The 72089-nt window shown below is 40.8% G+C and overlaps 1 protein-coding gene across 1 annotated transcript; it reads right to left on the reverse strand.

Moving 5' to 3' along the window:
* Window positions 1-1199: 1199 nt before the first annotated feature.
* CSRP2 (cysteine and glycine rich protein 2) lies at window positions 1200-9162 on the reverse strand. Its single transcript, XM_047066226.1, has 5 exons — window positions 9051-9162; window positions 5963-6131; window positions 2623-2752; window positions 1842-1935; window positions 1200-1298 (listed from the first exon to the last, which is right to left on the reverse strand). The coding sequence occupies exons 1-5, from the start codon at window positions 9160-9162 to the stop codon at window positions 1222-1224; spliced, it is 582 nt and encodes a 193-aa protein (XP_046922182.1). The 3' UTR covers window positions 1200-1221.
* Between the last annotated feature and the right edge of the window lie 62927 nt (window positions 9163-72089).

Raw genomic sequence — 72089 nt, forward strand, 5'->3', positions numbered from 1 at the left:
ACAGTGGAACTTGTCTTCTAAGACCACGTGAGGTGCTCAAGGCTATGATATAAATAAGCATGAATTCTTTCACCTAGTACATCCTCAGTTGATTTCTTCCCACTAAGTTTCTGCTTATGTTTTTGATGCCATACACAGCACAACCGCTGTAGCTTTTCAAAATAAGCAATACAGTATGTTAAAATAGGCTTTGGACAAGATGAAGATATGTTCATTGGTCATGCTGGTTTATTTTACCAATCTCACACCTTACCCCTGAAATTAAAGGTTAGATTGAGTCTTTGATAAAATTTTCTGGGGAAATAGTGAAAATATTGTGTATAGTCTGGTGCCTCCTTTTCTACGTGAGCCAGCTGAATGTGTCAGGACACTGCAACATTCTTTGTAACTTATGCAGGATTGAAATGTTTGAGGAAATCACTTCAGTTTCCAGGATTTAGTAAGTTACCATGTATCAGGTCAGAGTGGAGTCTAAAAAATGTCACACCAAGCCTCAGGTTCTATAGTTGTCTGTAGGTAGCTGTTTGTAATGATCTTTAGACTTAGATGAATTAAATATTTCAGTGTTTTGTTTAACTGTGCCCACCACCCTAGGTCCTTGTGCCTTTCTGAGGAGCTTATTAGAATGGCTTCTATGGCCTACCTCTAGAGTCTGCTTCTGTAGGGCCTGGGAATCTGCTTTTTAATACTCCTTGGTGATTCTAATGCAGGTTGTCTAAGGAGAATAACCACCAGCTAGAGTGGGGCGGACAGGTGGGTGGGGGATGCTGCCCGACCATCTCTCAAGAGCTGGAATCGGTTGCCAAGCAACCCTGACCAGGTTAAAAGAGATCTTCTCCAACAGCTGTGATGCAAACATTAGCCTAGTCGGTCAGCTGCATAACGGGGTGGACTCTAACCACTAAAGTACAGGTAGGGACCCAAGTGATTTTCTGCCAACTGAAATCACAGCAGCTCCTCCAAAATGTGAACGACACTGAGCACCTGAATCCAGCTGAAGTTTTATTTAAAATGTAAAAGAAACACTTCTTGAAAATGCCGAGGAATAAAAAGCAAAGGGATACAGTGCTCTCTTCCCACTAGTCAGCCAGCCTATCCGTGTACGGGGCAACAGACAGTACGTAAGTGCCGGCAGGATTTCACAGTAGTTTAGTGTTAGATTATCTGTGCCTAGGCCATGTAGAGACTTTCCGTGTTTGATGTCAGCTCAGGGTCACGCCTTTACTGAGCATGAACAAGGGCTCCTGCTCCTTGACCATAGCCAAATCCCTTGGGCCCAAAGTTCTTTGCGTAGCATCCTAAAAAAGGAAAGAGAATTAGCAGAAGGTCCTTTAAGCTTTGCTAGCATTAAGACCCACAAAATGACAAACCCCTGTAAGTTTAAAAAAAAAAATGGTTTGCCATGCCCAAAAAGAGTTCAACTTATTTAAGATATAAAATGAGCCACATAGCAAGTATCTGAGAGTTGCAAAGGTGAGTCCAAACATTCCGACCCACTGGAGTTACAAGCATACAAATCGGGCTGGGCAAGTTACGTGTTTGTCTGTTGTTACCTTCATACATTCATATGCTTTGCTGGAAACATACAGTGTTTCAATGAGGTTTTTATCTTATTTGTCGGGGTAATTTTAAATGACAGTCAACTTTATTGTCTCAAGTTATCTGTTATCTGTGAGCATCTCTAGATCCTTTATTTTCAAATAGCGAATGGCAATCCCTTGCTTTCCTTCCCGGTTCCTCTCCCCACTGTCACAGTACTTTCTTTTTCTTGTATGCTGGTGAAATTTCCTTAACCAGGGTGGGATATTCAGATGCACAGCAATAACGGAAATTAATTTTACCTTTACAATAGATTTCGCCTTCTTTCTCAGTCAGAGTTGTTGATTCAAGACTCTTCCCACACTTGGCACACCGGAAACAGTTTTTGTGCCAGGGCTGGAAGAGACAACTGAGTAAGTCTGAGAGGGTGGTTTCTTGCAGTACAGTGTAGACACTTCGGCAAGTGGCTCGCAAACGTCAACCCAACGCGTACTCCTGACTGCTGTGCTTCAACTCCAACAAAAAGCCTGGAACTGGACCTCCCTGTGTCTACACAGGGTGTTGGCCACCTACACCAGGGCTGGGTTCAAACTTCATTTACAGAAGACACGGGCTGTACCAGCCAAGGGCCATCTCCCCAAGAGCCATCTCAGACCTCACCGCAAGCACAATGCGCTCCTTTAAAGACTGCCTCTTTTATGGCTGAGAGCATTGCAGCTGGAAGAGGTGAAGTGGTTAAGTAATTTGCTCAGAAGTACACCTCAGATTAGCATCAGGAGTCCCAACTCTGGTTTCCCACTACATGGAATAACCTGCAGAGTGCAGATTTAACAGTCGTCCTTTAACATCCTTGAGGAGCGCCCCTTATGAAAACAAGTTTCTTTCAAACATAGATGTGATTTGTCAAGTAAGGGCATCGCTTCAACAAGTCAATGATTCAGATGGAAATCTAAGAAAAATCTGAATCCAAGGCATTAATGTATTTATATAAGACAGCACGCCTGAAGGGGATGTGAGGGGGACGGGGGAGAAAGGGAGGAGAGAGGAGTCATTCACTGCTGCTAACTCAAGACAGCACTTTACCTTTCCAGCTCCAATTATCTTCTCAGCAGCATACACGGAATCCCCACATCGGGAACACTTCTCAGCACCTCCATACTTCTGAGCAAATTTAGAAGTGTTTGGATTTGTTGTAGGCCTATGAGGTTGAACACTTGAAGAAAGGGGGAAAAACTAGGATTTACCGAAGGGCCCATTCTAATTAATAAGCCCACAAGACAGGCACAACCGAACTCTGGGACTTAACTGCTGTCTTGTCTCATGGCCAGAGGCCCTCACTGAACTACATCCAGGGGAAAGAAGAACTGTGTCTCAGGTGCTGGCCGGCTGGTACTTTAACCTATTTATGGGCTCATTACTGCCATAAACAGACGAAGCCCCAAACTTAAAAACCTGTCTCTGTGAGTCTAAACAGAATTCCTTGAATCCCCAGTGCTGGCCTCTATGAAACAATTATGCTATGCTTTATAAAAATATACACTGGACATATTTTTACCCCATATTCATATCATTGTTCATATTACCACTGGAATCACAGGGAGTTTTTTACTTTACCAGAGTCTGAAAAATCACTGTTAGCCTAAGCAGTTAAAAGTTTCTGCAGATAGGTCAGTGGACTCAAGTAGAATTAAGAACGTTAAGCATTACTTACAGATTAATTTCCTAATATACGCTAAGTGGGGAAAAGTGTGAATAAACTACTTAGCTTCATGGAAAAATACTGTAGAAGGTTTGCCTATTACTGTATGATGTTTGCTTTTTCTGTGGATATTGTAATTTTTGTCACTTATTTTCAAGTCACTGGGTAACTTCTCGCTTTCTTTAATTCCCCTTCAATATGTAGATGTACATACAGTGCAGAGCACCATTCTGGGCTCTGAGAAGATTTAAAGGCCCCTCTCAAACCTTGTAAGTCAGTCAAGCAGATAAGAGGGCAACAGCAGTTAGCTCAGCAAATGGTACAAGTGTCCCATTTTTCCTGTTGGAAAAAGTTTTCTTTCCTGACTCTAGTTTAAGTTACATACTTACAGAAAATAAAATGTTACTTTAGAAATACTGCCTTTTTATAAAACAAAGGATTCAAACTCCTCCCCGGTATCTTCCATTTCTTCACCTCCAGTGTATCCATGTTTTAGTCATCTGTTTTCTGTACTTTCACATGAGGTGGCAAACATATAGCATTTCTGGAGTCATGTTTGCTATGGCCGCTGGAAATTTTATTCTAAACAACAAATACCAATTCACAGTACTGATGCAAGCATTGGTGTTTCCAGTTGCCCCTAATGTATGAATATTTTAAAAAAAGTGTACAACCTACTGTATGTACTTCCTTTGGGAGAGTGATTTTTGATAGCTATTCACAATGATATCCAACATTTGGAGTTAGGAGTTTCCCCCAAAAAATGTCCAATATATTATGTTAACAAGAACTTAATGTAGATTATCTCCCACCTCCCTGCTAATGACATCGTGGGGTGTGTATAGTTGTTAACCTCACGAGAAATGAAGAAATAGGGGCTCCGACAGTAAATAACGTGAAGAGCTACAGAATTAGAAAATTGGTGAGTCTGAACTGACAGTTCTGCCTCAGTGAAATGTTCTGCCCACACAGTGCTGCCTCTCCGGGAGACTCCTGTGAAGATAATGTGGTCCCCATATGTTCTATCGTTACCACATCCCACAAGGGTGCTCCAGACCACAGGTGCTCCCAGAGGTCAGTCATTAAGAGCAGAGAGGCTTCTGGAAAAGGAAGTCTCTACATCTGGCCCTAGTAGGTGGCCAGGCTAAAAAGGAGAAGAGGCAAGGGCACAGATCGACAGGCCAGCACAGAGGGCTGACCAGCTATGGGAGAAGATGGAGCAGCAGGAGGTAAAGAAGTGGGTCCACTGCCCTTTGTGACTTTAAAACTGTAGCCGCAATCACGGACTTAACTTTTGGGTTATGGATGAACTTGGTTTGAGGGGGGGTGGTGTGGAGGGAGGTATATAGATATGTGTGTTTTGAAAGATTTGAAAGAAAATCTTAGAAAACGAGAAAGGATTTTAACAAGCTGGAAAAGGAGAGCAGAACAAGCACAATGAACTTCAACAAAGACCAAGGTAAGCTGGGCTACTACGAGTGATGGCGCATTACAACGGACGAGCCAGCCCTTATACAGCTGGTTGGCAAGGCACCATGGCTCAGAAACTCTGTGGAAAAAACCCAAAGAACAGACAGGTGGGCCTCAGTGCAGTGGAAAGAGCACAGGTTTGGGAGCCAAATGGGCATGCGTCAAATCCGGGCTGTGTCACTTACTTGTGTGACCTGAGCCTTAATGTCCCGTCTATAAAATAGGGACAAGGTATCTAAACCCCCAGAGTTACTGTAAGGATTATGTAAAATGAACATAAATGTTCAGCAAACAGCAGGCACTCAAGTATTATTTCAGGCATACCATAATGCACCGTGCTAAGCTTTGGAGTTACACTAGGAGTTACATTAATTGCTGCAATTAGCTAGCAATGCGACTTTAGGAAATAGCTTAATATTTCATTGTCTACATTTGTTGAGTAAGATGGGAAACCCTACCCTGTAGGGCTGTCGTGAGGATTATGTGAGGTGACGTGTTAATATTGCAGGGTGTCCAGCTCATGGGGCATGATAAACGGTCTTGTCCAAGAAAGACCACTTTATTGGAGTATCACACCAATTTTGGCCTCTTTGATATAAAACGGATGTGAAAAATGTGAAGTTCAAATGAGAGAATTAATCGGTCAAAAACAGGAATTAAGAGGAAATTCCAAATGAAGAAATTATGTAGCCTGAACATAAAATACTAAATGAAGTTTAGCAGACTTAGTACCTTGCTATTTTGGCACTGGAACCTTTAAGTTTTAATACTAATGTCTCAGCGAATCAAAAACAATTTCAATTTGAAGTAAGACTTTGTAAGTTCGAGAAAAGTAATTTCTTGGTGAAATATTCTTACATGGAAGGAGTGACTGAGAATTTTTCCTTGCTTAACTGCACATGAGAAATGTGTCTCATGATTCAGACATCACTTGATTTCATGACATCTGGTCTCCAAAACACTGTGAAATGGAAGTAAATGTAAACCATGTGCTTTTGAGAACATGAGTCCTTGATACACTGGAGCATGGCCCAAAATCAAGACTAGAAATCACTGGAATAATCAATAAGAATTCTATGAGGTCCCAAACTGTCCATTTCAAGCTTAAAGAATAGTCACTAGTTGATACATGAAAACCAAGAGTCCTTCTGTTTGCTTATTTTAAGCTAAAATCTGTCCCAGACTGCTATTTCACCAAGCAACATTAATTGTTATAACTCCGTTCTGAAGGTAAGAAACGTGGTCCTAACTCACCTCTCTGGCTTGATGCCCAGCCTCTCACCCCGGTCCATGTTGAGCGTGCCAGCGCCCTGGCCATAACCATAGCCTTTGGGCCCATACTTCTTTCCATAGCAGGATTTGCAGTAGATCTCTTCATCGTGAATTGCCACTGTGGTGCTATCTAAATTCTTCCTGCAAACCACTGAGGAGGAACGAGTGAGACCTTTAGAAACATGCCAGAGATGCCATTTCCCTAAGAGCAGTGGTGGCCCTGACACATGGTCTACAAATGGGAAAGGCACAGGCTCTCTCACGTTCCTATTTCCCCTGTGGTTTCCCAAAAGCCATGAGACAGCATCTGGACTGGGTCGGCTACAGCTGAGGACGATTTGCCTTTCTCCATGGATAGGAAGGGTGTTGTTTCAGAAATGTATCAGAATTTTAACATCCTGAAGCCTCAGACTTTTCAATAGGCTTGGCCTCTCTGGCAGGACGGAGGGGTTTCAGAGAATTACACGGCTAGAATTACATGAACAAAAGGAACAAAACTAACGCTCCAACCCTCAGCACAGTCTTCCACCTCTTCACCCTAGTGGTGCCAAAGCACAACCTAACAAAGAGCAAAAGAGTGGCTGAGTGCCCTGTGGGGGCTGGCTCTGTAGCCCTCCCCTGAAGAGCACCCCCTGGCATAAAAACGGCTTTAACTCCAGAATTCCAGTTTTCCTCATGAGTCCGGAAGGGATAACCTATTATTCTTTCATCTCGCCACCGGCTTCTCCAGCAGTGATGAGTAGGTCTGAAAATCGCAAAGTGGTTTCAAGTCTGCATTTGTGTTTCCCTTCTGTCCCAAAGGAGAATGCATTCTTTCTTGATGGTTTTCTCGCCACAAGACATTTCCACGGATCCCACTTCATAAAACTGCCAAATGTCATCATGTTTTACCCAGACATTATTTCACTTTCTAAAACTTCAGTTAAGCTTGGAAAACACACACACACAAAACTGTGAGGGAACTTACTGGGCAGCTGGAAATCCGAAGTTAGTAGAAAGGGGGATTTTTCCTCCCTCCTACTTAAAAGGGTGGGGGAAGGGAAATAAAAGGAGGAAGAAAAGAAGGACATCAGGGAACGGCGACTGGCTGGTGTAAAACAGTTACAATTAGGAAGCTTCTATTAGACTAACACTTTCTCTGGTGGAACAGAATGACGTCATCTGCTCTGGAACCTTGCTGTTGAGGCTCAAGAACTGAAATGTGTTTGCTGAAAGGCACAGGTAACCTAAAACCACACATTATAGGAGAATAAACACCCTTAATAGAAAAAATCAAAATACAAAAACTGTTTCAAAGACCACAGAGTTATTAAAGCAATTTTATGAAAATTTTACTGTATGACCATCCTTCCCTTCGTCCTCATTCTCTGTTCTCTACAGTAAAATTCTAAGTTTGCAAACTGTTCTGAATTATATCCTTAAAAGACCTTAGTCAGCAGAGACAGATACTAGGAAGTAACAGTAAAATTGCCAGTAAAGAAGTTGACATTGGGGAAACAGTAAGTTTATTATGGTGGAGAGACTATCCTGGCTTAACCTAGATGAAACTAATGTTTCATGAAACTAAGAACAATGTCTAAAGTATCTGTATTTCCCCTTTTGTTCATGTACTCTTGGTTTCAAACCTGCTGGAAAACAGATTCCTTAAAAAAAAAAAAAAAAAAAAAAAAGTAACTTCTAAGAGAAGAAATGGTGAAACCAGTTCCCAGAAATGGTAGCTATTATGGGGGCATACACAGTAAACATATGTTAGATTTTTATTCTTTAACTGCGACTTTCTGCTGTTTCTCGTTGCCTGCAAAGCAGTTACACCATAAAAAGGTCCCAACATGTTGAATGCTGGTGCCTAGAGAGAAAAGGGCAACTAAAATTTGAGAGAGGTTTTTCTGGAGATTATTTCTTAACGTAACCCAACATATTTAATATACGCAGTTTCTAGCAATAATTGTCACTATATGGTACTATAGATACAGCAAGTATCTGCATGTACGGGGGGGGGGGTCCTCATGTAACAAATCCTTCATCAAAGAAAATTTGTCATTTGAATCAGAAGATGATGATTAACAAAGAGCTTTCCGAAGTGGCTTCTCTCCTGCTTGAAACTGAACACTTAGTTATCACTACAGTCTGCAGGGGGAGGGGCCCTGTGTCCGGTTCTGTTTCTCTTACTGTCCACTATGTATAGTCTTTCGAGCACAGACGTGTGTTTTATGTCCTTTTTCTTGTCTATATCAGACACTGATAATCTTCCATCTTTAAACAGTAATAATTCTCAACTTGCCTTGATGGCATTTTCACATCCTAAGCTCCTTTCCCTCCATTAGGATATCAATAACCCAGAAATAACTGAATTTTCATGACCAGAGAAGATGGAAATGTAGCTTCTAGACATTTGATTTCAACCAGTAGTATGCCAAGAAACAAGCAAATAGGTTTCAAAGAGAAAGGCCCCTGCCAAAGAGAAAGCTGGGGTGGATGAGGAGGAGCAAACCGTTCATTCAGAAATGAGAGCCCAGCCCTTACAACACACCAGAAACTGTGCCAAGTGCCAGACTATAAACAGCACTGAGCTCTCAGTGAAGCAGGGGAATGGACGTGAGGACAAGTACAGTACAGTAAAGGCCCAGTGGAGGCTAAAAGCCGCGGGGACATAGTACGGCCACATGCCACAGGTCAACCCTGCCGTCCTGGCTGCTAGGCTGAGCATTCACGATGTCCAGGACAGATAGGCAGAAACCACCTAAGCTTCTAAAATCATCTCTGTGGGGCGCCTGGGTGACTCAGTCGGTTGAGCATCCAACTCTTGATTTCAGCTCAGGTCATGATCTCACACTGCATTGGATCGAGCCCCGCCGCCGACAGCATGGAGACTGCTTGGGATTCTCTCCTTCTCTCTCTCAGCACCACCCCCTGGCCCCACTCATGCTCTCTCTCAAAATAAATAAGTAAACATTAAAAAAAAATATTTGTTAACAAAACCACAATGTTTTTCCTTAAATAGGTAAACTGAAGCTTTTACATTCATTACAACCCATTCATTGTCGAAGATCGAGCCCTGGAAGATACTTACTGCACAGAAAGCAGCAGCGGTGGAAGCTTCTCCCATCACACTGCACCTCTTCTGCGTGGTACACGGTCCTCCCACACGCCCCGCACTTGTTTCCACCTCCCCACACGGGCATTCTGCAGGAATAAAGGACTCATTAGAATGTCCCCACACGAGACGAGATGCCTGCCAAGCTCCCGGGAGGGCTGTTTAAACCCCAGGGCCAGCTGCAGATTTTGTCTAAGAACTGCTCTAACCACGTCTTTAAAGCCCTGCGTTCCTCCAAAATCGCCTCGTCTCATCTTCCAAATTGCAGCTCTTTCCTTAGCAAACTCTGACTTGTCACGCGCAAGTTTTTTTTCCCTACAGGACAGAGGACCTGCATTCAGTAAAACAGTACAGGTCGCCAGGCACAAAACAAAACTATGCCACCAGAAGCATGATGAGGGTTGAGAAAGAAGTGTGGGAGTGGAAAGGCAAACACTGTCCGCCCCTGACACCCCCACCTTAAGGATGGGTTCTGAAAACTCAGCTGAAGAACATGCACCCGGGTGGAGGTCTTTATCATGTGTTCACTTCGTTGTAACACCGCCAATTTTTTTTTTTTTTAATGTTTATTTTTGACAGAGAGACAGAGCATGAGCAGGGGAGGGGCAGAGAGAGAGGGAGACACAGAATCCGAAGCAGGCTCCAGGCTCTGAGCTGTCAGCACAGAGCCCGACGCGGGGCTCGAACTCACAGACTGCGAGATCATGACCTGAGGTGAAGTCAGACGTTCAACCGACTGAGCCACCCAGGCGCCCCTAACAACGCCGAATTCTTAACACAATCTACAAGAGCTCTGCCACTTTCGAGGGATGAACAGAGTGTTGTATTGCCTTGCGAGAACTAGTCTTATCTGTGTCTGCTGAAGTTATGAAAGATGACGGTGTAAATAGTTGTGTCTATGACTGGAAGAACTGTGTGCATGGAGCCCCGGCTGTAACCACAACAAACATCCATCGGGATGGCTACGATTTAGGTTTCTGTGCTTCACTAACCCCCAGCTCCTCTAGCCCAGCCGGTAGTAGTTTTTCCCCTCTTCGATAGGCCTGTCAGTCCATAGAGAATATACCACCAAGTTCCCTTCCCGGCGAAGTGAATTGTCTTTCGAGCATGTCTGCAGTTGGCCTGACTCTGGGGTAGTGCTCCAAGCTTAAATCCTGCTGTGATGTGGGGCCAACATGTTCTAACCTCTCTTCTCAATGAACTGGCCTACCTGGCCACGGTATCAAATGCCTACTTCTGAATGGCCAATGTACTCAGGTGCCTTAGCAGTACAGAAAGTTGTCCTTCAAGGATGGTGCCCTGCCCTGCCCCAAGTGGTGTCTAAAAACACAGTGAGAATTTCTTTCTCCTCCAGCCTCATTCTCACACTTCTCTTCTGTGAGTGGTATTTGTAGCCCTTGGTTGTTCAGTCTCCTTAGATGAGATGCACACCTCTCTAGGAAATAGCTGGATGAGAAAGTGGAGACCCCCTTGCTAACTCAGACTTGGCTAGCTACATAAGGGAAAAGGAGGGCTGCTAAGCAAATAGATGGAAGAATCTTCAATCCTTAAAATAAAAAGGAAGGCGGTCAATTCCCATCCTCCTGCCCAGCCTACAGCATTAAACCATCCAGAACCCAGTGACTTCCTTGACACTGAGATGAGGTCTTCCTAAAAGCAAGTTTTACAGAATCAATCACTGTGTTGGGCACATTTCTGGGATACAGCATTCTCTTGACCCTCTTGTAACACTTTCCCCCAGATGTTCTCCAGGCAAGTAACCATCTCTTTCTTAGTCCATGTGGGTTAGGAAGTACTTATTAAAATGTAGTCTCCTTGTGATGGTCCACCACATCTGGTACCAATTCAAGATGAAATGCAAGTGAGAGTTCAGAAACTTTCTACAATTTTATGCCACAACAATCAAGAGCATGATCAGTGGACTCACCTTACTGAATAGCATAGAAGCAGAGAATCTGTGCTTGGAAATTAAACAAAAATGGTCCTTTACCAGATAGTTTGAGAAGTACTAGTTTAGAGGGTGTTGACCGTACCCTCAACTCCGGGGCTGGGCGTGTGACTCGGTCATGACAATGAGGTCACTGCATCCCCCCCCCCACCCCCCGCCTGCCACCATCACAGTGTCTGGTGTGGGAATGAGCACATGACCCTAAGGCAGTTCAGTGAAAGTTAAACCCAGGGCTATGTGGATGTAGGGGTGGAGCTGCTAGCAGCTGCCTAGCCACTGGAAGAAAGGAACCTAAGAATGAAGCTGGCCCAGAAGAAGAGAGATGGAGAGACTAGGTTTAGACACTTTTCAGCTGTGTCTTGTCTTATCCTATAGACATTACATGAGCCAGTACATTGCCTTTTCAAAGTCATTCTGAGATGGAGCTCCTGTTCCTTGAAAAACACACAGACCTGACTAATATGACTAGTTATCACCAAACTGTTGGTCTCAACTTGCAAAAAGCCTACTTCCTTATTCAGACAGGACCAAGGTGATTCTGAGGGTCCATGAAGGTAACAGGCTACTGTGAAGGCATCCACAGAGGATCAACAGCTAGCAACAACGGGATAAATCTGCAAGCTTTCCTATAGTAGTTGCATAAATCTTTTATTCCCTTCCCTGGAGACAGGTGCTCCAATGTTTAAATCCACAGTGAAATTTGAGCCTGACTGTAAAACCTCAGACACAAAGCCTTGGCTCCAACAGCCTGCACTGGCTTGAGTCTAAAGTGCAATTAGTGATACTGACTTTGCCCCCCGGCTCCAAAGTTACCAGAGTTCTGGAATGTTCATGGATGCCACAGACATCTGCTGGAAGTACCCTTATGATTCTGGAGGAAACCTAAAACCCAACCCTGGCTTGTAGGTAATGACCTTACAATTAATTACTACCTAAAATTGGATCCCAGCATCAACAGCCCAGCTGGCTTCTAACATATTCTGTTATTGTCAAGGCATTTCTCATCCTATTAGAAACTATACTATTTAATATCAACCTAGTAGCTTATATTTTCCCACCTGTTTACTTTGGAGCTATCACCAATAAGGAACCAGATTTCTATGAAGACTAATGCCATCTTGGGTTATCTCTGAATACCATTTAAAAATACTTTTTTCAAAAACTAACTCATCACTTTGTTATTCCCTGTTAAAGAGCAGCTTGGACTTTTAAACAGGGAAGAAGGTCTTTCCTTTCTTTATGTAATTCACAGTTACTTAAATTCACTTATTGTAAGTCAAGTCTGATTTCTACTGCACAGGCCACACCAGCCAAATGTGTCATCTTTTCAGGAAATACCCATCAAAGTACTACAGCATTCAGCTTACTATGTTAAAAGCTTTTTCCCCTCTAGGGTAGGGACCACATTTCTGTATTCCCCATACCATGTACCAGAGTGCTTGGCACCTATCAAAATAATGTCTGTTGTTTTAAAGAATTCTTCCTTTTTTAAATTGTACAATTCCCAATTCGATTTTATGTTTATCAAGACAAAGGTAGCACTGGTCTACTTCCCTTTGTCACATTTTTTGATTCTACATAAAATTTCCAAGTCATTAACTTTTCAAAATTTCCATCCAGTTTCAAGGCTTTCCTAAGGATTTCTGAATAACCCTCTCTGTGGTCCAAGCACATGGTGTAATACAAAGAGCATCCTCACAAAGCTTCAGCTGGAGTAATCTTTATTTTTTTATGTTGGATACTGGGTAGTTGGGCATTCCTTATATTATTCTCTACTTTGTATGTCTGAAATATTTCATAATGGAAAGAAGGGAGGGAAGGAGGAAGGTTGGTTTGGATAGATTATTTAAGATGTTACTTAAGATGGTTGTGCAACCTTGGGCTTAGTTTTCTCATCTGTAAAATAGGGAAAGGCAGCCCTCTCTAACCAGTGGAGATACTGTGAAGATAAAAGGGGGTAAAAAAATGTATTGGCAGCTGTCCAGTTAACTGTTTGCTTGAAAATGGAGGGGCATCAACTAACTGTCCATCCTGCCAGGAGTACTCCAGTAGGAAAACCCACTGGCTGGCGCCTACAGAAGAACAGAGCTCAGAGCAAAAAACAGGGTAGAGAAAAAACTTAGCTGGTTAGTCACTCATAAACCTTCTTCTGGGATGTTAATACGCACTGCAGACAATGATAGTTCCATTTATGGTGACTAAGAAATGAAGTTCAAATTTACACTTTTGGGGTGAACCCCTGTGGACGTTCCCTGAATTTGGCAGGAGGAAGTGTGATGATCTTCCATTTCTGTCACTCTTGGCATTGCTTTGCACAGAAAAAAATTCTAAAGCTTCATGTTCCCTACAGGCCTTTGGCCGTACTACTCCACAACAGCTGACATTAATCACAGCAGACTGGATCTGCACTCGGCAGTCTGGGCTACGTGCCTCTCCCCAATCCTATGCATTAATTTACAGAATGGTGAGAGGAGAAAAGAAATCCCACTTTACACATATCTCGCCAAAGAGGCCAAACAGGCTTATTCTCGGTTTCTCAGTCCACTCTTTGTTTTTCAATGTCTGAAAGAGTTCTAATACTGGGGCACTGTGTTAGATTAAAAGGCTTGGTTTACATCTGAACACCTGTATGCGATTTCTCTTTGCTGCTTCTCCCCAGGCAAAGACACCACCCAGAATTTCATAAGACTTACCCCTAGGAGAAAATTACTGTCGTCTAAATCTGAGTCACTTGTGGTCAAGTTACCTCATTCTCCAGATAACCGGCAAGAACCACAAAGTGGCCACACAGATCATTCTCACACTACCTGTTCTGCATTTACCATCTTCTTTTAGATTCTGAATGTCTTGAATCCATGAATCTAGACTCTACATGTCGCCACTCACAGTTTCAGTCACTCGCTCTGATAGCAAAGGTTTGGAATGAATCCGTCTATAAACCCGAATTCTAAATACTTCCAGAAGCTTTGACATTTTATTATTACATACAGGGTTTTGTTAGGACACTGGAATCTGGCTAGAATCCAATTTCCAGAAAGGGAGAATTCATTATAAACCAGTTTCATCTTGAGACACATGGAGAGGGGTCGCTAGTTAAAGAATATGTAAATTAGTAGCACTGTCTCGAATTACAATGATTTTTTAACAGAGCCAGAGTTTGAGAGTAGTAGTTAATTGGAAATTGAGCTCCACTCCGTGCCCATTCTAAAAATTTTTCCTTCTGCTTACCAAAACAATCTGGTTAGTCTACTTCCCTTATCTAAGTGAATACCACTGAGCCAAGCACAGACTTTACATGTTAGTGATGAGCTACATGTTCCATTTGGCTCCTTCTACCAAAGCCACGACTTCAAGACAGCTCGGCCTAACAGTCCATTAAAAGCATGGCTTTCGGAGTCAACACAGTCTCATTCCCCTCATATGTAAAAGGAGGATAATGTGCCTTTGTTACAGAGTTAAGAGAATAGGTTGAAGAAATGCTTATCGGAGGCAGTCTGTGTAGAATGATATACTCAACATACTCAAGAGATGATGTTTTGTTATCAGTCCTCATCTACACATCTCAGATAGCCATTCCTTCATTATACCCCTAATCCCCCTGCCTCTCCCCATCAGGGCAACTGACTTCCTGCCCTCCCTCATCCAGCTAAATCCGAATTCCTTTCCTGTATCTCAAGTAATTCTTCTAGGGTAAGGGCAGCTAATAACCACTGTACAATGCTTTACTGCATGGAGATTTCATCTAAATGTATTAATTACGCACTCTGTAAGCCACATCCTGGGTTAGGAACTGAGGCTAAAATAGCTGGTCCTAAGGAAGGGTGCCTGTTCCTCAGGAGGTCCTGCTTTGGTGCTAGCATGACATGAACAAAAGGCAATACAGTAGAAGCCATGACACAGAAGCAGGTAGAAAGGGATTCAGGAAGTCCGCAAGGTCTCAGGGATGGCAAAAACAGTTTCATCTCATAGATTTACTCACAGTGGGCTCCTGGAACCAGGTTCAAGATTCTGCATTAAAGACGACTGTGATTAATAACGTCTGCCACGGAAAATGCATTGCATGTGCCACCTCTAACATGTTCCTAGTATAAGAGAAAGAGCGTGGAGATAGAAGGCTGAAAGTCTGTTACTGGCTCTGTGATCTTGGCCAAGTTCTTTAACTTCGACATCCTCAGCTGCACCTTGGAAACGGATGAGAACGCTCGTTTCCAGCGCTGCTGGGCCTGAATATGGCTACCAGAAGGTCGGCCGTTAGGTGACTTGCTGAGGTCAATGACCTCCAAACACCCAAAGCCCGGCTCAACCCACTCCTGTCCAACTCCAGAACCACAATCTCTTCCCCAAACTCCCATATCTGATTGAAGGGTTGAGACCATTCAGATCACCTGAGAACTATCAGTCCTTTGGTTACCAAATTACTTGTGCACAGGTACGCCTTCCTCTCTGACCAATCTTCAACCCTCCAGCTACCGGTTAGTGAGTGTCCTCTCTGTGCCTGGCTCACCCCCAAACTGCTACTTTCGACCAGAAAGCTCTCTGTCACTCCTCTCTGCTGCCCTAAGTCTATCCTCGCTACAGAGAAATCCGCCCTTCTCTCCAGTAAGTTGTCCTGTGTTCACCTCAGCGCCACCATTACTTACTAATTCTATATCCTGTTTCCATTCATGTCTTCAACGTGGAGTACAGCAAAATCCTTGACACAGATTTCAGTACTACCTGCCAAGTCACATACTGTAATTAGAATGCAACTAGGCTATAGATTTGGTCACCGACCCCCAGCATCTGCCATCTCAATCCACAATCTGTGCGATCCACAAGATATTTAATTATTCAAATAATTTAATGTTGGTGTGATTTTTACATGGAGTCAGACCGAGATTTATATGCCAAAACTACTACTTATATGCCAAGTGATCTTAGGTTGGTTATTTGATCTGCTGGTTTTCTGATTTTAAAAAATGGAGATAATGCTTATTTATACCATAAACTAGTTCTGAGATTAAAGAGTATATGGAAAGCATTTAGAATAGCGCTTGCCACGTGAAAGGTAACAATAATCACAAATACTCATGTAATACAAGCTCTTTGCCTGTATTACAGGCACAGTGTTTATTTCACAAACGTTACCATTAAACCCCCCGATGCTTACTAGATGTGCTACTTATATTAAGTAGTTTACTTATGTTAACTTACTTAATCCTCCTAACAGCTAAGGTAGACATTATCATTATACCCATTTTATGGCTGGAGAAGCTGAGGTATAGAGATCAAGTGACTCATAACTGTGAAACCAAAGCAAAATTACCATTTCAATTGAAAAATGAACACCAATAAAATTCAAATGAACTACAGAGTTTGTTTCACTGATGTTTTGCTAAAACTAAACCACTGTTAGCAACACAAATATAGTAGTGACTTCTAGGCTCTGGCACAGGTTCTTTTCAAATTGGGCATTTCCTGGGGCGCCTGGGTGGCGCAGTCGGTTAAGCGTCCGACTTCAGCCAGGTCACGATCTCGCGGTCCGTGAGTTCGAGCCCCGCGTCAGGCTCTGGGCTGATGGCTCAGAGCCTGGAGCCTGTTTCCGATTCTGTGTCTCCCTCTCTCTCTGCCCCTCCCCCGTTCATGCTCTGTCTCTCTCTGTCAAAAATAAATAAACATTGAAAAAAAAAAAAAAAACCAAATTGGGCATTTCCTGTACTATGTGAAGACTGAATTCTCTCTTCACTCTTCTCTTGTAGAAGTACTATGAAGCCACCATGAAACCTTCTTTCCTGTAGTGAACTGGGAAGGTATTTGGCCCTAATGTATTATATGGTATCTGTCCTCTTTTCATTAGTGAAGGACAAGTAGTAGTTACTGTTGGCACAATGAGATAATAAAAAAGAGCAAGGAGAACTGATACCCTTTGCAAATGATTCACAATGTACTTGTTCCCCTGACTTGGTTCTTCCCTTGACTTACACAAAAACTTAAATTTTTTTTAATTTTTAATTTTTACTTTATTTTGAGAGAGAGGGCAAGCACGCATGTGAGCACGGGGAGGTGCAGAGAGAGGGAGGGAGAGAGAGGATCCATAAGCAGGCTCCACACTCAGCATGGAGCCCAACTCAGGGTTTGATCTCACAACCCTGAGATCATGACTGGAGCTGAAAGAGTTGGACGCTTAACTGACTAAGCCACCCAGGCGCCCCCAAAACTTAAAATTTTTAACTATCAGAACTTGTGCCGGGTTCTTCCACAATCCGGTTGGAGAAAACTCCAAGTCAGGGTACTTAAACTGGGACCACAGATTCCTTGAAATAGCAGGGACTGATGAACTTGGTACCACGTACTTTATTTTATGCACTTAAAAACATTTTGAAAAGGAGTTCGGAAGCTTCACCAGACTGCCAGAAGGGTCCACCACACAAAAACAGTTAAGTATCACAATTGTGGGTAATCAAGGCCCCAAGGGAGTCTAGAGATCCCCACCCAACAGAACCCCAGCCCAGGAAATGGGCTGCATTTACCCATGCAAATACCAGCCCAGGAAATAATATAGTACCTTGAGGAAACCAATGAATATCAGCAAAGGGAAGAAACCTGTCCTCATGGCAAGGCCTAATAGATACTGGTAAGTCTGCATCAGTGCCCTCCTGGAAGAGGCTTTCACTGATGACCATTTCCCTATATATTCAATAAAATTTACAATAGTGTCCAATTACAAGGAACCTCTCCCTGGCTGAGCCGGGCTTTGTACAAGGATCACAATCAACGTGCCTTATGACAACCCTGTTGTAGGTGCTGTTACATCCATTTTATTAGGTGAAGTAACTAAGACCAGACAGTAAAGATGCCCAAGGTCATCAAACCAATGGGTGCTAGTACTGGCATGTGACTTGGGGCATGGCTGGCTTTAGTCCTGTCGTTTTCACTAGGCCAGGACTCCTTCTCCATAGGAGGTTTGCTCTCCTCAGCTCTCCTGATTTACCTTATTTCTGGCAGAGAAGAACAATTAGACGTCCACATCTCCATGGCCATTTAGTGGCAATGTTGAGGCTGGACTGAGGCTTCTAAAGCTCATTTATTGCCACCCCCTCTATTCTATGCCAACATTCTTGCTGTTTTGGTATAAAATGCAATTTTGCCAAAATCCAAGTTATTGCCAGTTTCATCAGATCTCCAATGAGTATTGCTTTCATCATAGTATTTAGCACATTGGTATTTGTATCAATCAGTATTTGAATACATTTGGAACAACCGTTAAAAATTTACAATCGAAACCTTAAGTCAAATTTGCTAATATTACCTACTGCCTGAGTTCAATTAAATATTTGTCCCCCACAATTGCAATCTTACTCCTTCCTTTCTTCATTCAATTAACCAATAGTGGCTCTGGTCCAACTGTGTTCAAGGCACGCAGGCAAGTACTGTGAGTCTCAAAGACTCGTGAGATGCAGATCTTGTCTCTTGTAATTTTCACTCTAAAAGAGCAAAGAAAACTAGACACCAGAGTAGAAAGAACATTGAGAAATATTGATCAAGTACCAGCTGCATCAACCTGAGACAGCAATGACCAAGGATAGTGAGGGCAGACCAGGGTGGACTTCATAAAATCACTTATGGTTTGGTACAGAGTTTTGAAGTTATGTGATTCATTTAATCCATCGCCCATCTCTTTCCTGAAAAACCTGAGTCAAATTAGAGACAAATTTGTGATTGTCCTATTTGAATTTTTGTCATTTCGTAAGTAGAGCTTTAAAACAGGTTAATTAGAAAAGAACCAATGACACCATTTTTACTGCCTGAGTTAAAAAAAAATTACTACCCCAAATTAAAATATTATCCATATTGAAAGCATATCAAAGGTGAAAATGTGCTTAATCTGCTGATGGCAAATAAAACAGGGACCACATTTTGGGTAACCATTAAACAAATATCCTTCAACAAACGTCCAGACTTGGGAGTGGGGGAGGAAGGTGAGTGTCTCCCGGCTTAGAAACCCCCTCCCCCAGGGACTGCCTACGTGGAGCTTTGGAACTCAGGATGTGATTTCAGGACCTGTTGCAGAATTTCACAACCAAGCATTCTTGCTTTCCCGTTTATACCTGAATCGTAGAAAGTTCCGGAAAAAGCTCGACCTGATGTTTCACTGCTGTTCTTTCAACATTTAAGGTTCAGTGCTTAGTGGGCAGAGACCACTAAACAATGGGGATGCCAGAAATCTGCACCGCAGCAGGGGAAGGATCCTGGGCTCGGCGGACTGTGGAAGCCCCCACCTCACTCCCAGGACTCCCAACCAGCCCCTGGTAAGGTCGCCCTCAGCGCAGCGAGGCAGAGGAGACCTCCTCCGGGCAGAGGAGACCCCGAGACTCGGAACCCACCCCACCCTCTTCTTGGAAAGAAAACCGGCTGCTGGAGGAGGGGGCCCAATGCTACCAAAAGGCGGAATAGCAGCAACGCGAAACTCTCGGCCCCGCCTCTCTCCCAAAGAAACCGGTGTGAAGCAACTGGTAGGGAGGTCACGCACGATTATTTATCTGCCCGAAGGGCCCGGGATCCAAGGACAGGGCCGCGGCTACGGGGAGCGGGGCAGGTGTGTGTGAAAGGGGGGTGGGGGAACCGGGGGGGGGGCAGGGGTGAGGAGAATGGCGGAGGGGAGGGCAAGTGGGGATCGAGATGGGGATATCGGAGATGGGGGGGCGCCGGCAGGACGTCCCGAGGAGCCCGGGAGGCTGTGGGAACCTTCCTCCCCCGGGGTGGGCGGAGGCGCCCCCACTGCAGTTACTCACTCGAGTCGGAGGCAGGACCACACACCACCCGCGGCAAGGCCAGATCCCTGGGAAAGCTCCGCGAGTCCGCGTACAGCGGCAAACCCAGAGCCCCCACCTTTTAAAGACTCCGTGATGGGCGTGGCCCTACGCGCCCCGCCCCGCCCCGCCCCGCCCCGCCGCACCCGGCCGATTCCCGGACCCGCTCTGGACGGCCGGGGGAGTCTAGCGCGGGGGCTGCTTGCCGAGCGGCTTCAGGCAGGGGGCCGCGAGACAAAGGGCAGAATCCCGCCTCTTCCTGCTGTTTCCCGCCCGCCTGGCATCTTCCCACGTCCCGGGACCCTTCCCCTTACCCCTTACCCCTCTCCCTCCTAACGGGATCCGGCAGTTTCCAGAAGTGATTAGCAGCTGGAAAAGGAGACTTTCTTACCCTTACAGAGGGACCGGGCCGCGAGACTGTCCCGTCGGGAAATAGCCCCCGCCACCCTGTGAGGTACCCTTCCCACGGGGGGCACCAGGTCTGCTTCAGGAGGCCACAGTCCAAGGCCGCAAGTAGAAAATCCGCCAGATCCAGATCGGGGGTTTCCACCACCCGCTCCCTTGCCTTATCCTTATAAGTAAACTCAACGTGATTAACTTCCCCAGTGGACAAATAGTCTCTGGTCCGATTTCCAACCTCTGGGAATCTTCAACCTTCCTGTTCTTAAAGAGCAAAATATCTCATCTAGACCAAATAAATGACGTTACGAAAACGCCTCATTCCCCAAGTGTTTTTTGCATTTCCCACCACAAGGGCACGGTTGCACACACAGGGGGGAAGAAACATAAACCCAGCCAGAAACCAGGGCACCTAAGGGCCCAAAGATGCCAGTGACAACGCAGGAGACCTCATACTTGAGCTGCAGGATGATTTATTGTTTTAGATGAAAAGAAAAATAATGTTGGCTCTGTGCGTTTCACATCCTAGGCCTTCTGATGACCTCTGTGCCAGAAGCCATGATCCCTGAGAACTGTTATCTGGGACAGGGACCTCAAAAAAGGCTGTTACTGAAACTATCCCTCAAACCACAAATGCAAGAGCTTGCTCTGGTCCAGAACTTCTCAACCTGAACACCTGACATTTGGGGCTGGCTGATTCTTTGCTCTGGGGGCCTGTGCTGTGCGTTGTAGGGCGCTTCCACCCGCTAGACGCCAATATCACCCTTCCCTCCACTTTGTAAGAGTCAAAAACACAATTTGACTTTGCCAAATGCCCTGTGGGGAAAGAGCAGAGGGCATTGGTTGAGAACCACCACCCTGGTATATATATGATATTACTATTGTTTTATTTCATATGCTGGGGCTAACCCAGGGTAAACTCATTATAATAGCAGCTTTATAGTCTCTGTCCACCAAGTACTGTGCAGAAACCTAGTGATGACTGACATCTCCTGATACTGTGGCCGGAGTCTGGAAGTATTCCTGCCTGCTGTGAGCTTTTCTAAATATGGTCAATCTGTGTTTTCATGGCATCAGCTAATGTAAAAGTGACATGACTCCTAGGGCAGACATGAAAATCCCGTCCTTGAGATTCTACACTCACTGTAGCTCTGTTGCTTACAATACTTACTTTGTCTTGCATAGATAGGTTTCTGTAAGTGTTTCTACTGAATGAAACGCTATGAACTTTTCTGCTGTGCTGGTTTTCAGCAAACCATTGCTTTTTCTCCCCTACTCTTGGGTTCTTGATGCCTCCGGGACCTGACCTGTTTGCTTTCTGACAGGCTCATGTGGTCCCTAAATTTCACAGCCTCATCCTATCATTTGAAGTTGGGCTTACTTCTAACCTAAAAGTATTTCCACTATCTGTTCCTTTGTGTATTTGTCTCAGTGTATTTTACAGCGAGTTTGGGGATAATGTGTAACACTTGATTTTAGATAAGTCTGTGTTTGTATTTAATTATCAACATTTTTTAAAAAGTATTTAATTTGTCTTTAAACATTTCTTTAAACTGTTGACGCTTTTTTGTTGTAAATGTTAAGGCAGTCTTTCAGATATTAGAGAGAATGGTGCAAAAAGAGAGTATGGGCTTTGGAATCAAACAGATGTGGTTTCAACATAGAGTTCTGCCACCTAGTAGCTCTGTGAGCTTGGCCTAATACTTGATTTCTTCACACCTTTTCTTTATCTGTAAGATGATGATACTGCGCAGTGTGTAGGATTGTTAGGAGGATTACATCAGATTATGTATGTAAAATGCCCGGCAGAGCACCTGGCTCATGGTAAATTCTCATAAATGATGGTTGTTATGTTGAGCAAGGCTATCTTGGTGTCCTTTTCTGCCTTGAGAAAGAAATAGAAACTGTGTTTTGGTGAGCATTTATCTTATGTTGCCTAATGAAAGGTTTGGTAGTGAGAAAGTATTATGTGTTTTCTAATACAATCAGGAGCCTTCTACTAGAAAGTAAATTGTGTGTCTGGGGAAGAGCTAGTGGGAGAAATTTGCCCTCGTGGAGAATAATAAGCCCTTCTTAATTCCATATGGTCCTAGTCAGTTTGGTCCCCTCAATCTTATAAAAGGCAAAATTGAAGGTTAAAAGTGTCCAGCAGGATGTTTCTTTTTCCGAAGAAATGCACGTTATACTTGTAACAGTTCCTTCACTCTCTGGAATCCATTAAACAATTTCCAATGAAAGTTCTTTGTCAAGGTCACTGGCCTGAGGCAAGTTGAACCAAGGTTGCCTTTCTTCATGACCTTGTGCTCAAGTTCAGATTTTTCAAATATTTTTATTATTTTTATTTCATGCTACTTTTTCTTAACAAAACTCTGAACCAGATGAGTGTGAATATAAACATAGGGCCTCTTTGTTTTATTTTAGGGCAAGGATTCCTTCCCAGAAGCCAGCTAGGCTATGGTGAAGAGGAATTTTTTAGTATATGTTAAATAAAGGAAAAAATAAATTCTCACTCTGCTAATCTACATGCTTAATAAAAAAATAAGAAGAAGAAGTAGCAGCTGTTCCATCGTATTTCTTAGCCAAGATTTAACAGCAGTGGTAGGAATTAAAAATTACTCATACTCAATCCTAATAGACTGTGATGCATTTTCTGGCAGAGAAAAGAGTCATACAAGTCATATATGCTTAAATTTTGAAAGGTAGATTAAAGTTCCTTATTCTTGATGTTTGCCATAGTTGCTTTTTTCTAAACTGACTTGTAACTCCCACTTCTCATAACTGGCATTATTTCTCACCTTTCTTTCTCCAATGAATACTATTTCTTTCTGTGCTATCACTTCTGTTACAATATTATTGATGTTTTTTGTTTTTCTATCAAAGTTTTCTGGCTTTTCTAGCTGTGCTTATGTTTTCTTATTACAGCAGATTTTTCTAGCCCAACAAGCATATAAAATATTGTTAACCTTAATCTCCAAGACAGTCTATTCCACCCATCTTAACCTAACTGCATAAATGCCCAATTACACTTTTCTCCCTCATGTTTAGTTAGTGACCTCTCCTCCTTCATTCACGTTCATAACCAGAGCCAACATCCGGTCAGCCCACTTCCTCTAACTGGCGATGTTTTCTCCCTTATTTACACTTGCTGTCCCCTATGTCAGAAGGAGAGGTGGTTCTCTGACCCCTTACCTAGAATATCCACTGTGCTGGTGCCTTTGATCCAATTTTTCAGCATTCTTAGTTGTTATATTCTCTTGCTCTTCAATTTCTCAGTCTCTACAGCTTTCTTTGCCTTCATATTACAAAAATGCCATGTACTCCGTGTTTTCAAAAAAGCTGGCAAAACTTCCGTGACTTTCCTAGGAGGCATTCATGATTGCCTCTCCAGCATCTATTCCTTGTTCCCAGAGGCCCAGGTTTCTGTTTGATGTCTGTGTGGTTTTGGGGATGTACCTCCGTAAGCCCTGGTTCGGAGATAGGGTACTGGAGTCACTTAAGGCCTTCCAACCCTGGTTTGGATGGGGTGGGGTCATGTGACCTACACCCATCCTATCAGAGTGAATCTCTGAACTCTGGGGGATGCTGAGACAGAGCCATGTTTACCTGTTCTGGAAAGTTCTGTGTGCATACATGAGGCCCAGAGGTGCTGCAGTCATTTTTGCTGGTAGGAAACCTGCCTGGGGATAATTCAACACAGAGAGGTTAGAGAAATGGAGCCGGAGCTCTGAACAAAGTGCTCCCGAAGTTCATCTACCTGCAGGATCTTTGAACTCCCATTGTTGTTTATTCGATTTTGAGATAGATTTTCTGTTACTTGCAACCAGGACTTCCGTTTGTGGTGTTTTAAAACTATGTCCACAAATTCTATGTCCATATTTCTCTGTTCATCAAGTGGAATTTAATTCCTCTCCCCTTGAGCATGTGCTAGATTTAGTGTCTTGCTTCCAGAAAATAGAATGAAGTGTACAATTCTAAGATTAAGTAAAAAAAGAGATTGTGACTGCCTTCTCATTCATCCCTCTAGTGCCCTTCTATGTCTGTCTCTGTCTCTCTCTGTCTCATTACTTGCTCTGGGGAAGCCAGCTGCCATGTCAGGAAGACACTCGAGTGGCCTTGAAGGGCCTACATGATGAAGAACAGAGGCCTCCGGCCAACAGCCCCAGAAAGTTGAAGCCATCTGCCAACAAAAATGTAAGTGAGATCGAAAGGTGAGTCTACAGTCTTACTAAGCCTTGAAATGAAAGTGCTGACACTTTGCACCCTTGTGAGAGACCCTGAGCAACTCACTGTGGTCATCAGAAAGTCCTTAGCTACCAAACCCATGACCATTTTTCAGTTCTTACCCTACTTAACCTCTTGGTTATGGGACAACACTGAATAAGTATATGATCGTGTATATATGCACAGAATGGAATTTTCTAAGAAAGGTCACACTTCGGGGCGCTTGAGTGGCTTTGTCGGTTGGGCATCCGACTTTGGCTCAGGTTATGATCTCACCGTTTGTGGGTTCAAGCCCCATGTTGGGCTCTGTGCTGACAGCTCAGAGCCTGGAGCCTGCTTCGGATTCTGTCTCCCTCTCTCTCTGCCCCTCCCCTGCTCGCACTCTGTCTCTCTCTCTCTTTCGCTCTCAAAAATAAATAAACATTAAAAAAATTTTTTTAATAAAAAAATTTAAAAAAAGAAAGGTCACACTTCTGAGGTTTCACACACATGTTAACTTCGGTCTTACGATAGTATTCTGATGAGAAATAGGAATAAGTTCTCAAAGTCACAATCACTAGGAAACTTATTTCTTCCCTCCAAAAATTGTACTGTGAGGAATAGAGCGTACTGGAGGACGTATTGAATAGTTTATTATCTCACTTGTCACAAGAAGCACCAGACACCTCCAGGAAAATAAAATATAAATTTCCTAACTCTTAACAGATTTTTTTGGGCTACAGATTACATAAAAATAAATGTATATTTTATCCGCTAAATTTCAAGGAAAATTTTTAGAATTTGCAGTAGGGCTTATCAAAGAATTTTTATTCCCCTCCCCCCGTTCAGAAAAAGTCTAAGTAAATTAGTCCAATTTAGGATTTAAAAATTAGGATTTGTATATAATTTATTTCAAATGTAGTTAAATAAGATTTCCATGTGTATTTTGATCACTGAACAGAGAAAGTCTCATAAAAATTTCCATTTAAAACATCATTCAAATATATACATATATGTATACATATACATACATTTATGTATATACGTGTGTGTATACATATACATGTATAAATATACATGTGTCTATATATACACATATGTAATGCTTTAGGGGAAGTGATGTAAGGAAGGTTAACAGGGTTTGGAAACAATGCACAGTTGCTATAATTGATAGGCACTTGATTATTTAAGCAAATGCCTGCCAGGATTTTTGTGCAATGCTCACATATGGGATTAAAAGTCATTTGTAAAATGAAACTTCTCTTGTAAAAGAAAAGAAAATCTGTCATGTTTCTGCATCTCTCACCTCATAAGAAAAGTGTTGAGCTATAGACAAAAGGTTAATACTTAAAAAAAAAAGCTCCTATAAATTCTGTATATGTTTATAAGGAACGCTGACTTAGATTTTATTTTAAACATTATTGACCTACCCTGTTCCAAAAAGGATAGTGGGAATACCTAATTCCCATTCCTAGTTCTTAAATAATGCCATGTGTTAAAAGACTCAGGTTTTGGATTTATTTGTCCCTGTGTTCACATCAACAGAAGACTTGAGGTGCTGAGCAGAACCAAACTCTATTGGCCTGGGAATGGCTGGGTATGAGCTCAAATATGCATGTTTACATGGACTTGCAAAACCATTGGAGTCCTCTGTGAAAGGGCATTGGGCTACCCTGGAGCGATCTTCGCCTCCTGTCCGAATTCAGCTGCAAAACCATAAATGGGGAACAGCCACAGTACGCACCATTGGCTGTTGTTCACGCTGACTGCATATGTTGCGCCCCAATAACAATAACCATTTACCAAATGTCCCTTGCATGTCAAACGTAATAGGAATATTTCTTCTGGGCCAAACACCAGCCTTTGAAGGTCATCATCTTTCTTTCCATTTTACAGATAAGTGAGGCTCATGGAAAGTGAGTAACTTGTCCCACAGCCACATAGTAAGTGGCAGAGCGGGGGCTCAAATCCATCCTGGATCCAAACCTCTTTCTCTTTCCATTACCAAACGGTGCTTTCAACAATGATTCTTCCCTGTCACACAAGAAGAGCAAAAATGTAATTTTGCCTGACAGCACCAAGGACTGCTAGCTCCTTGGGAGCAAGTCTTCAGCCAGGCAAAGCAAGAGCAAACCTTTGCAGTCTGTGGACACGCTCCACGCCATGGCTGACTGGTGTGAAGGCTACGACAAGAAGTGGCTCCAGGAAAAAGCCTAGTTGGTCTCAACCAGGGGAGGCAGGTCTGGGGATGGGGCCTGTGCTCGTCTGGGAAGGGTAGAAACGGTGGTGGATGTAAAGAGGAAGGAAATGCATTAAAAAGCCATACACTCTGGGACACCTGGGTTGCTCAGTCAGTTAAGCATCTGGCTCAGGTTATGATCTCATGGTTCGTAGGTTGGAGCCCGCATTGGACTGTGTGCTAATGATGCAGAGCCTGCTTGGAATTCTCTCTCTGTCTCCCTCTCTGCCCCTTTCCTGCGTGCTCTCTCAATCAAAAATAATAAATAAATAAAAGGGCATCATAGTCTGACATGAGTGGTTTGGGCTAAAGCCTGCCAAATGATGGATGAGCATACTAGGCAACTCAGAAACACCAAAGTTTAATTGGGGCACAGCCATGTTTGTCCCATCCCCTTTTTTGGGACACAAGGATGGAATGAATTCCTTACACGGAGTGGGAGCCAGGCATGTGGCCTTCCCTCCACCTCTATCCATCTGAGGAAGCAGTGAGTTCTTTAACTTTTTAGAGCTTCATTTTCCTCTAAGTCTAGCTGATCACTATGGACCCGTTAGCTCTAAAATTCTATGATTCTACTAGCAGCAACGAAATGATATTATGGTCCTATATTTTTTGACATGGAAAGGTGTTCACATTAGTTAGGCAACAGATATTTGCAGATAACAGAATTTCCAGGAGAAGCAGGAAAGCGAACGATATGATAGAACTGGCATCAGTGCCCGACCCCAGCCTGGTGCAGTTTTCAGGGGACCCCTCTGCTGCCCAGGCCTGCCTCTCAGTGTATATTACGCCAGAGCCTGAGAGTGTGCTTTCTACTTCAGGTACTGGAAGGTCTGCTGTCCCTGACCATGGCCGGCACCTCATGTTACTCACTTGCTTTCCAGGTACACACTCGGGGTATGTATCAACCGTTAGGACTCGGTGAGAATTTGGTTACGTGTGGAACCCAAGCTGCAAGGGAGTTTGGAAATGTTTAGCTTTCCAGCCTCTGGGTACAGGAAGCCATGTCAGAAGTATGAGTGGGTGTTATGGTGTCTGCCACTTTGTGTTACGTTGTTGGGTGCGAAAAGGGGGCCTCTTACAGATGTCTATTAAAATACTACACAAAATGTTGAAAGGGTATTCGCTAAAATGTTAGTAACCTTGGGGCACCCGCGTGGCTCATTCAATTAAGCATCTGACTCTTAGGCTCAGGTCGTGATCTTATGGTTTGTGAGTTCAAGCCCTGAACGGGGCTCTGCACTGGAGCATGGAACCTGCTCGGGATTCTCTCTCTCCCTCTCTCTCTGCCCTGCCCCCACTTGCACACACACTCTCTCTTTCTCTCTCTCTGAAAATAAATACATATTATTTTTAAAATGTTAGTAATGTTTTGCTTTGATCAAAAGTATAACTACTCACTTCTCCTGACTGGTATTTCTACCATGAATGAGTATTACTTGTATTATTTCTTGAAAGAATGATCTTGTTGTTTATGTTCCTGTGATTCTATATGAAATAGAGATGCTGTCACTGCCTCTTTGTGTTTTATAAATAATCTGTCTTCAAGATACAGGCTCACAGAATTAGACCTTGGAAATAGGTTGAAGGTCATGATATCATTATCCCAATTCAGATAGTGTTACCAAATCTCTGGATACTTGAATCACTTTCTTTTTTTTTTTTTTAAGTTTATTTATCTATTTTCAGAGAGAGAGAAAGCACAAGCCAGAGAGAGGCAAAGAGAGATGGAGAAGAGAGAATCCTAAGCAGGCTCCACACAATGAGGGACTTGAACCCACCAACCATGAGATATGACCTGAGCTGAAGTCAGATGCTCAACCTACTGAGCCACCCAGGCACCCCTTGAGTCAGTTTCTTAATGAAGACTCATAGACAATATAGTAATGACAGGGAAGCAAAGTGGGATCTGAGAAAGCATTATTATCTGGGGGAGTTGGTTTTTTTCTAATAGCATGTATCTTATTGCCCATTTTAAAATAATGATAAACTTTCTTATGAAGTGAGATCTGCCATATTATGAAGTTTTAACAAAGATAAACCTGAAATACAGATCACTGCACACACAGAAATACAGCTGGCTGGGAAGGGAAGTGAGAGCTAGATACACTATTTATTTGGATCTTTGAGTGCTAGGTTAAGAAATAAAACTTGATTCAAATCTTATCTCCTCTAACTCCTTCAATGAGTGCTGAATTTTGTTTCAACCAGAAAATATTAAAATATATTTAATCTATTGCTTAAACTTGAAGATCCATTTTGAACTTGGAACAACTTATGAGATTTCTAAATCAATGTGATTCATAAAAATTTGCTTAAATCATATGATTTATATAGTGCCAGAGAAAATATAGTGCCAGAACTATTTAGGTGTTAGATTGCTATAGTGCCTTTCTTATAAAAATCCTTGATGTGATTAATGTAGTTACTTAATCTAGTATTTTTAAAGCACCTGCTATATGCAAGGTACTTTGTTAGGCTTTAGGGGATACAGCACTTAAAGAAAATTTCTCTTCTCAAAGAGTTTAAGGTTTAGTTACGAGAGTCTAGACATCTGTAAAACCCTGCAATAAAGAGCATAACGTGAGACATATTACAACATGGGAACACCGGAGCCCAGATGGGGAGCAGACCCTGACACAAGGATGCAAGAACAGGGACTTTTTTTTGAAGGTATAAGAAGGAAGGTGAGTGGGGAAATGAGGTAGATAAGAGAAAGTCATGGACGTAAAATGCATTATCAAGCCAGTCACCACTCTGGGCAAAGGGAGCTTCAAACCCTGAGGAACCCAGGGAATGATATGGACAGAACCTCAAAGTTATAACACCCAAGGAGCAAAGGAGATGAGGTGCTTATTCACCAGGTTGAAGTCTTAATCCCCAATGTGATGGTAGTGGGAGATAGGGCCTTTGGGAGGTAATTTGGTTTAGATGAGGTCACAACAGGATTAGTGCCCTTACAGGAGGAGACACCAGAGAGCTTGCCCTCTCTCTCTCTTCCTCATGTAAGAACACAGCAAGAGTCTACTGTCTCAAACCAAGAAGAGAGCCTCACCAGGAACCAAAGCAGCTGTCATCTTGATTTTGGACTTCCCAGCCTCCAGAACTAGGAGAAATGAATTTCTGTGCTTAAACCACCTAGTCCATGATATTTCATTATGGCAGGCTGAGCACACTAAAACAGCCAACTTCCATCAGTCTTGGAGCAGGGGATTTCCAGCGGAAGTTGCTCCTTTTGCACTTCCAGACTGCCAAGCATGGGCAGAACAGCCTTCTCCAGGTTTGCGGGAGGTTCTAAACCAACGACGGGCTGCCCCTGCGGTGGGAAGCCCACCCGTGAGCGCTGAAGGTAAAGCTAGAGGCATATGGGTGAGAAATAGCAGCATCTTCTAGGAGGTTAATTCTGATAGGTTAATTCTGATGCAGAAGTCTTGATACTTCAGGGAGGATGTAGTGTTTCAACCGAGCCTCAGATGTCAACAGAGGCAGGGAAAAGCCATTCCAAACACAGGGAGTGTCTAGAGCCTAAACCTGGGAAAGGCAAAGTTTGGGATACTTTAGCTGGTTGATACAATTGCTTTAACTCCATTTTACTTGTTTTTCTCCTTGACATGATTTAATTCGTGGGTTTTATGTCTAAAAAAATTGCACGTACCTCAATTTAAAAATTGTTTATCGCTAACAAATGCTAACCATCGTCTGAGCTTGCAGCGAGTTAGAATCACGGATCCCAGATCACCATGACAAATATGATAATAATGAAAAAGTTTCAAATATTGTGAGAATTACCAAAATGTGACACCGAGACATGAAGTGAGCAAAGGCTGTTGGAAAATTGGTGCTGATAGAATTGCTGAAAGCAGGGTTGCCACAATACTCCCAGTTTCTAAAAACTGTAATATCTACAAAGCTCGATAATGCAAAGTGCAACGAAATGAGGTGTGCCTGAATCTAGATTGTTTTCAAGCTTCATTCTAAGGAATATTCATTTAATCAGTAGGTATGTATTCTACAATGTGAAGATGAGCAAGAGCTGCCCTTATGAAGCTGACAATTTAGTAGGGGACGCTGTTGAAACACATTTACAGAAGATCAGTCTACAATAGTTCACAAGGCCTCCACCCTTGGGAGAGCAGGCAGGGACCTCCGCTGACTGTTATGAGGTCCTGGCATTCGGGGCACTGCTTCCTTACATTTAAAACCTCTGTAACCATCATTCCATCTGGCCCTTAGTTGATACTGGGTAACGTTGGTCAAATTATGGGAGAATATGCCTAAGCATGGTGTGAACAGAGTAATAGGAGAATTGAGTTTAGGTTTTATAAAAGAATCATTGTGATTAGCCGCACTTTCTCCTCTACAACTTTCTGCATGTCCTGAGACATGAAATTTATTTCCCAGATATTTTCTTCTGTGGGGTCTTTAGCTTAGGATGAAATGCATTTCACTTCCTTGGAATGTGGTCAGTGAAAGCCACACCTCCCTTTTTTTAAGTCATAATACGGAAAGAAACTTCTCTTTAAATTCTAGAAGCAAACTTAATTTACCATGTAAGTGTCTTCAACTCAGATGGCTTCACAGAAACGCCTGCCCAGGTTTCTGGCTTTCTCTCGAGTTACATTTTGGTCAGCAGTTGCATGTGTAGTATTTTATCTTGTTAAGTTTTGTCTCTCATTAAAACAGTTCATGAATCACTTTTTATGGTTTCCATATAGGTTACAGAATGAGCTCATTTACATAGAGATCCAAGTCCCTGCCAAATTTAGGAGCCCACCTTTAAAATGTATCTCAAAACTTCTATTTTCTCGCTTAAGACCCCCTTTCTAATATCACGTCCATCTCTACCTCCTTTTTTTCTTTTCATACTAATTTCTTTCCATCACCAAAACCATCAGTTGACATTTTCCTCAGGGCCATTTTCACAAGTCAAACAGTTTGTTATTACTATGAAAGCTACTGCCTAAAGAGCAGAAAACTAGAAAGCCACATTGGGGTATGTGCTGTGGGCTATGGACTGAGCTCATTCATTAGCTGGGCGACTCACTCCCCAGCCTCCATCTTGTCCCAGCAGAATCCCAGATTACTACAGCAATGGAATGTCTTCTGCCAAATAGCTAACTCTGAAAATGGTAATCTTACAAATGCCAAGAGTTTGCTCCAGTATTTCTGAAACTGGCTTCCAAGGAGCATTATAGTTCAAGTTGCTAATGGATGTTTTACAAAATAATACAGTTTTGTGGTCAAATAAGTTTGGGAAACTCTTCATGTTCTATATTTCTCTTGGATAATTCATAAAATACATTAACATATTACAGGTTCCTAACCCTATTTGACCATAGAAACCTTTCACAAAGAACCTAATAACAAGTCACAGATTATTAATTTCCTAAGGAATATTGTTTGAGAAAGATTGGTCCATGTGGTTTCTATGGAGTTTGTTTCCTGGATTTCTCAGAAAAGAGAACATGAACAGTTGTTTTAGTTCTTGATATATGTGCCTCCGAATGGATTCAAACAACAGTATATTTACTGATGATTGTGTTTCTATGACTGACAAGCTTTGCCTTGATTATCAGAGTGGTTTACACTGTGTTATTTATTCACAGGTGATATGTTGATACTTGATATGTTCTTAGCTGAATAGCTTAACAAAGTAGTTCTCAAAGTGTGGTCTCTAGACCAGAAGCTTCAGCATCATTTGAGAACTTGTTAGAAATGCGAATTTTCAGGTCCCACATCTACTTACTTAGAAACTCTGAGGGAAGTCTAGCAATCTGTGTCTTAACAAGCTTTCCAGTTAATTCTGATAGCCCACTGAAGTTGGAGAAACGTCAGTTTAATACCGTTTAAGACTTCTGCTTTTATCCTCTTATCTGAAAGAACTGAAAAACTGAACAAAAGATAGGAAATAATGGTTCTCAGACATTGGACATCAGGCAGCTCAGGATAGTCATCCTTGAGAAATGGAAAAAAAAGTGAAATGATCCCTATCACTGCTCTGGCTTACTACCTAGACAGAGTTTCCAGACTGAAGTCGGGGGGAGGGTTTTCAGGCAAGGCCTGGCCATCTCTGTGAGTTAAGGAGATGGAGCTGGGTGGCTAGATTTTTCAGGGCAGAATAGCAGATAAGAGAAAGCTACATAGAAAAAAGACCTAGAGAGCTGCAAAGCACCCCCCCCCCCAAGTCTTTGGCTGATTGCTGATCAGAACATGAGTCTGAGGAAACTACCTGAGGGAAAGATCTGCCCAAATGGAGCAGAGGAAATAATCCCTACAGCTCACACAGGGCTGGGGATAGGTTGTGTTCCCACCATCTGGAGGCAGAACCTTCTAATTCACAGAGCACTGGTAGAATACCCAGAGGGTATTGCCTTAGTAGTGGGGCAAAGTTGGCCCTCGACTAAAGGCTGTTCTGGGCCTGGCTAATAAGACTTAAAAGTCTTGAAAGGATCAAACTATTTCCAAATAACATAATTGCATCCTAGAACAAAGCTCTAGGATATTGATAGGAAAACTTACAATGACTGGTATCTAATACAATCAACAATGAAGAGGAAAAAAACCAATTAATAGGAACAGATCAAAAAGTGACACAGACAATAAAATCCATTAAAAAGGACATTAAAATGGTTATAACTGCATTCATATGATCAGGTAGAGAAATGCTTGAGCATGTTAAATGGAGACATGGAAAATATCAAAAAGGCCTAAGTTGAATTTCTAGAGACGAAAGGTACAATGTGTAAGATGAAAACTGCTATTAGATGCAACAGAATAAAAAAATAAATAACTTAAAGACACAGCAGCAAAAACTACCCAAAATGAAACTCAGGGGAAAAAAGACTGAAAAAAAAGTGAGTAGAGCATCAGTGAACTGTGGAACAATTTCACATGACCTGATACATGTGCTTAGAGTTCCTGAAAGAAACAGAGAATATTTGAGAAAATGATGACCAGACATGTTCCAAATTTCATGAAAACAAGTCTAAGTCCAAGAAATTCAGCAAAGCCTAGGAACAAGAAATATGAAAACTATACCAAGGCGTATTATGATTGAATTGCTTAAAATCAGCAATAATGAGACAATCTTAAAAGTTGTCAGAGTGTAACATGCCACAGAATATGTGGAGTGGGGGCTGGCTGGTGGGGGTTAGGGGGAGGGGTGAATAAAAAGGTAAGAATTACAGCAGATTTCTTGCGGGAAACAATGTAAGCCACAGGACAGTGGAACAATATCGAAAAATCTTTCAAAAATGAAGGTTAAATAAAATTTCTTTCAGGCATATAGAAGCTAAAAGAATTCATCACAGCAACAGACTGAAACAAAACACATTTTTAAAAGAAGGCAGAAATTTTTAAATTTTCAGGCAGAAGGAAAATGATGTTAGAACGAAATCTAGAGCTACTTAAGGAATGAAGAACACTGGAAACAGTACATAGATAAGTAAGTATAAAACACTCCCCCACCCTGCCTTTTTAAAAAAATCTGCTTAATAGATAATTGTATGTTTAACAGAAAAAAATACAACATATACAATGTACTGTAGGGTTCATAATGTGGAAATCAAATGTCAAATGTATGACACTGAGAGCACAAAGGCCTGGAGGTGGGAAAAGGAAGTGTGCCATTGTGAGGTTTTTATACTGTATATGAAGTGGTATATTATCACTTGAAAGTTGGCGGTACTAGAATAAGGACGTACACCATAAACTCTAAAGCAACCACTAAAACAAAATAAAATAGTTACAGTCAACAAGCCACCAAAGGAAAGAAAATGGAATCATAAAAATATTCCAAAAGAGAGCAAAGAGATACAAAAAAAAAAAAAAAGAGAATAACAGATGGGCCAAATAGAAATCAAATTGCAAGATGATGGATTTATAAACCCACCATATCAGTAAATACTTGGACACATAAACAAGATTTTTTTTTTTTTTTGCCTATAAGTCTTAGGCAAATAAACAAGTTTTATCTCCCATCAGCATTAAATTTCTCTCAAAAAGTTGTGCCGTGAAAGATTAGAAAGTTGAACTAATCGTGGTTATAATAGCAAAATGATCTTGGCAGTGATTCCTTTCTGAACTTAAGCATATCACAGAAAGATGTCTAACAAGTTCAGCCAAGAGACACTGCTGAAGGCACTTTTCATTTCTTACTTCACAGAGATTTATGTAACTCAGATTGCTATAGGGTAACGATCCAGGCATGGAGGGCTTGAAAGGGATTTATTGCTCACAAGGCTGGGGCTTAGGAACGCTATTAAAAGGACTTTCCTTTGTTCCCCTGAGACTCAAGGAAACTCTGCAGGCTTTTGGAGCCAACTCTCTTGTTTGGTCAGTGGGGTCTGCTCTTTTGCAGTCCACTGCTTGAGGAGTCCCTGGGCCTCTCCTCTGCCTCATCTGTGTCCTGCTTCCCTCCCTCTCATTACACCTGCTGCTTTTTAGTTCCTGCCTCCCTCCAGGCTCGGGCCTTGTCCAATCGAGGCACAGGAAATGAGGGAAGGACAGGAGGGATGTGAACTGGGGCTGGGAAGAGTTTTGTTGGAGACTGGTTAATAGTCTGGGCAGAGAGGCGCTGGGACGTCGTGGGGTGTGCGAGAGATTGAGAATGAAAGAAGGAAAACAGAATATCAAGATGTGTGTCTGTGGCTATGAATTGAATCCCCTTGACAATCATTGAGAGGCACCGTTAAGGAGAGAAATTGCTTTCAGTGGAATTTTGGCTGCTATATTTGACTCCAGGAATAGGAGGGCACAGACAGACTAGACCACATGGGGCATATTAGTGGACAGTGGCTAGTGCTCTTTGGCTGCCATTGTCCACCCCCCTCCTTTTGGTTAGGCACCCCCAATTTCTTCTGAGCACCAACTCTCTTCCCGGGTCTCAATTCATGGGCTTCTCCTGGAATTGGCTCCACCTCCAAGCCCAAGGATGAGCATGTGACTTAGGTCTGGCCAATCAGAGCACCACATTCCCCTGGCCAGGATGGATTTAGGGAGTATGCATAAGTTTTCTTTTGAACAGGGAGAGCCATGCCCAGGATATTTGCTGAGGGAAGAGAAATACTTCCTTTACTACTGGGTTTTAACATAGGAATGAAGCTGAAATGTAGGTGAACAGGGCTGAAGTAAGGAGACTGGAGGTCCTGGTAACATTGTTTTAGCTCCTACACCAACCCATGCCTCAGCTAGCCCTCAGCTTTTTAACTACATAAACCAATAAATACTTTTTTTTTTTTTTATTATGGTAGTGTGAGTTGAGTTTTTGGCCACTTGGAACTGATAAAAGTCTAAATTACACAGCATTCAACTTATATCTGTGTTACATTTGTTTAAGTCCTGTCTCCATGACTGTACTTCATAAGGGCAGGGTCTGTGTCTTTTTTGTTCTCTACTGTATCCCTATCACCCGTACAGTGTCTGGAGTATTCATTGGATAAATAATTAGGGGCATCTTTGTGACTGGTTATTGTCTGTTTTCCTGCTAGACTTTAAGCTCTCTAAGGGTTTTTGTATATATAATATGATATATATAACGTATATATATTTTTTTGTCTCGTTTATCTTAGGCTTTCAGCCTAACGCACAAGCCTTGGCATCTATAAGGTACTTCACAAATGTTGGTAGAATGAATGAACAAATACAGGAAAAAAGATATAAACCCAAAGCACAACAAGGGATTAAGTGCCCATCATGAAAAGGCCAATTAACTCTTTGTAACTTGATTTCCCAGATATGCAATGCCTATGAAGTGAAAACTTGTTTTGTTTTGTTTTTATTTTTTACATATTTTTTAATTTATTAGTGTTAAGTTTATTCACTTATTTTTGAGAGAGAATGCACATGAGTAGGGGAGGGGCAGAGGGGGGGGAGAGAGAGAGAATCCCAAGTAGGCTCCATGCTGTCAATACAGAGCCCAATGCAGGGCTTGAACTCACAGACTGTGAGATCATGACCTGAGCTGAAATCAAGAGTCAGATACTTAACCGATTGAGCCACACAGGCACCTCCTTGTTTTGTTTTTTTTTAAATGTTTATGTATGTATGTATGTATGTATGTATGTATTTGTCTATTTCGAGAAAGAGAGAGAGTTCAAACAGGGGAGGGACAGAGGGAGAGGGAGACAGAGTCCCAAGCACTGGCAGTGCAGAGCCTGATGCAGGGCTCAAACCCAGGAACCATGAGATCATGACCTGAGTCAAAACCGAAAGTCAGACACTTAATCGACTGAGCCACCTAGGTACCCCAAAACCTTGGTTTTTATGACAGATTTAGAAGACTGGGAATGAATCAGGTAATCATCACTACTCTATTTTCCTCTCTTCTCTTCTACTTATCAAAAGTGATCATATCTTTTTACTTCATGCATGCTTCTCTGACCTAAGAAGGCCTAAGCTTGTGTATAAGACTTAGAGTAGTGGTTAACATATCATTATCATATAGTTTATGAATTTGCAATATCTAGAGAAAAAGACGTAGGGCTCTATAGTAGTTACAGTATCAAAAGGTAGGGCAGAAGTTCAAGTCACATAAGCTATATTTCTAGGTTATTTAAAATGGTCACTTATAAACGACAAAGAAATGAATATCTGGTAAAGATCCTAAAAAGCCCACAAGTGACTCTAATCCCTACTCATGGACCCATGCAAGCAATGAGTCTATTCCAAGACCAGGAAGAAAAGTTTTCATCATTTCCTCTCCCTGCTTAAGTAGTGTATATGACACAACAAAGAAAGCAGAGTTTTCTGAAAAAGACTTGAATGCTATGAGTTGTCTAAACCATCTTCAGTGGTAGGAAGGAAAGGCTGTGATTCCAGAAAAATGTGGTTTTGCCTGGGCCATCTTTTTTGTCAGGACAGTGCTGGTAAACAGGCTTCTGGAATGAGCAGAAGCATTCCTTTTCTCCAGCAAGAACAAACCCAAGCCAAGCCCAGGCCTGAGAAACAAAAGGCAAATAGGGAGCAAAACAAGACTTCCTTTGCTAGTTTCTGACAGTCTTCTCTCATTTGTTCCTCTTCCCCTGCCCCTCCTCAGGTGAAATGACCCATTAAGTTCACAGAGTTGAGCATTGTCATGCAGAGGAATCTCAGATTTCTTAGGTTGATTTTATCAATTAACCAATGCATGATGTTGTTGGAAATTGTGGGCGTTGGCTCGCAGTATAATGAGCTCTGGAGAATATAAAAAATTTCAAAACATTAACTTTCTGTCAATGAACTCATGGTTAGAAAACAGGTCTGAAAGATTGAACTCAGAAACAGGGAAATGTTTCCTTCTTCATGTTAAAGTCTGGAGCAAGGATTTGAGAATTTATACAACATAGGAAGAAGTGAGGTGCTTCTTTGACACTGGGACAAAAGAAATGTGTGCCCTTAGCTACTATCCAGCTTGACTCCCTCCTCTACAGGAAACAATTATGAAACTATAAAGTAACTCTTTTTTTATAGAGAGACATGAAAAACTATTTGTCAAACAACAGGAAGAGAGTGTTGTGGTCAGATCAATAGCACACTGACATTGTGGGTATTCTGCTATGACATTTATAGATCTGCACTGTAGTCTTTCTTGATAATGGTGTTTATTATAATAGGATTTCATGTGTGCTATTAAAGTGATAGTGTCGATCATCTAAATATTACTTATATCCTAAATATGTAAGTCCTAATGTATATCCTTAGTAGCTAGTATACTATGAGTACATAGCATTTGTTTGTACCAGATATATCATAGGTGCTCATTGAGTGTTGAAGTAAAAGGATAAAATGTTGATTAGTTTTAGCGAGCATTTATTTTAAAGTTTCTCTAAGTTCTTATCTGGAGTTTTTGGTAAGAGTAACCTGATATGACTCAGTGTGTTTATACCTTCCCAATGATGTACATAGAGATCCCACAGATGTCTGGAAATCATTTAATAGCTTCTTATTATTACAGTTAAGCACTCCTTAGCTCATATGATAATTTTAATAGCCTTGGATGCCCAAATTAGTGGTTCTTCCCATGCTTCATACATAGGAAAGATTGTTTCTCTATATGTCACATTCTCAAGGCAAGGTTTGCAAATTGAAGAGGAAAAAAATCTGATCAGGTTTTTTTTTTTATCATCAACTAATACTATAAATGTGAATCTATGTCGGGGGTGCCTGGGTGGGTCAGTCGGTTAGGCGTCCAACTTCGGCTCAGGTCATGATCTCACCATTCCTGAGTTCGAGGCCAGCATCAGGCTCTGTGCCGACAGCTCAGAGCCTGGAGCCTGTTTCGGATTCTGTGTCTCCCTCTCTGTCTCTGCCCCTATCCTGCTCATGCTCTGTCTCTCTCTGTCTCAAAAATAAATTTAAAAATTTTTTTAAAATGTGAATCTATGTGATACATATAGGGGAAATTAGAAGAGCTGGTTATTCAGGAGCACCTGGGTGGCTCAGTTGGTTAAGCAACCAACTTTGGCTCAGGTCATGATCTCTCAGTCTGTGAGTTTGAGCCCTGGGTCAGGCTCTGTGCTGACAGCTCAGAACGAGGAGCCTGCTTCGGATTCTGTCTCTCTCTCTCTCTCTCTCTCTCTCCTCCTTTCCCACTGTCTCTCTCTTTCAAAAATAAATAACCATTAAAAAAAAAGAATAGCTGGTTATTCAATTATCAGTTCTTTTTTGCTAATATGTTTGTGTATATAAATACATATATATATATATATGTATATATTTAATGTTTATTCATTTATGTGGTTGGGGGGGGGGCGTGCCTGGGTGGCTCAGTCAGTTAAGAGACTGAATTCAGCTCAGGTCATGATCTCACAGTTCGTGAGTTTGAGCCCAACATAGGGCTCTGCACTGACAGCTCAGAGCCTGGAGCCTGCTTCCGATTCTGTGTCTCCCTCTCTCTCTCTCTTTCTGGACTTCCCCCACTTGTGCTCTCTCTCTCTCTCTCTCTCTCAAAGATAAATAAATAAACATTAAAAAGAAAAAGAAAAAAAAAAGAAATTCCCAAACTTTAAAAAAAGAGAGTGTGTGTGAACAGTGGAGGGGTAGAGAGAGAAAGGGGGAGAGAGAATCCCAAGCAAGCTCTGAGTTGTCAGCACAGAGCCCAACACAGGGCTCGATCCCGTGAACCATGAGATCACAACTTGAGCTGAAACCAAGAGTTGGACACTTAACTGACTGAGCCACTCAGGTGCCCCTAAAATGTATCTTCGAGATATATACTTTTTAATGTTTATTTATTTTTGAGAGAGAGAGAGAGAGAGAGAGAAAGAGAGAGAGATACGCAGAGTGCAAGCAGGGAAGGGGCAGAGAGGGAGACATAGAATCTGAAGCAGGCTCCAGGCTCTGAACTGTCAGCACAGAGCCTGAGGTGGGGCTCGAACTCACAAACCATGAGATCGTGACCTGAGCCAAAGCTGGATGCCTAACTGACTGAGCCACCCAGGAGACCCAAGATGTATTTTTTTGAGAAAGTTTGGATGGTGCTAGAACTGTTCTCTTAACCTTACAGTTCCTCTGGATGTTTGTTGTCCCTGATTTTAACCATACAAATTAATCGTGTAAGGATTTGAGATACAAGGCAGAATGTATTTTCCAAAGATGGTCACCACAGTATATCCCACCCCTTACAATGTGATGTTGATACTGCTTCTATTCAGAGGTGGCATCTGTCTTTCCTCCCCTTGAATCTGATGGGCCTGTGACTATGATAGAAATGACTCTGATTTTTTTTTTATGTTTATGTTTATTTATTTTGAGAAAGAGAGAGGACGAGCAGGGGAGGGGCATGAGAGAGAGAGGGAGAGAAAAAGAGAATCCATGCTGTCAGCACAGAGCCCGATGCAGGGCTCAATCCCATGAATCTGGGAGATCATGATCTGAGCAGAAATCAAGAGTTGGATGCTTAACCGACTGAACCACCCAGAGGCCATGACTGTATGTGATTTCTAGGCAAGATAGCTTCTGCCTAGTGCTTCTGGGTCACTTGATCTTGAATCCCAATAGGCATGTGTGAAGAAGCCCAGGCCACAGGCAGAGGCTGTGTTCGGACTACAACCTTGACTGACTTTCCTGCCAATAGCAGAATCCACGGGCTGTGAGAATGAAGAAACCTTCAAGATGACTTCAGTACGAAAAACTGTCAGATTGCATAAGAAAAAAAACTCCAAGAAAGAATTGCCCCCTATAGCCAAGTAAACCTTCACAGTTGTGAGCGTCAAATAATAATAAAATGTTGTTTTTTTAAGGCACTAAGTTCTAGGGGCATACATTATGCAACAACAAATAACTGGAACAAATAGAATGAGGTTCTCTTCAATTCCCTATGTGGTCTTTTGTGGTAGAAGAATTCACAGCATTCTCTGTTTTCTGGAAGTTTTCCTTCTGATCACCTAGCATCAAACTATGGAAAGAGAAGTCAGACTGGACTGCCAGTCATGTAGCAATCTCTGATCATCTTATCTTTTGGTGTAGTCAAGACTACTGGGAAAACTACAAAAGCCTGACAATATGAAAAGTATAGTATCATTTTGGTTTGGGTTTTTTTGTTGGTTTTGTTGATTTTTGTTTTTTTCTTGGTGCATAACTGAGCTCATTGAGGGCATAGATTTTGTCTGTTTTCTTTCTTCATGCTGTACCCTCAAAGCCTAGAATAGTGCTTAGCAGAGAGGCTCCCTAAAAATATGTTGGATGAATGAATGTAAATGCATTGAACAGAGTGAGCACCAAAATTTATTTCTGGCAGATAGAATTATGTATGATTTTCTTCTTTGTTTTTCCTAAATTCTCTACTATGATCTTGGATTACTTGTATAATGTACTTGTAAAAGTTCATGGCATTCTATTTAGAATAATAAAAGCTTTCAAATACTTAAATAGAAACATATATTCAAATCTTTTTATAAGCAAAATATCTTCTTGGAAAAAAAAGGATGCATTATAGTAAGTCTCAAGAGAAAGCTTTGTGTTGTATAGGCAGGGGCAGTAATAAATGCAGATTTTCTTAGTTACTGTATGGATTCTCTACAAGGTATCATAGAAACACAGATTTCTGTCAAGTTTTGAATTAATTAGTTGGCTTATTTTACTGTCTTGTTATAATTTCTTTATTTAGCTCAGCTGGGACTAATTTTATCCATCAATTTAAAAATACCGGATTATCACCTTGTGCCAAAAAGGCCCTGAGAGAAAGTCCTTTGCCTTTACAATTGTTCAGATTTAGGATGGAAAACAGATACCCAATTCTGATCGACTGTGCTGGAGATGACCCAGTACACCCTGCAGAAAAGGTAATGCTGATGCCTAGTTGATTAGCAATGTCTGCCATGGATCAGGTGGAGTAGAGAGCAGGTGTGATGGCCCGTGAGTGCAGGCCTTTGTCAATGACTATCTTAATCTGTCTTGTACCAGGCCCTACTTGTTTACAAACTCTAGGGTGAGTTTAAAATGTGATAGGCAGAATAACAACTCTGAAAGATGTCCACATTCTCATCCCTGGAATCGGGATCACAGTTTTGACTGAACTGAGAGATAAAAAGATCACTGATTGCAACACAATTGGCAGTCCAGTTAGACTTCTCTTTCCATAGCTTGTCTTTGTGAATATGTTATGTCCCATGGCAAAGGGGAATTAGGGAACAGGTGGAATAAATTACCAGCCGGCTAACCTAAAATAGGGAGAGTACCCTGGCTTACCCAGATGGTTGCATTTTAGTCATAAGGGTCTTTAAAAGTGGAAGAGAAAAAAAAAAAAGTGGAAGAGAGAGGCAGAAGAGTCAGGGTTGGAGGACGATGTGACTGTGGAGAAGAGAACTGGAGAGGTGGTTGCATGAAGGACTCTGCTTCTGGTTGGTTGCTGGCTTTGAAGATGGAGAAGGGAGCTGGGAGTGAAGGATGGCAAACTCTAGAAGCTGGAAAAGGCAAGGTAAAGGGTTCTATTCTTGAGCCCCCAGAAAGCAGGGTACCCTACCAGTACCTTGCTCTTGGCCCAGTGGGATCCACGTCATATTTCTAACTGTAGGGAGGAAAAATAATATTCCCTTTACCTTTCTGAGTTCATGGATGAGCCCTTCTGTACTAAAGGATTAACAAGAAGTAAAAAAAAACACAGTTTATTAACATGTATACTTTATGTATATATGCTAGATGTTGGGATTAAAAACCATCTTAATAGGGAAAGGAAGGGTAGATATATACCTCCTAAATGACGTTTGTGAAAGAGGAATGTTCCACAACCCCCTCCCCAACTGCTGACCCATTGGTTTTTTAGATCTCACTTTAAAATTCACGGCCAGTTTCTTCTAACAACTTGAGTGTCAGGTCTCTCAACTTAATAGGTGATATTGTGTGTGAAGCGAGCAAGTTTTAACATTGCTGATAAATGGTCTAATTTCCCTTTCTTGCAAATGATTTTTGTCTAGAAGAATAGATGGGAGGTAAGATAGTCTGAGGCAAAGTCTGTCTGGGTGTGGTGTCTACCTCTGGCCTCAGCAGTGATAAGAGTCGGCTTCCTTGGTTAATGAAATGCCAAAGAAGGGGTTTTATAACAATTGAGCTCCTTTTGGAGGAAGGGGAGATAAGGGAAGTTCAGAGAAAGCCTCTCTGTGCATCTGCTCTTTTTCAAGTGCCTACAGATCAAAATAACCAGTATGCCAAAGCCGCACATTTTGGGGCAGTATAGTTCATTACCTCTTGTAAACTACAGACTTGTAAGATGATAAGTTTGTGTTGTTAAGTTAGTGGTAATTTGTCACAGCTGCAGTGGCAAAGTAAGACAATATGGGCTATTCTACCTTTAAAAAAGAAACTGCTGTTCCACAACCCCCTCCCCAACTGCTGACCCATTGGTTTTTTAGATCTCACTTTAAATTTCACGGCCAGTTTCTTCTAACAACTTGAGAGTCAGGTCTCTCAACTTAATAGGTGATATTGTGTGAGAAGTGAGCAAGTTTTAGCATTGCTGATAAATGGTCTAATTTCCCTTTCTTGCAAATGATTTTTGTCTATCCAGCAAGACCACATTCATCGAACAATTAGAGAACAGTACAAAATAAAGCATTCGAAATTGGATTGCTGTAAGGAAGGGGAGAGATTAATGTTAGCTAGAAATATTGACTATGGCTTTGAGGAAAAACTGTAATCACTGAATACTGGATTTAAAAAAAACTACCACTTAGGAAGAACCAACTATTGCTTCATATACTTCATCTTATTTCACCTTTAGAACAACTTTCAAAGGGAGAGATTGTTGTCTCCTTTTACAAATGAGGATATCAAGGCTCAGTCCAGGAATTAACTAGTTCAAGTCCAGGACAGCGAAGAGGGTCCCTTGATGGATCAGATAACATTTTCCTTTGTGATAAGATTTGCCCTGTGGCCTCCTATTGTCTCAAATCCTTAGTTTGATGACCTGATACACCCTTTTGGAAGGGTTACTTGCAGACCCTCTCCTTCCAGCTATGGGGAAAAGCAGATGATTTACTTTGCTCTTAAGAGGTATGATTGACTTTAAGAAACAATAGTCCTACAGGGAGCCTGGATGGCTCAGTGGGTTAAGCGTCCAACTTCATCTCAGGTCATCATCTTGCGTGGTTCGTGAGTTTGAGCCCCGCATTGGGCTCTGTGCTGACAGCTCGGAGCCTGGAGCCTGCTTCAGATTCTGTCTCCCTCTCTCTCTGCCCCTCCCCCACTCGCACTCTGTCTCTCTCTGTCCCTCAAAAAGTGAATAAATGTAAAAAAAAAAAAAAAAAGAACAACAATAGTCCTAATATGTAAGTATAGCTGACGTAATGTCTACAGCAGTGCTTCTAAAGTTGTGTCATATGTTAAAGCACCTGGGGAACTTTAAAAAAATCTCTGTACAGGCCACACTGCACACCAATTACATCCTAAAACTCTTGGAGTGGATTTAGACAGTGATATTTTTGTTTAAAGCTTCTAAGGCGATTCCAAGTTTAGGAACTCTTTTATTTATTTATTTTTAATATTTTTAGTTTATTTATTTATTTAGAGAGAGACAGAGACAGCATGAGGGGGGTAGGGGCAGAGAGAGAGGGAGAAGAGTGAGAATCCCAAGCAGGCTCCTCACCATAAGCACAGATCCCAACATGGAGCATGAACCCACAGAGCTGCTAGATCATGACCTGAGCCGAAACTGAGAGCCGGACGCTTAACTCACTGAGCCACCCAGGTGCCCCCCAGGTTTAGGAACTCTTGATCTGCAAACTAGAACCTCACTGTGGTTGTTACAGCCCCAGCATTGACTGGTTTATGGTATGTAACAGTTAAACGAGCACACAAGTTTTTAAATGAGTATTTTGAGAGGATCGCCATAAACTTGGTTCCTCAAAGTTAGAAGCTTAATGAGATTCAGGTTGTTTTAAACCACAGATTCATTTAATAGATTTTGGGTGTCTGAGCATATTGATGAAATTTCCTTTTTTCTAACTTTGCATATATTTTTTCTATTCACAATTCTTCTAATGCCTTCATTCTCTGTAGCTTCTCTATTTATACCACTATACATATGTAGAGAGTGTCTACCTTTCCAGCCTTCGACTACTAAGGTGGTCATACTGTATTGACTTTAAGACAAAAACTCAGAAGCAGGAAAACCTTTTAAAATGTAATGTAAATAAAGGAAATCCAAACAAAGACACTACCAGTCTTGTGATGTGTGGTAGAAAACTCCTGTCCCAATGGGGCCAGGCAGGAAATCTAAATAAACAAAATGGACTAGTGTTGTTACAGAGAATGGGAGGCATGGAGAGGGGGAGAACAGAGGGAGTACACAGTATCCATTGTTGCCAGATTTTCCTCTTTTTAAAGAGAAGCCAAATCAGGTCTTTTTAAGTGCCTATATATTTCTTAATGTCTGCTCAAACAATTTTGGAACACTGTGTTATTCAGACAAAATGTGTGTGCTTGGGACTCAGCCACACCGGCCTCTGATACTTTGAAGCACGGACTATGGTGGATTTATGGGGACAAGTGTCCTCCAGTGAGTCTCCTTGGGATCCAGCCTTGACTAGAATGATAGCAAATGGTGCAATCCTGAATTTTTTTTTTTTTTTACCCTAGAGATAAGATCATTGGCTATTGATTGGACTGTTAGTCATCATTAGTTATTATTGGACATTGAGATAAAAATGATCACAAAATTGAACAGTTCTGTATTAGTTAATAGCATTGTCTGGAATACTATTTTTTGTGTACTCTGCACAGCTAATATGTATTATTTAATAATAACATCTATCAGTAAAGAATTAAGACTAATCCATGGCCGTGGAAGAGATCATGGAATGGTGGTAAAAGTGGCTTTTGAGATAGAAAAAGTGTTGAGGGACAGGGTGTAAGATGAAGAAAGATGAGAACCCAGGGAAACTGCATTTGTATCTCTTTGTGGGAAACTGGTAGAATTATTTACTTAAAAGAGGTTTTGATGAGGATGGAAGATTTACAGAAATCCATTTTTATAAATACTTTGATCTCTTGCTTTGTTCTAGTTATTAGCAAACTCAAAGCAGAGATTTCTTTTTGCTTTGTTGCTTATTATTTGCAAAGCATGTATAGGCCAAATTCATTGTATCTGACCTTCTTCCTCTATGTCCTTTCAGCTTTCATTTCCTTTGTGTCAGATGCTTTGAATTACATATAGTAATAGAGACTGGCTACAGTTGATTAGTTCTGGAGAGTGGTAAGATTAGTCACCTGCAATCCACAGTGGCTAGAAGCATACAAAATCTTTTAATTTGCTTAGCTTCTAACTTACAAATATGCAATTTCTGGATAAACCTGCTACTTTCCTTTCAACCCCACCCTCTGTTCAGTTTCCTGAGGTTTGTTAATGGAAAAATTCTTAATCCCATATAATAAAAGAAATAATCAAAAAGGCCAGTTGATGTTCGCCCCTTTTGTTGTAAACAGCTGCAGCTACCGAAGGTGAAAAGGAAATGGTGGTGATAATTCTGTTTTTTTTTTTTTTTTTTTTTTTTAACATCACAGAATTTGATATCTGGCAGGGATTAAAACCTATCAGGGGTGCCTGGGTGGCTCAGTCGGTTAAGGGTCCGACTTCAGCTCAGGTCATGATCTTGCACTCCATGAGTTTGAGCCCCACGTCCGGCTCTGTGCTGACAGCTTGGAGCTTGGAGCCTGGAGCCTGCTTCAGATTCTGTGTCTCCCTCTCTCTCTCTGCCCCTCCTCTACTCATGCGCTGTCTCTCTCTGCTCTCAATAATAAATAAATGTTAAAAAAAAAAAAAACCTATCTGGGCATGCCCTTGTTTTTACAGTGTGGGTTAGTGACTTGGCCAATGTCACACAGCTAGCCAGTGGAGGCATTAGACCCTAAGCCATATGTTTTGACTTTGATCTCACTATAAAGCTCTTAATTTCTAAGACCTTCTCCTATTTGGTCCTTATAACAGCACCATGCAAGAGCAGGGTAGGAATTCCCATTTCATTTTACAAATGATTAAACTGGGTCTCCCAAGTATAGAATTATCTTCAAGGTCAAATAACTAGAAGCAAGAGTTCTCCATCATATTCAGGACCGTTCAGAGGTTTGAGATTGTCTAAGCTAGTTCCACTTCTTGAAACTCCCATTGTCTTTGAAAATTCCCAAACAAGATCACCTTTATTTTGAAGGTTTACATTTAACAAATCATTTCTTCTAACAACCCCCCCCCACCTCCAAAGATTACTGTTAAGTCAAAGTTCATCTGGAGAAAATATCTAAAGTCTACATTTCAGACTTCAGTGAATATGAGGGCAAGGCTAATTTGTCCTTTTGAATGACCCCCTGACCTTGGTGGAGAAAGGAAAGGGAGACAGGCATAGAGATGTGGTGAGACCATAGCACCCGCCTGAAATCAGTTAAAACTTCGAGTTTTTTAGGCAACCCCATAATTTCTATATAGAAAGGCAGCAATTGCTGGAATCTCTGGTTTGAAGCTGCATGTGCGTAATACTTTAAGAACATTGATCAAAGAACAGAGATCTCAGAAGAGGTAGGAACTAGCAGATATTATTGGTTGTGGAGGGAGGGGCCAGGTGGGAAAGATTGGCCAAATTATCCTTGGCTTTCTGCACCTATTATTTGATGCAGTATATGAATCATCAGTGGGCTTCTCTCACAGAGAAGTGAATAAAATTTCCATCTACATCCTCCATCCCTCTCTTGATTCTTCGTTTCTAACAAAGAGGGTTCTGTCCTTTTATTATTGATTGTGGCCTTAAAGAATTCTTTAGATTCCCTCGTGCTCACCACCTCTGGCTCTTTCCAGACCAACTTTCGAAACCAACGACCATAGTGAAAACTGAAATGTAACTGAAAAGAATCTGTCTCATTGTAAAGACACTCATAGTTTTGAAGACATTTTCACATTTGATCCTTTTAAAGCACCAGGCAATAGGCAGGGTAGAAATTATTACCCTATTTTACAAATGCTTAAGTTGAATCTTAGAAGGTATAGAAATATGTTCAAAGTTACATAACTGTGACCCAGAAACAGTTTCCACAGTTCCATTTCAATTTTTTAAAAGTATATTTATTTTGAGGGGGCTGCAGAGAGAGAGGGAGAGAGAGAGCACCCCAAGCAGGCTCCACACTGCCAGCACAGAGCCTAATGCGAGGCTCAAACTCACAGGGAGATCGTGACCTGAGCTGAAACCAAGAATTGGACGCTTAACCTACTGAGCCACCCAGGCAACCCCACAGTTCCATTTCAATTCTATAGATTCTCTAAAAGGATATTTTGCTAATGACTTAGAACTTGGGGAAAGTTCATGTCTGATTTTAAAATTCAGGATATTTTTGTCTTGTTTATCACAGTATACCCAAAAACTTCAAGAGTTTTGTGTGTTTGTATTTTAGTGTTTACGAAATCCTGCAACTATTTTTAAACAATTCAGTATTTATTTTGGACTCTAATCCAGATTTCATTCACTCCTAAGGTTTCCCAGTGGTCAGCTACTTCTATGTTGTTAACTGTTTATCTTGACCGCAATCAGTTTGGGAGAAATTTGAGGGGGACAACTCGATAATTATTGGTGTTTTTGCGATTCAGCATTTGGTAGATGGCTTTTGAGAAATACTTGAGATCGTACTTACTATTAACCGACTGACGAACACTCCACTAAAATTAGTCTTTTCTAAAATCATGGGAAACTGTTCTTGTTTGACATAAAACAGCTCTTATAAGCACTGGAATGTATAATTTAAGGCTCTGAATACTACTTTTCATTTTTCCAAAGTACTTTCACATATCTGATCTCTATAAAATCTAGGGGTGGGAAGATTATGTACCATTCTGTCAGTTTTCACAGTAGGAAAAAGAAAGGCTAAATTTGCCCAGTGTTGTGTAGATAATTAGTGGTAGACCATGAACCCTAACCAACTCCCAATTGGCCTTCTGACCTTGCTTTTTATGTGTTGACATAACGGGGGAGCAATGATTTTGGCCAACCAGCTGGCATTTAAATATTTGAGGAAAATAACAGTTTGTATCCCCTCCTTCTGTGCCAGTTACCAGTTCCTTTCTATCTTTGGCCACATAAAAGAATCCTTGGATCTTAGAGGAACCCTTTTTTTGATTTGAAATATTGGCTACTCTTTTGTCAACATCCTCATTATCTGTGATATGTATTCTGCCACTTGGTTTATAGTCAATGTAGCTCTCTAGTATGCCATTTTTCTTTTTTTAAAGTTTTATGTGTTTAACCCTAGTCTTGCTGATATAACAAGTTTATTTTTAGGTAGACACTGACACTTTTCCAGGTGTGTGTGTGTGTGTGTGTGTTTTTCCATTTATTTATTTTGAGAGACGGTGTGTGAGGAGGGGAGCAGAGAGAGAGAGAGAAAGAATCCCAAGCAGGGCTCCACCCTGTCAGTGCAGAGCCTGATGCAGGGCCTGACCTCCCGAACTGAGAAATCATGACCTGAGCTGAAATCATGACCTGAGCTTAACCGACTGAGCCACCCAGGGACCCCTCCAGGTGCATTCTTGAATTCAACTGCCTATTTTGTTTTTTCCTCAAGGTATCTTGAGTTTGGCTTCACAAGATGTATATTAAAATATTTTTTTCCCCTCCTCTTCTTATTAGTTAGTTATCCTCTCCTACTGGAAAGATAAACAGAAAGGACCACTGCCAGATGCTTGTTTCTTCTTACATGCCACACTTTTAATTTTCTTCCTAGTGAAAAGATCTCCTTTTCTTTCAAATTAATGTCCAGATTAAAATGGTGAAGCTTCAAATGACAATCAGGGCCAGCTGCATAAATTGTAGGGTCCAGTGCAAAGTGAAAATGTGGGTCCTTTTTTTTCAAAAAGAGAGAAAAGTGCCATTGAAAGCATTGAAATGTTAAGTTTTCTTTAAAACTATTTTATTATAAAACTTAATAGGAGTAATCGTGTTACATAAGTAATTTTATAAATTACAAAAAAATATTTTTGGTGTCCTAATCTTATATATTAAAATCATACTTTATTAATGTGATATCTTGATTGATCATATAATTTTCTGGCTTAATTTTCTTCAATTCTAATAAATTTGTTTATTAGATCATCGGAATTTATACTTTTACATCAATGGATTTAAAAGGGTTGTTAGTCACTCGGCAAAAAATAATTTTTGATACATATTTGTGATTTTGAGAAGACATTTCTGCTGCTGGCCTTGTTATGGGAGCTGTTAAGAGTATTTCACAGAATGTAACAACATTGGGATAAATTTCTGATAAATTGGTTTGATATAAATTTCAGTATCTCTAGAATGGAGGATTCTTGGAACAATTTTTCTAAAACTTCATACAAATCAGCTTTGTGTAAGTCTGAATTTAGTTTAAAATCTTTTTTAATGTTTATTTATTTTTGAGAGAGAGAGAGAGAGAGAAAGACAGAGTGCAAGACGGGGAGGGGCAGAGAGAGAGGGAGACACAGAATCTGAAGCAAGTTCCAGGCTCTGAGCTGTCAGCACAGATCCCGACACGGGGCTCTAACCCACAAACTGTGAGATCATGACCTGAGCTGAAGTTGGATGCTTAACCTGCTGAGACACCCAGGAACACCCTGAATTTAGTTTTAAATGTAAATTTATACAATGGCATTTTAATTTTTCCTCTGGAATTTACTGTGATTTGGGGGAAGGGGGTCATACAAGAAACTGAAAGACTTTAAGGTCTGTATTTTGTTAAATATCATTCTATACTTTATCTTTAATTACAAGAACAAAAATAATTTAGGGATGCCTGGGTGGCTCAGTCACTAGAGCATGTGACTCTTGATCTAGGGATCCTGAGTTCAAGTCCAATGTTGGGTATAGAGATGACTTAAATAAATTAAAAAAACAAAAAAACAAAAAAACTTAAACATAATAAAGAACAAAAATAGTTTGAAAATTGTTTTCTTTGTTAATATTTGGTTCAGCCAAAGGTTCATATAAAAATAGTGGTCTTTTTCACTGAATGTGGTAATTTTAAAATTATTTCCATTTTTAATTATGTAGCTATCTGCTTTATGGTATTGCAGCAGTTTTCAAAACCAGTTTTCAAAACTCTTTGAATAATTCTAATAATTCCCTGACATGCTTTATTTCCATGTCAATGTATGTATATTGAATTTTGTAATATCTTGCTGACCAAGTTTACCACCTGAGTGCGGGCAATTATAATGACATCAGTTCAGCCAGAGGGAGAGTTAATATTTGTGCAGATAGGGTAGTGACAGGCCCTGGGGATGGATGAGCAAGCTGGCCTTACCCAAGTCCCTTCACTTTCCTGTGGCTGCTGCTGCTGCTGCTACTGTTGCCATTGCCCATCTAGGCCCAGCTCCTAGCCTGGCTGCCCCTCAGCCCTGTAGCCCCCAGGCTGGCTGAGGCAGCTGTGCCCACGGACCTGAACCCCCGTGTGCGTGGACCACAACCACTTGCACGCATGGCTGCCTGTGTTTCTCTGCTGATTCCCCTGCCCCACTGTCCCATTAGACTTCGCTGTAAAACATGAGTTCAAGAATAAAATAGTAGCAATTTTAACACGGCAGAACAGAACATTAAGCCAAGTATGACCCTATGCAAAGGCACGGATTGCATGCCCATGAAGCCCACCTTGACAAGTAGGCCTTTCTGAGCGATTTCTCCAGCCCCCCAATCAGAGATTAGTTAACAAAATTAGAACTCTGTTTCTACCGCCCTGCCTGGCTTTGTGACATTGTTTGACATCAACCCCACCCAACAGGTCTCTTCAGACCTGTCCCAACAAGGTTTATTGGCCTCCTCTTAGATACCACTTATCCCTGCATCTCCGCTAATACTGCCTGCTTTGAGAGTATTGTATTGACCCCCTTTATCAGTTAGTCCTGTGTATTGACTTTCCTCCCTTATTATCTCACTAACTCTTATTTCACTTCTCTGTCCTTCAGTCCTGATAACTGGCATGTGAGCCTTTGCCTCAGCCTCTGCTTTCAAGAGACCCCAAGTCCTAACAATTAGTACAGTGCTTGGAGATGTGCTTTGAGGGGCTAATTTTCCTCAGTGACTAACTAGACCTCTAACCATGCTGGCAATCCCATTTCAGATGCCAACATTCATTCATTCAACAAGTATTCATTGAGTGCTTACTCTGTGCCGGGCAAAGAATAATAGGAAACCAAACACAAAAATTCCTGCCTTCATGGTGCTCACATGAGAAATGTTTGAGCGAGAGATAAAGCAGGGGAAGAGGTTGTGGGAAGAGGTTTGCAATTTTAAAGAAAGTGTCCGGAATGGCCTCACTTGCACAGACTCAAAGAATAGAGGGAACTGTGTAGAGGCCTGAGAGAAGAGAGCTCAAATTGGAGACAAGGACAAATGCAAAGGTGAGGTGAGGTGATAGAGTGCCTGATTGTGGTCTGGTAGTAACATGGAGCCAATCTGGCTGGAGGGCAGTGGTCAAGGGCATAATTGTAGCAGATGAGGTAGAGAAACAAGGCCAAATCTAGTAGTAGGACACCATCCGGACGTTGCTGTTTACGAGGGAAACACAGACTTCCTGCAAAAGAGTGACTTTATCTGCTTCCAGATGCAACAGAGCCTTCCATATGGAAAGCCATTCCAACTGGGTGCTGCAGACTCAACCAGTTTTCCCAGTTCTTTGTCCTGGCTTTCAGACAATTTAAAGCAGATCTTTCTAAAATTTTTTGTTTGATAAGATGTTCGAACTTTCCTCCTAACATGGGTAAGACACTTAGATTTCTTGATTAAAAATGCTTTGAAACCTATTTATATTTATGCAGCAAGACATGGAAATTACATACTCTATTGTCTTTATTCAGAAGAGACCTTTTGTTTAGTGGTAGAAATACTTTACTTCAATCACTGCCTACATTCTTTGAAGAGGAGCTTAAGATGTTGTATACATAGTTATTCTCATTGTTTAAAAATGCATAGTTTCCACCCATTTGAATTTGCATTTTTATTTTGTTTCCTTTGTTTGGCAATCAAATATCATTTTCTTGTTAGCCAAGTATGTAAGTGAAATCTAGACCGAACTGTTTTAGCTAAGAGGTAGGATGTGAATATATCATTCCATTTTATATGGAATCAATTATTCTCTGCCATAATTAAGTCACGATGGCATAAAATTAGTTTTCTGGGTCTTTAGTCAATAGTGTTTTTGTTCAAAGTTTTGAAGATCACTTGAAGTAAAGCCCAATGAATCATTGAGAGGAGGCATCTTTCCCAGAACTCTAAATGCTGACAGAACGCAAGGGACCAATATTCATACACCAGAAGGCACAATTCAACTTGTATCACCTACATTTTTCCCCCACCCACTCTTCCCTATGTTTCTGTTTCTCTTTTTATGCTTCTGGTCTTTTTTATACTCTGCTCCCTTCCTCCAAACCATCTACACTTAAAAGTCTACCACACTGCAGTGTGGAGGGGAATGGGGGGCCTAGATGGCAGGTGGGGCAAATTGTTCCAGCTCCACTTGTTTTTCCACCAAAAGCCCAGTCTCCATGCTAGTGACTTGCTCCCAGTGCCCAGAGAATATTTCCACAAGAACAAAATGTTCTCCTCACTTGACCAGATTAATGACCTATGAAATCTGCAGTGCAAGATGCTTAAAAGGGGTGTAAAAATAACTCCTACACTTGAACAATTCTACTTAAGTGTAGCAGTTGAAAATTTTTTCTTCTCTTAGGCTCATGACTGTCCATTCCCTGAGGGCAGGGGTCAGGGTTTTTGTGGATTGCTCTTGTTTCCCTAGTAGTAAAGGAAATGCCTAGAACATAGCACTTACCTATTTCTGGACAAAGAACAAACTTTATACAGAACATTATAGTATTTGGTTTATGAAAGACCTACCTGAAATGAGCAACATGATTTAGGAATTGATGTTGAGAAGTTGTTGAATCTGTTGGTTAACCTCCATCAAGAAGAACAAATCCCTATTAAATTTGCCCAACCTCAAATAATCACTTCTGGCAAATGGCCTGTAACATTCAGGTGGATGGGGTAGGACTGAATCTTTCCATGTAACAAATCAAGTTTATTTTGTTATGTACAGGGACATTTGGCAATTAACTCAGCTTGGTGAGCTCATGGCATTAAGGTCCTATTTAAAATGAAACCTGTTTCTGAAGTCTGTCGTGTAGTACACGTGTTCTTTTATGCCCTAGAGCACTCATTCACCAGTTGTCTTTACCTGAATCTTAATGTGGTTAATGTGCTACCAGTGGTGTTGCCTGCTCAAAGCAGAGATAGGGGATTCAAGCCCAGCCAACCAGAGCATCCCATTCCCTGGGACACAGTTATTGGATTAGGGATGGGCCCATGGGCCAATCAGAACCAATAAAATGCAATAATACATCTACTATGACACTGGAAGGAGATCCTTTCCCTTTTGCTCCAGAGTGTACTTAGGGAGATACTGACTTTAGGAGTGCTCTCTGGGAGGGGCGAGTCTGTTTGACAGTAATGAAACCAACATGGAGGGGAATTGAGAGACTGAGAGAAATAGGGTCAAATCTGGGTCACAATAATATAATTTAAACCCTTGATGAGTCTATACCTAAAGCCATGCCTATCTCTGGACTTTTCTCTAATATGAGCTGAAAATTTCAATATTTATTTAAGTTAGTTTATGCTGGGTTTTTGATCCTTTATGATGAAAAGAATTAAAAGTAATAATACCTATGATTAAAAGAAAAAGCCTACTGAATCCTTATTTTAAAATCCAAGTATATTTGTGCCCCCCCCCTTTTTTTTTTTGGTCCCCTGATCAAACTTGCCAGGAATTTGTTTGTTTTTTCAGCTTTTCAAAATTACCAGCTTTTGTTTCTTGTGATTCTTTGGTATTTTTGTTTCCAATCCTAACAAGTTACATTCTTATCTTTATTATTTCTTTTACTGTACATCCTTTGGCTCTATTCTTTGTGCTTTCTTTTGCTTCCTATGTGAAATTTTTTTCCTATTTAATTTTTTGTCCTTTGTCTTTTCTAATAAGTGCATTTAACAGTTTAGATAGCTAAGTACTACTTTAATTGTATCCAACAGGTTTTAATATATAATGTTTTCATGTTACTCAGTTTTAAAAGGTTTTCCTACTTCCATTTTGATTTAATTTTTGATCCATAGACTCTTTACAATTGCATTTAAAAATTTTCAAATGTGGATATTTTGCGAAGTTATATTTTTCTTAATATGTTCTAGTTTTAATAACTTATGAGGAGATAATGTAGTCAGTATCATGCTGATTTTTTGGGTAGAATTGATATTTGCTTGATGACTTTGTATAAAGTCAGATTTTATAAATATTTCATGTATTTGGAAAATTGTTTTCAGGATTCATATGCAAATTTCCATTAGACCAAGCTTCATAATTAGTTTAAATCCTTAATATTTTTACTAATTCAGGTTTGTTCTATCTATAAATTGCTGAGAAGGATGTCAAAATCATATATTATAACTGTGGATTTGCAAATTTCTTATAATTGTGTCAATATTTTAGCACATATTGTAGTCATGTTAGTTAAGTATATGCTCAGGATTATTCTATCTTTAGGTAAATTGTGTCTTTGTCATGTAATATTTTTGTCTTAAAATCACATTAGTAGGATATTAAAATAGTTTCACCAGTTTTCTTCTGTATCTGTTAAATCTTTTCCAGTTCTTTTTCTATGAGTTTTTGTTTGTTTAAATATTTTTGTCAACATATGTTTTAAAACAATTACAAATTTTATCTAACGGGTTAATCATTAAAAGTGATAATGCATAACCAAAAAGCTAGAAGAGGAGAAAAATGGAATAATAAAAATACTAGATTAATCCAAAAGAAGAAAAGAACTAAGGAATAAAGGAAGAAAGAACAGGACAAAGACAAAATAAAAAGTATGATAGGAGATTTGAACCCAATGATATCAATAATTTTAATTATAATTCACATTCCAACTAAAAGATGGAAATTGTTGGAGTGGATTAAAGAATACCAACTGTATTCTCTGGATTCTTTCTTCTTATCAAGTTTGGACTATCTTACTCTAGTTTATAAAATACTTACTTTTGCCTGAGCTATATGTTATGCTGTCTGCTTGTCATGTTGGCTGATGTAAGAAATGGCCATATAAGGAAATTTTCTGTTTTATCTGCAGACCCCTCGTTAAAGACCTGGCGTACTGTGTGGCTCAGTGTTTCGTGTAAGGTTTCACACAATAAATCCCTCCTAGAGTTAGTGCTAGGAAAATGTTTGGTTTCCTGACAACTGAAAGCTTTCTCTCATTAGTTACATAAAATGACATTTTCCTTTCCTGTCTTATGTGCAATAAGTTTAGGAGGAAATCTTGTGATTATTTTTAGTGATTGTCTCAGTCTCTGTTTTTGCTAGAACCATTTCTTCAGTTAACTACCACAAAGTGATTGAACACTAAGTATGTGGAGAAAAAGGAAACAAAAGGCTACAAGGATTTAAAAAAAATGGTAAAGACATATAAACAAATAATTACATTATAGTTAGGGAGTGCTGTGATAGAGGTATACACAAAGGGCTATGGGGATGTAGGTGGAAATGGTTAATTTTACCTAGATTGGAAGAGCTAGGAAGGCTTCACAGAAGAGGTGACAACATCTGAAGTCGAATTTTTTTTTTTTAATATTTATTTATTTTTGAGAGTGAAGGTACATGCACCAACTGGGGAGAGACAGAAAGAAGGTGAGAGAGAATCCCAAGCAGGCTCTGCACCATTAGTGAAGAACGCCACATGGGGCTTAAACTCATGAACCCCAAGATCATGACCTAAGCCGAAATCAAGAGTCAGACACTTAACCAAGTGAGCCACTCAGGTGCCCCTGAAGGAGGCCCTCTTAATCAAGAGGAGAAACTATGAAGAAAAAGATGGAATTATTTGTATGTATATATATATATATATGTGTGTGTATGTAATATATATATATATATATATTATATATATGTGTGTGTGTATATGTAAAAGATAAATATTATTGACATATACATATATATGAGTTCTGAACAGCCAAAGTCATTATGGACAATATAAAAGGAAAATTACAGACTAAGATATATATTTGTAAAATACACGATAAGCGATTAATATATTCTATATTCAAAGAGCTACTAAAGTTAATAAGAAAGTTTTTTTTTTAATGGGCAAAGGATATAAATATGCATTTCATAGAAGAGGGAATGCAAATAACCAGGAAATAAATGAAAAACAAACAAACAAACACAACAACTGGTCAACCTCACTTTTTGTCAGAGAAATTCAAAGCCAAAAACGAGTATAATTTTTATCAGATCAGCAATTTTTTTCTTATTATTTTTCTTTTCTTGAGAAATGACGAAATCCATACAGTAAGAAATAGTCAAATGCTACCAAAAGGTATATAACAAAGCAAGCCTGCCTCTTTTTGCAAATCCCTAGTCCGCCATACTCTACCTTGAGGGGCAGCCACTGTGAAACTGACTTTTGTGTTTTCCCAGAAATGCTCTCTGTATATCAAGTACACAGCGGAAAAAAATACATAATAAATTACAGACAGGAACATGCCATACCCATTATTCTGGACTTTGTTTTTTTTTTTTTTGTATCTGTCTACTTGATCATGTTTTAGAGCCATAAAGCATTCTGTCCTTTGGATGCACCATAATTAAATTTTTAAGCTGTTTCTAATCTGTTGCTGTAATAAACAATACTATAGGGACTATCCTGTGTGTTCAAGTACACCTGCAAGACAAATTCTGAGAGGTAGAATTGCTGAGTTAGAGTTTGTGCATTTCAGATTTTACAGATATTACCAAACTGCCCTCCAAAGTGGTCCCACCGGTGTCACTTCCAGGAACTGTAGGTGTTGAAGGACATGTATCAGTCTGTTAACACAAGTGACCTCAGGGGTTGGAATGAGTGAGAGGGAGACTTGAAGTTTTTCTTTGTCTTTTTTTAAAATTTATTTGTATTTATTTTGAGAGAGAGATAGAGAGCAAGTAGGGGAGAGATAGAGAGAGAGGGAGACAGAATCCCAAGCAGGCTCTGTGCCATCAGCACAGAGCCTGATATGGGGCTCAACCTCACAAACCATGAGATCATGACCTGAGCCGAAATCAAGAGTCAGACGCTTAACCAACTGAGTCACCCAGGTTCCCCAAGTTTTTCTTTATACACCTGTGATTTATTTTACTTGTTAGAGGACCCATGAATTACTTTGTGGTTATTATTTTTTTTTTTAATTTTTTTTTTCAACGTTTATTTATTTTTGGGACAGAGAGAGACAGAGCATGAACGGGGGAGGGGCAGAGAGAGAGGGAGACACAGAATCGGAAACAGGCTCCAGGCTCTGAGCCATCAGCCCAGAGCCTGACGCGGGGCTCGAACTCACGGACCGCGAGATCGTGACCTGGCTGAAGTCGGACGCTTAACCGACTGCGCCACCCAGGCGCCCCCTTTGTAGTTATTTTTTAAAAATAAAATGAATAGCAATCTGACATATATGGGGAGAAGGCAAGATTAAGCAGACACATGGGATAGTGAAAAAGCCCTGTTTAAACGAGCTTTTTTTATTGTAAGCCTTTTTGGAAGTAGGAACCCTACAAATGAATGTAAGTATGAAATACATCAATGCCTGGCTAAAATGGAAATTATAGACTTCTCTTGGTGTAGATGAGCCCCTAAGGAGGTGAAGGCCCATTATCTCCACCATTTACCTACCTAATTTCTCTTTTTATGCATACCATTAAAAGGCCGGAGAATGTTAGTGCCTCTTCCAAAGTGCTACATGAACTCCTCTGATTTATTCAGGCCATTAACAAGAGTGCACCCCTGACTCTTACTCATTAAGTACAAATGACGTTTTAAAGATCTTTTTTACATATTTACCTCCATTAAAAAAAATACCCCCCCCCTTTTTTTCCCATTTCCTGCTGGTAGCCCCTTATAGTAGCCTATAGGAGTCCTCTAGGCTCCTGGAGGGCTAAGGCCCTAAGAAGGTGCAGGACAGAACAAGGGCATTGTTATCAGCAATTCTGTGAACCGGTATCTTCTGTGCATTCCTGTCCCTTCTGGCAAGTACTGTGTACTAGGGCCAACCAAGGAAGGCCCTGCAGCTGCGGATGGGTGAGACTTTAAGGGGGAACTGGGAGGTTCCTGTAAATTTCTTGGGAAGGGATGAAAAGGCGGTACCTGGAGGCTTTCAAGAGAAGATGGGAGGAACTAACAGGGAGATTGGACAGGGCTATGCGGAAAAGAAATAAAGGCTGGGCTGCCAGAGGAGTTCAGAAGAGTCGCATCATAGATTTTTCCTTTAAGAAGGGATAGTGTTAAATTATTAAAGACTGTAAAAGCCAGTCTATCTGCATTTTAGACTAATTTTTTTTTCCTTATTGAAAGTTTTTATGTGTACATCATCCCATTTGGAAAGAGAGGGGTGGGGTGGGGGAGACGGGAAGGAGGGATGGGAGGGAGAGAAAGAAAGAACAATTTCTTTTTCCCTATGGGAATATCTTCGGTGAAAGCCAATAATTATCAAGCGTAGAAGATATTAAAAATGAAAATGCTTTTTCCTCAAAGTTCATTGTTGAAGATAGAATTAAAGCAAATGATTATGATCTGCATGATTCTATAACGGGAGAAGCCATAGACGTAGTGCCAGAGAGGGGTGGTTCGCTCTACATGGGGTCAGGACAGATTCCTTGAGGTGGTGACCTCCCAGGGTTGTTTTGAAAGAGGACTAGGAGGCAGACCATGGGAAAGGCTGGAAGATCACTCCAGGTACATGTGCACCACAGCTCCATGGCTCTGGGCAGCAACAGGGCAATGTACTCTTCTGGGAGGATAAAAGTAGAAGGGAGGGGTAGGAGATGAGGTTGCTTCATTCACCCATAAGACTCTTCCCCTCTTCCTCTGGTAAACCCCTAACTGTCCTTCAAGATGCTGCTCAAATGCTGCCTCTTCTTTCAATTCTTCACTGCTGAGTGCCGTGTATACTCTCGATTAATGTTAATGACACGTTATAATTACTTATGTGGCAAGGTCTCCCACCTGAGATGGGGTTGCTTGTACTTTGGGAGTCAGACATGTCTCATAATGTGGGACGGGCAGGTCTTCTGGAAACGTTTGTAAAATGGACTGAGGACCAGTCTGGGAGAAAACTTGAGGGAGGAAAAGCCAAGAATAACAAGTTGTGCTATTACAAAGCAGGGCAGTTTGAGGACCACATTATATCCGTGTGAAGACTGTTAGGCTCTTGTTCCTCACCTCCAAATCTGTGTTCTGTACTCTCTGTGGCCCCTCGTGCTGGGACTCTGCTCTGCCGAGAGCAAGCCCTAGTGGGAGATGGGAATTCAGAAGAAGAGAAAAGGGGCTTGCTTCTCTCTGTTTGCACTCTGTTTTGTGCCTAAGTAATTGCACTTCACCTGAGTACAACAGCTGGTTACCAATCCCCCCTCAGAGATGCAGTGGCAGCTGGGGGAACCCCTTCTCAAGGTCAAATTTTAGCTTTGGAGGTTTCCTCCAACCTAGGTTGTAAAAATCCCAACTTTTCCTCTTCATTCCTCAGGCTACAGACAATGGTTGCTTCCTGCTGTTATTATCACTATATTACCTGGGTGTTCCTTTGTGCATTTTTGGTCCTCAATACCTGTTTAAACAATTCTCTATTATAGATTGTCTCTGTTAGGATCACTAATGTGGCTGCTATATTCCTGTTTGATCCTAGCTGATGCTCATTTTCACTGGGTTCTCCATTGACATAAATATGAATCCTATGAGATGTGAGTGAAAAACTGAAAGAAAATTTTCTGTAAAATTGGTACTGTTTTTTTACCCCTCCTAGAGAGCGTGGCACAAAAATTAGCATGTTCTCTCTATTTGGCCACAATCTTTCTAGATTCTCTTGCTGAAAAATTCTCTTGTAGGACTCAGTGGAATCCCTCAGAGTTCTAGGGTTTAATATAGCACTAACGAGGGGCGCCAGGGTGGCTCAGTCGGTTAAGTGCCGACTACAGCTCAGGTCACGATCTCGCGGTCTGTGAGTTCGAGCCCCGCGTCGGGCTCTGGGCTGATGGCTCAGAGCCTGGAGCCTGCTTCCGATTCTGTGTCTCCCTCTCTCTCTGCCCCTCCCCCGTTCATGCTCTGTCTCTCTCTGTCTCAAAAATAAATAAATGTTAAAAAAAAAATTAAAAAAAATATAGCACTAACGAGTTGAGAAGTTCAGGGGTAGAGGAGAGGAAAATTCAGCTGATGGTCAGGCAAATAACATAAATGAGTAAAGTAGGTTAGTTCAGTCAGCGAAACAAGAGAGGTAGGTCATTGGTAAACTGGAGACTGATTACCTGGGCAATATGCACAACTACTCAGTTCCAGCCTATTACTGCCATGCGGGAATGTGGAGCCAGTATTGTTTACATTTTCAAGAAAGCTTAAAATTGAGGGGCACCTGGGTGGCTCAGCTGGTCGGGTGTCCAACTTCAGCATAGGTCATGATCTCGTTGTTCCCGAGTTCGAGCCCCACGTCGGGCTCTGCGTTGACAGAGCCTGGAACCTGTTTCAGATTCCGTCTCTCTCTCTCTCTCTCTCTCTGCCCCTCCCCCACTCATGCCCTGTCTCTTTCTCTCAAAAATAAATAAAAACATAAATTTTTTTTTTTAAAAATCGATATTTTTAGGGGAAAGTAGTTAGCAATGAATTCAAATTAAAAATATACAGCTCAAAGTCATTCAAGTCAAACAGTACCTTTTCATTTTTTAATGTTTGTTATATTTGAGAGAGTCAGTGAGTGGAGGAGGGGCAGAGAGAGAGAGAGGGATACAGGAACCCGAAGCAGGCAGAGGATCTCATACCAAGGCAGAGCCTGATGTGGGGCTCAAACTTGCGAACCGTGAAACTATGACCTCAGCTGCAGTCAGACACTTAACCAACTGAGCCACCCAGGCACCCCTCAAACAGTATGTTTTATCACTGTAGACTATTGGTCAGTATTTATCAAATCTGCAGGAGCTGATAAGACATATTTGCAAGACTTGGGAGAGTCTTAGAAATACTTGATAATCTTGGGGGATAATCTCTGCAAGGAAATTTGTTACTATAATTGTGGATGTAAGGTCAAAACCAATGACATAGTTCATTCACACTTCTTCCTTATTAGATGGTAAGTTCCCTGAGGGACAAGGGTGATGGGGCAAGGATTTATGTCTAATCTGTCCTTCTATCTCTAGCCCCTGGAACAATTCTTGGAATATAACAGTTTTAACGAATGGCTGAATGGATGAGTGTATTAGTTAAGAAAAATAACCTGGGTAACACAGCTTGGAAATTAGACTTGGGTTCTACTCCTGGATTTATTACAACCTGTGTGGCTGTGGGAAACCACTTATCTGATATTTTCTTATCAGTAAAGTGGAAACACTAATACCTATCTTTCGAGGATTTCTGTTTTTACTCTTTATTAAAAAGCTTTATTGCAAGGTTTTTTATTTACTCTCAACTTATTAAGATAATGTGAAAGTATCTTGTGAAGGGATTTGCTAAGAATGGGGGGTTGGAGAGGGATTCAAATGTTTGTTCCTTCTTCAGTAGCTTGCTGCAGCTCTATGGCACAACTAGAACTAAAACCGTGCTGTAAAGTGTCCTAGTCCAGTGATACTTGACCTGTATGTGCCGACAGCCAATAACGTACTTGGAGAGAATTCTATTTTGTTGTTAACATTGAATGGTATTTCTACCAGACTGACTCTGCTATGTTGAACACTGACCCACTATTCTTGAGGAAAACCTTCCACATTACCCACATTCGTGCAGCTCCAATCTTTTAAAGTGTTTGTAAAAGGATGTGTCTTTGATTAATTTTCCTTTTCTGGAATATCTAAGGTTATGATGTGAGAAAAATCGCCCTCTTATGAAATGTCCTTTTTGGATTTCTTCCCAGAAGTCACTTTCTTTTCCTTTTCTCCTATTATTTGAAGAAACGAAACTAGTGCTTTCATGTAGGGCCAGTACTTAATGTGCTTGAGGTGTTTACGTGATGAAGTGGGATCTGGATGCCACTGGATAGAAAGTTCCTTCCTCCTCTTTCCTTCACTGTTCACTTGCCGTTGCCTCCATCCAATGCCACGTAGTATCTCCATTAAATAGCATAACCCTGAGGTCCCTCTCTGTTTCTCCCTTATGCCTCTACTTGGCTGTTAGTCTTGGGCCAGATGTGAGTTTGGTCAGATGATAAGGGAGCAAAGACTAATTTACCTCAGTGTGCACAGATCCTGGAAAAACAAACTTCACAGAGTTAGACTGATTATATATACCTATGGTTGTCAACCAATTAATTCACTTTGACTTGACTGACTTGGTATAGCCATTAGGTTTTTCAAGATCCTTTCTATCTTACTTTCTACCCTATAGATTTTGAATTTCTCAAGCTCCCACAATTGGGGGAATCAAGTCCTTAAAATAAATTGTGTCTATATATCCACATATCTCCATATACACATATAGATCTATGTATACCTCTATATATGTAGATAGGGATATAGGTATATAGATATAGAAAATACAGAACCAACAAAATGTATGTGTATATGGATATATAGAACCAACAGGACACATCTTGTTGGTTCTATATATTTATCTGCACACACACATCCTGATGACTATGTATGTCTACCCATATCTATATCTCACTACACACACACACATCCTGTTGGTTCTATTTATCTGGAGAACCCTAGTATAAAATCATAAAAGTATATAAACTTAATCAAAATAAAAAAAATTTTTGCTCTGAAAAAGCATGAAGAAAAGACAGGCAGATATTTTATACATATATCTATATCTACCTATATACATATGAAAAACGACTTGTATTCAGAATATGTGAAGAATCTTACCGCTTAATAATAAGAAGGCAATAATAAATGACCAAGATCTTAATAGGCACTTCACATAAAAAAGTATGTGAATGGCCAATAAGCATATAAAAAGATACTCAATGTTATTAGTGTCAAAATAAACAAAGCCAGACACTAGTTAAAGTGGTGAGGACAGATTTTATTTGGTAATCCTATTGCAGTAGGGAAAAGAGTCCAGTGTGAATCGAAGTCAACATTGATTGGTGCTGTAGTGAGTGAGTGTTTCAAAGGGAGAGTGAGGTAATGGGGGAGGGGAGAGCCACAAGGTCTTGAGTAGAAATTATAAAAAGGAGGAAGGGGGTGTTAGTTAATGTGACCAGGCCATCTGGGTTTGTTCATCAGTGCTTATCTGGAAGAGAAACAAATTACTTGTATCTTTGTAGCAGAAGACGGTAATGTAATTAGAGCAAGGAGCCCCGTGAAGCTGGGCCCTTAACTTCCCATGGGACAGATTGTATGCATTTCAAAGAAATGGCTCTCAGGTCCTTGAGAAAACAGTTTTGGATGGTAGATTTATATCTCAAAGGGCAGAGAAAAGATTTATAATTGCAAGGTTTCTAAGGTAACTGCTCTCAGAGGAGATTCAGGGGCCTATTACCATTTTAAGGGAGGCTGGGGTCACCCTACGGATGAGCCTTGAGATGTTAGAAATTATGCTAGTGTTGAGTCACATCTCTTAGGGTGGGGCGGACAAAATTATTTGTGCTGAGAGTCTGCAGTTTTTGTAAGTCAAGGTTGAGGCCCAGTGAAGAAGGGCTCAGAGAAGCCTGGCTAGAGTTTGATCAAAGATAGTCTTTATCAAGGAAAATGCAAATTAGCACTACAATGAGATAACACCATCCCAAATTCCTAAACAAAATAAAACAAATGATAGCAAGTGTTAAGGGTGGGGGCAGAGTTTGCTGTAGGAAATGTAAAATGGTCCAAATAATTTAGAAAACTGTTCTGCATTTTCTTGTAAGGTTAAGCACGTAGTTAGCATATTACTGAGAAGTTTTGCGTCTATACATTTACCTGAGAAAGGGGTCCATCAAAAAGTGAATGAATAAACAAACTCTGGTATATCCATAGAGCGGAATCCTACTCAGCAATAAAATGAAACAAACTACAGATACACGAATAGATGAATCTCGAAATCATGCTGAGTGAAAGAAGCCAAATGAAAATGTTTATGTGCTAGGATTTTATTTATATATAGTTCTACAAAATGCAAATTAACCTATAATAACAGAGAGCAGACCAATAGTTGTCTGAGGGAAGGGGTGGAGGGAGGGTGGATTTCAAGGAAGCAAGAAGAAACCTGTGGAGGGGATAGAAATGTTTTATATCCTGATTAAGATGATAGTCTCATTGAAAAACGCCTGTATCGTATGTGTACTTTAAATATGTGCAGTTTCCCGCATGTGAAGTAAACCCCAGTAAAGTTTTAAAAATTAAGCTTTCAAATATCTATTAATGCAAACATTTATTTAGCACTTTCATTAAATCGATGAAACAACTTTGCCTGTAATTGTGACTATCTAGATGATAGGTTACAAACCTTTTCTATTAAGAGCCAGGTAGTATATATTTTAGACAAGCCACATGCAGTTTCTGCAGCATTTTTTTTCTCTTTCATTTTATAAATGTGAAGACCATTCATAGCTTGTGGGCCATGCAAATCAGGCTGTGCAGCAGATTATTTTGATCCAAGAGGGCCAATACAGCCATCATGTATTCATAATCAGTTCTATTTTAATATTGATTTTTCAAAATGGACTCCCCTTCATGATCTCGTTTGATGAGTGACAGTCCAGTGGTGTCAGCATGGGAGAGCCAGTGGTTCTCCTCTTAAGCCCGGGGTTGAAACTGACTACGAGGGGGCTTAAGTGGATTTCTGCATGGTCAATCAGTGCCACCAAACTTTAACTGGCAAATTCCACTCTAAGGAGGATAAAATAATTTAGGGAGGAAATTAAATACCTATCCTGACAACTAATGTTTAATTTAGCACCTGTGAAAAGGGTTGGTCACATTAATGATGATTTTAGTCCTCCCAAGAATCCTATGAATTTTCTCGGGCAGAAGATAATCAACATTTAGAGACTTTATAACTGACACAACAAATTCACTTGTTCTATGTAATTTTATCTTCACAGTGAACCTTAGCCTTGGGATGCCTAAAATTTAACTGTTACCTCAGAACCTTATTATTCATACTTCTTCATAATCTAAGCTTTTCTTCTTCTCTATGATAGGCACTTTTAATCATGCATGGAATGGGTACACCAGCAAAATTTATAGATATTTTTCACAGTAAATCCTGATGATATTTGGTCTGTTAGAAAGCATGTCTGTAGCACTGTTTTGTACTATCTCTGTCACCAGAACAATTTTTTCAATATGAAATTCTATAGCACATGAGTAGTGTGGGCAAAGTACTTCATTAGGGTGGTATGAAAACTTTTTTTTTTTTTTAACTAGGTTTCATATCCAGCATGAAGCCCAATGTGAGGCTTGAACTCACAACCCTGAGATCAGGACCTGAGCTGAGATCAAGAGTCAGATGCTTAACCGACTGAGCCACCCAGGTATTCCTAAAAGTTTTTTTGTTGTTGTTGTTGTTTTTGTTTTTGTTTTTTTTTTTTTTTTTTTGCTGAAAGAAGAAAACCATCATTCAAAATATATTTAATTTTCCCTATAAAAATTTATACATCATTTTAAATGTTTTAAAACAATTCTTTAAAATTAGTAAATGGAATCAGACTTAATTTTCTTAATTAGAAAATTTAAAAAAACAAAAATGTTTGAATAAAAGGTATGTTTTTCATCCTGGAAAATTTTATTGACAGATAATGGAGATAATTTTTAGAAACTTACACAAGAAACTACAAACCCTCAACAGAATAATTAGATGTATTTGCATGAAAAACTAGTGTAATTTTTAAAAGACTTCTTGTTTATCATCTCCTTTAAAACATGAAAGTCACATGTTGAAAGTGATGAGTTACATTACTTTCTTTGCTGCTCTCGTGGTGTAATTTATTGGGGCATGTATGTACATAACCTAGGGATAATTTATCTAGTTTATATGGAATAACAATTTCCCATGTAATTTTACCCAATTTCTATAGGAGTTCAATTTGGGCTAACTTCAGTGGTTAATAAATCATGAGAATTTACTTTGTGATAGGTATAATTAATAATCAAGACTTCCAGACTCATTCTTCAAAACCTTTTATATTAACCAAATTACTCACATTTCCAAAGGCAGCAATAGGTACCATATATATTTTTGCAGAGAATATAAATTGTATTAAGGATAAATACCTTGGAAGCATAATGTCTTTTCAAATGGTTTTGCACTTCTCTTTGATGGGTAGGGTAATTTGCTATAGAAATTGACTTAAAATGTGGATTTCTTTGAGGTGATTTAATTCTGAAGAGAATAGGAAAAATGGCAAGAAGTTTGAGTTTCACTCTCACTGGGAAAGGACAAAAAGGAAAATGTATTGCGCGATATTAGTTGGGGCATGCTTTGAAGAATCTTAGGGTTTTATAAGTTTGCCTTTTGAGACCTATGTTTTAGAGCCTCCTGGGAGAGCCTCTCCTCCAACATGCATTGATAGATCCATCCTACTGTATGGAAAATTAGTGTAGAGTGGCAAGGGGTCCCTTTCTTGATAGGGGTTGATTCCCATCTCTCCCAGACCTTGGTTAGTCTTAGGAAATTTTATTAACAAAGACATTCTGGTGATAATTCTGTCTCCTGTATGTTGGGCTGCAGATCATATTGCTGCTAGTAAAGTCACAGTTGTAAATGTACAAAGCACATTGAATAAATGTACACATATGTAAATGTGTAATCCTAGCATGTAAAAAACCACTTCAGATGTCTGTTCTCATCCTCCATGGTCTGGATGGTCTGAGACCCACCTCTGGTTTCTTGGTCTAGTGCTGCTGGCAGTAAGCCAAATGTCCAGGTTGTGCAGTGAGGTGTATTTTGTGGATGGTCTGTGCTGCTGAGTTTGCTTCTTGACGAAAAGCCACCAAGTCTGTCGAGACAGTCCCTGGTGTACAAGGAGACTCTATGTTCCTGTTAGCTGAGTCTTACTCACTGTGGTCTGGTGTCTCTGGGAAATCGGAGGTTCATCAGACAGCTAGTGTCACGGTTTTGTTTTGTTTTGTTTTCAAGATATTTGGATGTTAAGGTATCTTCACAGAGTGCACACACACTCATTTATACTTACACACAAATTCAAGAAAAATGTTTCCCATCGCCTCATAATGACAAACTTCATGGAGCTAAACAAATAATAGATTATGGAGACAAACGCGATTATTCACCATAGTTTTAATTACACAGAAGAAATAGCTGTTGATTCAAGTTTTGATGCAAGCATTATGTCCACAGTTCAGACAAAAATGGCAAAGAACACTGAACCAAACGTCACCAGCTCAGATTACAAGTGAAGAAACTGATAAGCTAATTGTGGCAGGAGCACGGGTAACTCAGGATCATAAATTGGCATATAGATGTCTGCATCACAAATCTCTCCTGCACGACGGAATGCTGCAGACAACTGACACTAAGAACCATCCAAGGGAAGCTTCCTTGGTTACAAGACCATCAGACTGGTTAGAAGGAAGCGTGGCACTAACATATTTTTCTGATATGTTGGACTCCGATATCTTGGCTTTTTTTATTTGCAATTTAAAATATGCCGTGGTGGGGGCTCCTGGGTGGCTCCCGTGGTGAAGCGTCTCTTGATTTTGGCTCAGGTCATGACCTCATGGTTCAAGAGTTCAAGCCCTGTGTCGGGATCTGTGTGGGCAGTGTGTGGAGTCTGCTTGGGATTCTCTCTCTGTTTCTCTCTGCCACTTCCCGTGCTCGTGTACACGTGCGATCTCAAAATAAATACATAAACTTAAAAAAAAAAATACACACACACTGTGGTATTTCTCCTACATATAAACATCAGGGCTTCTGAATTTTTTTAAGTAGCCTCCATGCCCAGTGCAGAGCCCAACTTGGGGCTTGAATTCTTCACCTGAGGTCATGACCTGAGCTGAAATCAAGAGTCAAACACTCAGCCCATTGAGCCACCTAGGCACCATGAATGTTTTTAAATAATGCTCCAAGCAGGGTCTCCTGGTGGCCCAATTGGTTGGGTATCAGGCTTCATCAGGTCATGATCTCGGAGTCTCTGGGTTCAAGCCCCACGTTGGGCTCTGTGCTGACAGCTCAAAGCCTGGAGCCTGCTTTGTGTTCTGTGTCACCCTCTCTTTCTGCCCCTCCCCTGCTTGCGCTCTGTCTCTCGCTCTCTCAAAAATAAACATTAAAAACATTTAAATAATGCTCCAAAGGAAATAATGATATGAAACAAATTGTAAGGTGACCTTGAGAAAGTCTAGGAACAAATTCCCCATAGTACATACTTTTCAATATCTGACTAGTGATTTTTTTTGTTTGTTTTAATAACACTGGGAACGATAGAGGCATTGACAAATATGGCAAATATCTTGAAAGGCTGCTGTAGTGCTGTAGGGTCATCATGCCATCCCCTGGAGATGTCAAGTTCAAAGTCGCTGCCACCTGAGTAAAAGTTTGTGTGAGTGAGTGAGTGAGTGTGTGTGTGTGTGTTCCATCTTGACCTTCCCTCTGCCTCTTAAAAATCAGGGATATTTCCTTGTATTCACCCATTCATTCAGTTCAAAGTACAACTGAATTTTGCTGTAAAGATATTTAGTGCATTTAATTATATACAACTAAACTAAGTTCCATTATATTATAAAATCCAGAATATCAAAACTTCTAATTGCTTCCTATTGTATGTAGAATAAATTTAAAAAGAAAACATCAACTCCAGAGCATGGCCCACAAGGGCCTCCATGAGTCTCCATGTTCACCTCTCCCACCTCCATTCATCTCCTTCCCCATACTGTATCAACAGTGGCTTTCTTCCCGTCTGTGGAACACGCAAGTCTTGTTCTCCCCTCGGGCTTTTTGTTCTTCCAGTGTTCGCTTTCCCCTGAACTCTGCGTGACTGGCTGCTTTTCAATGTTTTGTTTTTGGCTCAGAAGTGACTCCCCAGAGAGTTTAGTTGGTAGAATTGTGTGGGTTGAAACTTGCTTTGTTCAGTGGGCTTGGCCAATTTTAAAGCGTTAAATGGTTTAATTAAACACGTTCAGAGATACCACTCTGTCAGTCTACACAGCCTTTCTCTAGGCCATAAGCCATTTGTAGTAGTGTGTGTTAGGGTAACACTACCAGCTGTAAGAGAGAAACTCCATATTCTCAGTGGCTTATGGTCCTACAAGTTTATTTCTTGTTCATGTCACAGTGCAGTGTGTGTTTCTGATTGGTTGGCTTCTGTGTGCTCATTTAGGGACCTAGGCTTGTCCCATCTGTGGCTCTCCCTACCTCTAGAAATTTGGTTCTCCTAACCATATCATCTTCTCTCTCATCCATTCCATCCAGTCTCATTCCATTGGCTAAATTAAATCACCCAGGCTACATGTTACTGCCAGAGAGCTGGGAGGGGAAGTAGTCCAGCTGTGAGCCAGGAGAAAAGGAAATGGGATTTGGGAAGACCGTTGAATGAATCAAACAAGGAGGCCATTAGACTGAGGTGGCTGTAATGCCATGATGGTCTACATCAGCAAACCAAAAGTCCAAGCCTGTAGTTTCCTCAAGGTTATGAAATCAAAACACCAAGGATGATCAATCACAGTCAGCTGCTATAGCCAATCAAATAATTTCCTTCCACCTTTTCTCTGTATGTCTTCCTCCTGGCTCCTGTTGGAAGAATGCTCCTAATCATTTCCTGTTAGGTGCTGCCCCCACTGGAACGGATTTTTGCTCACATAAACTCTTAATAATTTTAATACCTCAGTCTATCTTTCAACAACACACAGCATAACCCTTCAGGAAAGACTGTCCTCTTTCCCCCACCTCCAGCAGTGCCCCAAAGGCCTGTTAAGGAATCAGAACTTTTGTTTAGGAGTCTCTTCTGATTCCATTAGCTCTGTTTCTCTGGAATTTTCCTCCTAGCCCCGGGAAAACCCTGTTTTCATTCATTTTTCTTTAAGCCAGGCAGTGTTCTTAATGTCCTTATCAAGTGGTACTTTTATTGTTCCGAGCCTCTGATATTGATTCCCTTAGTCTTGGTCCATTTCCCGTTGCTCATAGTCATGTGACAGATTATGTCTGATGTGTATTTCCTCATTCTGGACTCGTGCTACCCATGTCTGCATAGCTTCGCACAGTCCTCTCACCCCTCTAATTCTCTGCACCAGGTCATCTGCATTCGGTTCATTCTATCCTTTGTGCAGTATCTCCTTTGGGGGATTTTCCATACACTTCTTCACATTAGCTGCATCGCCATTTTCCCTAGGAAATCTGGACAATACCTTAACACTCTTTTTTACATTGACCATTGACCATCACGTTGTGGAAAGTTTCCCAGAACCATTTATTAAAGCATGCTTTTAGAAGAGCAGCATGGCAAAATCATGTAGGGGAAGTGGTATGTGATTTTGGATTAAATAGATCTGGATTTAAATCCATATTCTAATTTATTAACTGACTCATCCCATGGAGATGATGATAATATTACACAGATTTATTGTGAGGATAACAGAGTGCTTAGCAAATAGTAGCGTCTCAAACATTAATGGGTAAGCACATTATCCTCATTTATTATTTCTATTCATAGATGGGAACTGGGATGGATAATGAAATATCTAGCGAAATGAAACAAATGACTAATTTGACTTGATAATGGCAGGTAGTCTCTGAATGAAACATTTGCCTTGCACAATGTGGAGTGGAGACTCAGGAGTTAGTTCATGAGGTCTGCATTCAGACAATAGTAGACTAGGGGAAATCTGAGTCACCATCTACAACTGTATGGGCTGTGCACTGCACAATTCAAGTGGGTGCCACTTTCACAGCTAATGATGTAAATGACACTTTTGGGAGCTGTTTAGTGAAACAGTCCTGGGGAATATTGATTGGATTTGGTTGAAATCACTTTCTTGATTTCTTTCATTACAACTTTGAGAAATAAGATTTTCCAGCTATATGCTTTAAATTAAGCTCC

This window comes from Lynx rufus, unplaced genomic scaffold (assembly GCF_022079265.1).
Source record: "Lynx rufus isolate CCGP_SWC_20201006 ecotype Redwood Valley unplaced genomic scaffold, mLynRuf1.p SCAF_7, whole genome shotgun sequence".
Taxonomy (NCBI): domain Eukaryota; kingdom Metazoa; phylum Chordata; class Mammalia; order Carnivora; family Felidae; genus Lynx; species Lynx rufus.

Excerpts from the sequence above, each read along its gene's own strand:
- CSRP2 (XM_047066226.1), bottom strand. The coding sequence starts at position 9,162 with ATGCCCGTGTGGGGAGGTGGAAACAAGTGCGGGGCGTGTGGGAGGACC. Across the intron at positions 2,753-5,962 it reads CTGGGCATCAAGCCAGAGAG|TGTTCAACCTCATAGGCCTA; the intron begins GTGAGTTAGGAC and ends CCTTTCTTCAAG. Across the intron at positions 1,299-1,841 it reads AGGCGAAATCTATTGTAAAG|GATGCTACGCAAAGAACTTT; the intron begins GTAAAATTAATT and ends TTCCTTTTTTAG.